The following is a 72,089-nucleotide window of genomic DNA, read 5'->3' on the forward strand; positions in this document are numbered from 1 at the left end:
GAAGTGGGACTAAGGTGGATTTTGCCACGTATTTGAGATCGGGAAAAATGGCGATTAATTACTTGTTGCTTGACAAATTAGCAATATTGCATAATGTGGCATGAGCCCTGTGCCAGCATTTGTATTCTATTATCTGTACTGCATGTGAGCGATGCCCGGTGCACAGAGGAGCTGCTGCGCATGCAAATGGATACAGATGAAACGATGCGTTTATTTTCTCAAGGCATACAAGGGAGGCTTTCAAATACCAGACGGCCAGGTAAAAGCTGCTGAGGGTGGAACTGAAAGACACCAGATGTTGTTCTCGGCCTCCTCTCTGCCACCCTATTCTCTCTGAAGCCTCTCTCAGTTGTTGCACTTACCCGAGGCACTACAGAGAGATGAAAAAAAAGTACTGGTTTGAAGGTCAGTTTAAATAAAAATACTTCAGCAAGTATGACAGGCAGGTTGTGCTCTGGATAAATGTGGTGCTCCAATGCCAGCACGCTGCAACTGATTGATTGACTTGCAAGATGTCATGGACAGGGGGGGGATGTACGGAGGGTGAGAAAGACAAAGCAATGGTGGCGACTGTAGGATGGCGAAGACAACGCACACACACACACACACGTCCTGAATGTGTGTTTATTGTTGCAGAGATGATAAGCACACACTCTCATGCTCTCATGCATGCACACATACAGTATAATGCTGGTCAGCTCTGGCCTGGTTCTGGTCAGTAGCCTGTGGCCACGGCGGGCGCCGGAGTCCAGCCGTCAGCCCGTGATGGATTGATACAGACACCCCACGCCTCCATCCCGACACGTTCATACCCACCCTCCCTCCACCCCCCGCTCCAGCAGCTGGCCCATGCCTGGTGGGCATGTTTGAGAGGAGACGTATTAAGGAGGGCTGGGAATGGGGAGCTGTCCTCCATCTTGACTGTGGCCTGTATTAGAGCATGCCCTCCTGTCACCCTCACTCAGCCACTGTGTTGGCTTCATATGAGTTAGCCGTGTTTGCGATACAAGACCACGAATGCTCTAGCTCTTCATCTGGCCTGCTGCCAGCAGTCAGCTGGAGGTCTGTCTGTACCGGCTGTCTGGTTCATTCTTTGTTAGAGATGTAAAGGCATCCTGTATCATGTGTGGCAGAAATCTCACCCCCTGATCAAATCTACTCTTCTCTCCAAATAGCTTAATACAATAAAAACAACAACCAAAAAAAACAAAGACCCAGTTTGCAAAATTTTCAAAGATTACCTTTGTTCAGTCTTGGCAAGTACCTTTTTTCCGGGCCTCATAAACATCACCGGTTTCATGCAGCACACATTGCAGGTGTCATTTTGTTTCGCTCTAAATTAGCGCTAAATATATGGCCAGAAAGAGTTATTTATTTATTGTTACTTTTTTTTTTTTTTACACCAATAACGTATTGCATATTCATAGTTATGTTTCCTTCCTTGTTATGTATCTGTTGATAATTATTGAGTGGAATAATTAACATGAGCATTGCCTTCACATTGATGAATTTAATTAATCATTAATAATGATCAAATTAAAAGTCATTTGAGCACCTTTTTTATTTCTGAAATGCGTATCTAACTGGTAGCTATGGCTGGGTGACATGGCAAAAAAAGAACACATTTATTGATTATTATCACAATATTTTTGTATTGCTTTCAAACAGTGTCAGTGTCAAAACATCAGTGCTGATAACTGAGCACTTCAGTGTATTATAACCAATAAAATCGTGTAGATAAAAAAGATGTGAGAATTAAAAGAAAAAAAAAAATTTACAAAACAAAATGTACAGTACAATTTAGATTTGACAGACTAATAGGAACATGCTTTATTTTGTGTTTACATCAATGTGACCTCTGTGCCGCTGTGTTCCTGTCAGTCTCCTCCCGCATTTCCACCTCCTCTGTCTCTCTCCTTTTTCCGTGGCCTGCGTGAAGTGTAATTGAAGGAGCAGTCTTCACATGGCCCACAAGCATGGAGGGGACATTGTGTGCGCTGTGGCGGCAAATTGCTCTCCTTGCCTCTGCGAGCCTTCACTTTTTTTTCTCTCCTCCTCTTGTCATACTGTTGCCTATATTCGCCACTTTATTAGTCACTTCTCTTTATCCCCCCCCCCCCCCCCCAATTCCTTCCCACCACATTGCAGCCTTCTGCTCTGCTCAGGGATCAAAATATTTGTATTTATTCTACTGAGCAGTTTTGCTAATCATGGACTTCATTTGAGGATCACATTTCAAAATTTTGATAGGCATTTTTTTTTTTGGAGGAGAGGGTTGTAATAAACAGTGAAAATCTGGCAATATAATGAATGTTGACATTGGTTCCTTTTTTTTAACATAATCAACTGTTTTTATTGTTTGAATTTACATTGTGCATCTTAAAATGCAAACCTTCCCTCGCAAACTGGGAAATCTCTTAATTCAAGCCTTAATTGATATTTTATTAAAAATAATACAGGGGGAAAAAAACATCGAGATTGAGAATTGGCTGCATTAAAACAAAGTAATTCTCAACTGAGCTCCCTTTTCCTGACTGTAATCAATGTTCATTACTTTAAGCCTTCTTCTAATTTCAGTGAACCATGAGTGGTACCACATATTCTATCACTTTTTTCCAGTTAATTTCGGAATATATCCCATCACACAACATCCACACCAGCAGAAATGCTTGTTGTTTCTGTAAAACTTCTGCAGCCAAAAAGTCACTGGCGGCACATTAAAGTAAAAACAAGGGATTTGTGGGTGGACAGAAAACACTCCCACTTGGATAATGCAAGTGACAGAAGATCTTTGATAGGGGATGCGAAAAGTCTCCAATAGCGAGTGCGATTTGAGCAGCCTGTCTGGAGAGAAGCAAATAAGAGGAAAAGGGCCACTGAGAATGAACGAGATGGATTGAGGAAGAAAAAACCCAGAGTGAGGGAAAATAGGGAATGGCAAGAGCGGTATACGGGCCGAGACGAAGAAGTGCATGCTTCATTAAATGAGGAAGTAATCCTGGCTAATTAAGGCTCTCCATGACAGCACTGTCAAGGATGACTGATCCTTCAAATGGCATCTCGCTCTACTGACTGACAGCCAGTCTACTCTCACCGTTTTCTAGGTGTGAACTTTTGTACTTATTCCCACAGCATTTTCCCCTCATCACCAAATCAAATTGGTGTCCTTTGTTTCTGGATCTTAATCCCTCCCAAAATGGAAAGGGGGTAAAACAGCGTATATCTGTGCGTCTGCTTACTCGGTTGTGTACGTAATTGCTACAGTACCTGGGCAAAATACTAATAAAGCAAATCAGTACATGGAAAGCACAGCTCATTGATCGCTTGACTAATTAATCAGCTGCATTGGCTTCATGTGGATCCAGCCTTATTGAGTGGAGGCCTGGCTCAGGGCCCTTTATGAGTCCATAATGATTCTTCAACCCACAGGGTGAGGGGCTCATCTAGTTCTTATCATAGCGCTGGAAAAACGAAACAATGCGGGTTAGAAACTCAATCAGTTGGTAAAAGTACAGTCAATGACGTCAACGCTACTTCCCACGCGTTGTAAATCAGGATGCAATATTTGTTTAAGATAATAATTATTTTTTTTAACCTGTCAATGCATGCAGCTCCATTCATGAGTCCCAACTACTCACAAAACGTACAATAAAAGTACGTACACGTGTGCGCTGACCTATACTATTCACAGAGCAGCCTTGTTGTTGTCAGTGTCTTCCTGCAGTAGAACCACAGTGAGCAGAGGCCATGCTTGGTGACCCAGACGCCCAGACTTTGTTGCCGCGTCCTTCCTGACAATCAATCCTTGCCTGCTCCCACCCGGCCAGCGTGACACTGGCTCACTGTTGGCAGTCCATCCCAAAATGAGGGACAGCATCGATGTTAAGCAAACATGACTATAAAAGTCCCGTTTGTATTTCAGTTGGGTTGTTGCTCTGTCTCCACTCCCAAGAGCTCACGTGAGCAAGCATCCAGACATTGCAGACTATCTTGGGTCAATGGCAGAATGCCACAGCAGGTCTTATAGTGTGTACCCGTTATTTTTCATTCAATATGAAGTACAATGGCTGCCCTAATATTTTTTCAAAACATATTTTTTTGTTTACCTTGAGATACGGTAAAACCTAACATGCATGTAGTTTGCCTTTACTAATAAAAGAATGTAGCTGCGATTAAAATGTATATAATAATAGTTCAAATATAAGTGTATTCAATATATTTTGAGTTATTCTGCATTGCCCTGCTTAGAAACAACATAAGAGTTGCCTTTTTTTAATTGTACACAAGTCTGTGCATTAGCATTGCCTTGGCTGCGCCAATGTTGGCAAAACAAAGGCAATATACACGAATCAAACGTAGCTTAGGATATCGACAGAATATCATTGATTAAGGGAGGTTGCCAGGTTTCTGATCTTAATGGCTACATAGCAATTTCACAACGGTCGTGTTGCTCCTGCTGTTTCTGCTGCTGCTATTGCTGAGATGGGCAACAGCGACTCTCCTGCATTCAATCCCATAAGCTCTCCCTGTAAGCTCCCTGGGTCCCTCGGGTGGCTGGACTGGAGTTTGAACACTAAGACCCAGGCAATAAAAGTTTACAGTCTCGTAAAAAATACTCACGCAGACCAACTCTCTAAAGATAACGCTAAATACACAGTGATTACAGTGTACGGTCAGTAGGTTGGAATTTGGATCAGCACAGAGATGATTTGCTGGAGTTTGTCCTTAAGTGTACTACATAATGAGCATGATTTCTTTTTAGGACTGCAATAGTGTGTTTGTGCACTGGCACGTGTGGGTGTACGCACACGTATCTTATGCATTGCTGGGTTAACCACACTTTTCCAATGCGGACATGCTTGTACAAACGTGTCTTACCTCCAACTTTATTCAAAATGACTACTTTGCTCATTGCCCATAGTGTATATTGGAATGTTTCTAATGGTGCACAATTGCTAAATAAGTTTACCTTTGAGAATGTGCGGTTTATCCTGAGGTTACAGATCCTTTGATTTACAGTTTACAACTTCCCGGTGTTGCCTTGTGTGTGTTGTGTGTGTGCGCGCACATGTGTCGGAGGGTGATTGTGTTTTAGAGGCATGAGCACATCAGGCCATTTTTAACCGCAGTCACAAGACGCCAGTATAAGGTTAGAAAAGAGATGAGCCTCTGCTCTCAGAATAGTCCCTAGGAGGCCATGAGGCCCCCACCACTGACCCTGACTTGCATTCCAGTTGGCAGACACACAGTTGTTGGGTCAGACATGGATTCTGTATGGTGAGGGACAAGACGATATGCGGGATGGGTGAGTGAGGGCATTTATTGGGTGGGGTGTGGGGGGGTGGGGGATCACTGCATTTTACCACAGACAACTGCACTCCATTTGGCACAGCCCTATATGGAGATGGAAAATGGTACTGTAATATTAGATTTTATTTATTTATTTTCAAAAGCAATACATCCACAATCCCTTCATGTAATACTATTTGGGCTCCCAAGCAGTACCGTTCACTTAAGTTTGCCACAGTAGCGTTTAGACCTTACCCAAATCTGGTTTTCATAGAGGAGTCTTGGCAGGCCAATGGTTGTTGCATCGCTTGGGAGCTCATTCGCACTCACATTCACACCTATGGCCAATTTAGAGTATTCAATAAACACGTGCTTTTGGACTACCGGACTTGCTGTGCAAATCCACTGACCCCACTGTTCGTTCTGCCCGACAGTAATACCCACCAGTAAATTCAAGCGACATGAGACACATGAAGATGACCCAGAAAAGGTCCTTGTCACACCAAAGTTTTTGATCACTGTAATAGGGAGCTTTAACATTTGTTTGAAACAGCAGCATTATGCCTTATACTTGGATGGGGATGAACCATTACCTCTGTGCTCTATGAGCCATTGAGGGTGAAATTCAGAGCCTTGTTGATTACCGTAGTACCAGCGACTGCTTCTTTCTCCACCCACTACTCTGGCAATTCTACCCATCGACACCCCACTCACAAGCCAGCTCCTCTGACCTCTGGGCCACTGCCACCAACCCTGACTACAAGTGTTACAGCCACTCAGTTCAGAGACTAGCTGTGTATATGGAGATTGAGCACTGATCTGTTTTTCCCCAGTGGGAATGGGTATATGGAGTGGTATGGAAGTGTTGTATGGACTCTGTCTTTTATTTTCAACACCCTACTCCCAGGTGGTGACAGCCCAGTGCTAAGTGTGGTAATAGCCAATTGATTTTGGTCTCTTTTTTTTGTTGGTGGCTGGACATAAATCAAAGTGTCTGTCAAGACTTCAATTTAGTTGGGGGGGGGGGGGTGCGTTTGTGTTTGTGTGTGCGTGTGTGTGTTGTGGATGTTGGTGAGGGTTCTGTTTGGACTGCAAGAGTGTCAACAATTAATCCAGCCTCTGATCTGTAACCCACCACTCTCTGACCCTCGTAATCCAAATGAGACAATGGCACCACCGATAAGATCAAATCAACAAAGATAAAGGTAAATAGGCTAAATATAAAACTAATTTTTATACTATAAGTATGTGAGCTTGTTTATTTCCATCAATTTGCAACTCAGTACTCTCATTAAGTCAGAATTTTTTTCATTTCTCATTTCTGTTCTCATTTCTGACGCAGAAAAATGAGATGAATCATGGAGAAAGCATATGCAAGAAACATCAGAACCATGCTAATCCTTTTAATTCAATTATGCTAAATAAGGACAACACTTCCATCTAAACAAAACACAGAATGTAGGAGTTCAGCAGGTAGTGATGGGGGGGTGGTGCTCTGATGCAAGTAGGCCTCCCAGTAGGAGTCCTGGTGGTCTCCTGGGATACCTTCCAGTTCCCGAGCCCCCTATTGGGCTGCTTCCCCCCAAAACTCTCCCAAACACAGCACTAGCCAGATAGCTGGACAATATGGCTGGAACAATGGGCTTTGCACCGCACAGTATGTGACCAGCTGCGGCCATTCCAATGCGGACCTCATGGGAATGTAACAGGAGGAAAAGGTTGGATGGTGTGTTTTGTGTCACGTCTCTGAGTCTTGAACAGGCATCTGCCAGATTACTTTGGGGCCTGACCTGCTCATTATTCCTGAAATGGTTCTGTGTGGCACTAACCTGTTAACCCAGGACCTGGCTGACACCAGTACCTCCTCCGCTATGAAAGAGATGATCTGTTCCCCGCAATGAACCCAGGACTGAGATGGGGAGAGGTGGGGGCTAAGAAGGGGAGTATGTTTTTGAAACAGTTACAATCTGTTTGGATTAGGCCTATTGCCGAAGACACATGGAAATGATGGGCGGCCGGGACGAAGGGAGGACAGGACTTGGTTGGGGGAGAAGTAGAATAGAAGAAGGGAGACAGATGGGGAAGAAAGGTGGCGGCGGAGGGTTTGAGTAGAGGCGTTGGGGGAGGTGAGGAGAGTAGAGAGGTCGGAGACTGGAATCTCAGGATCTAAGGCTCTTTTGGCTTGATAGTTCCCAGATGTTGCCGACCCTCCTCACCCCTCCTTCCCCCTCGGTGTTCCTCCGCCGTGATGAATACACAGGAGCCCAGTTAGCCATGTGGGACAGATGGGTCAGTGCTTGTGTGGAGATGGGCCTCCTGCGGACAAGGGAAATGGGAGGTGAGAGACATTCTCTCAGGCCAGAGAGGGCAGGCCTGCCTGCGTTTTGTCATCCTCTCCCCATCCTTTGCAATCTCACTGGGTGACAGTTGCACATTGAAGTATGCAACAATAACTTGAACATGCATGCAATGACTTCAAACTTCTGGTTCACTTTCCCATGGACCAAATATATGTTTGGTTTGCGTGTCACATAAGAGTCATGCAAAATTATTTTCCATAAACACCTCGTTTCTAAGATTGGAGGGGTTAGTGTAGTCTCTGCTCTACACTCTGCAACTTTGCTTTGGAAATAAATATATAAATATATAAAGTCGTATTGAAAAACACTTGGAACAACAGCGAGTTGCAAATTCACTCCCTACCTTCATTTGTTCATTTTAGCCAACATTATTTGACATAAAACCAGTGCTATATTTTTCTTGTCAGTTTCAGTGAGGTAATTTTTCATCCAAAGAGTCTTCAAAATAGCAAAAATAAATTCCTGTTTTACATGAAGATCCTTTGAAGGGGAATAAACTTGCTGGTTCAGTAAAGACAGAGATGAGTTTTGTGGGCATCGGTTGAGTTGCACTGCATGGTGAGCTGGATACTTCCCAGGGTTCTTATCCCAAATTGGTGTGTCAAAGCTGTGTGGCTTAAAATACTTGCTGGAGCTGTTTATTGCCGTTGAGCCCTTAATTGTGACTTGATGTTAAAGTGTTCACTCACATGCTGGTGCTTTGTTGGGTGAGGAGTTAAATTGGGGAGATTTCACAGAGGCCTTCACTTAATTTGCGGTCATGCTTGTTGGGGATATTCTATCTTTCAGGGGGGGGGGGGGAGCTGCATATCCTCCTGTGGATGACATCCAGGAGAGTGTTGGGATGACCATTACAGGAGACCCGATGATGGGAATATGGTCTGCCTATGTGATGTTAAATTGAGGTGGAGGAGTCTTTATGATCAGGATTCCACAGCTGCTTCATGTCACTCCTTGACCCTCTGCCCCACCACCCTCCCACCTCTCCAAATAAAAAGTCTAGACTGAACTCTGTGTCCCTCCACCTCACGGAGACAGACAAAACAGCACATGAGATAGATGAAGCTGAACTTTCCCTTCCCCGAAAGGATTCCCTTCAAGGGAGCCTCCAAGGAGAATTTTTTTTTTTTTTTTTTTTTTTTTTTTTTTAAGACTTTGCTCTTCCTGCCGAGACACTGTGCCTATTACGGCCATTAATAAATAAAGCATGGCAATAGCGAAACCAAAGAAATAGATATCACACTATTACTTATTTAACCATGCTGATTAATTATTTATTGTTTATTCCAAATTAACTTTTTTTTTTTATGCGTGTACATTTTCAGTTAGCTATCCCTTGTGAATAAAAGCAGTAGCGTATGATTTTCAATAGCCGACAGATGATTTCATGAGAGGGAATGTTTGGCTGCAATAGTGCAAAATGTACTGTAGGGGGTTGGGGGAAAATGCTTGATGATCGTGTAACTGACATCAAAGAATACGTACACCAAAGTCAGCAGCCAAACAGTATTAAACATCAACTTAAAGACAGACTCTTCCTCTCTTGAACGCTACCTTGCTCACTCTTTGCTAAGAAACACACCAGGTCCAGGGAGAGAGATAAATTATAGGCCTTGCAGCTTTTTGAAGTCATCTCGCATCAACACCAATAAATGGTCTCCCTCCCTGCTCCTAAATTAAGTAATTATTACCCCTGGTCTGACTTGGTCATGTGCACTGTGGCAACGCTGCGCCTGGACAGGGCTGCAAACCTGAGGTCAACAATGAGCGCAGCCAATGGGAACAAGTAGAGCATATGTCCTCTAATAAAGTCAAGACCTTGAGTGTGTCTAAGCTGAATGATTTACACTGATGCTGAGTGACCTCAGAGGATTCATGGGTCAACACTTGTGGATCCATTCATCCATCCATTCATCCATTTTCTATTTTGCTTATCCGCACTTGGGTCACGAGCGAGCTGAGCCTCACCGTGGATATTTGGCACACTCTATCCAAACAAAATTCATGCTTTTTAGATCCGTTTGACAACAACACAGTCTTTTTAGCAGTTTGTTTATACGACAAGTGTTTTGGGGGAGGAAAATATTTTTCATCTATTGAGTTCCTGTTCTCTTTTAAAACCTGAAATTGTCTGTGGAAACAGACGGCACACCCTTGAAATTCAAAGACTAATAGAGGAAGACTGTCAGCGTCATAATCGGATAATTCCGTCAGATCGGAATGGAAGTTTTCTTTTTATTAAAACTTTGCTTTATTTTCATTTCCCTTTTCAATTTGCAGTACAATGGATTTTTTTTTTGCTAGCTGTGCAGGTTTACATTTGAATCAATATGCAAAGTATAGTATGCTTCAAGTGGAAACGGAAACACTAGCTGAAACTACAAGGTCTCCCATCTTTGCTAAAAAGAATTATTTTAATGTTACAGGTAGATTAGCTTCTGAATTGTAAGCCTGAGGAAGTGAATGTTTAATGTTTCTCTGACTTTTTTTGTATATGTTTCTCCAAACGACTAAATTGTTTAAGGTCTCCTCTTCTTCTGTTTCCTGACACATGCCTGTCTGGCTGCTGCAGTCGGAAGATTGTATAACCTGAGTGTGTAAAACAGTCTTTTACAACATAGTAAAGATTTACTATTGGAGTAAATAACGGTGAGAGAACAGGGCTTTTAAATGGAACCCAATCAATATGTCAGGAGGAGACTGCAGTAGAGGACAAGGCTGTGTGTGACGCCTCACATGAGCAGATCAGTGAGAGGCTCACTGGCATATACAAGAAGGAACTCGCGTATCCTCAGTAAAAACACTGTAGTCAAAATACCACACCAACCAAACACAGTGTTTTCAGTTTGGGGGGATTTTGATGGATGCAATAACGGGAAGCGGAGATTAAAAAAGAAGCTTGTTTTCCTTCTGACACCCTGTAGGGGATGACTCTGGTGGATGCTCAAAGACGGCATTGAAATAAAACAATTACATTTGCTCCTTTCCTCAGTGGGCATTTTCACATTTTTGTTTCTATTCGTCTTTCCTATCAAAGCTCCTTTAATGCAGGAAATATGACCTTGGAAAAGACATTTTGTCATAGTATAGGCATCTAAGGGCTTAAGAGATCCTGTTAGTCAGAAAGGAAAAACCCTATTGGCCATATTAAAGCAGCATAGGTCTCTGAGTAATTTTGCCATTTGTAAGTTTTGATTCCATTTGAGAACCAGATTGACAACAAAGAAGAAAATAATAGAGGGCAATACAATTTTCTCAATGACCACACAATGCTCCCTAGTTTTTAACCCACAGAAAAAAAAATGCAAATGAAAATGCAAATCATACAGTCACCATCCAAATAGTTTTATATGCGTAGATACTATATCAGTACACATGCAGACACAAGTAAATTAAATACATTGTTCTCTCACATGGATTTGCACATGCACACGTGTATAGTAAATGCAGGTGTGTAATACGTATATTTCCATCCAAGTGAAAGCAGCACTACACACCCGCACACGCACACCTTCGCTGCACAAGCAATAAATCGCACAGCCCATCTAACAAGTTCATTTCCGGAGGCCAGAGAGGATGGGCCTGCTGACTTGAAAGTCAGCAGCCTTGTGAGGATCAATGGCAAGAGACGGGGAGTGAGGGCTAAGGAATTGAACTGAGATACAAAATCAATCAGCAATTTAATCGCTTCTGGAGAGGGTGACATAAAAAACAGAGGCCAGGGGAGAATTCTGCAGCTTTCTTTACTTAAAAAAAATCAACCCTTTGATTTAGCAATTTGACATATAGGAACTATTTCTCGATTTTATTGAAGTGTTTCTTTATGACGGCAAATGCTCCCATGGGAGCAGATCTATTTTCAGTCGCAAGATCATACAATTCCTGTTTCTTTAACACACTCTTCGGCTCTATATACACTGCAGACCTAGGTACCTAATTTTGAATGAGTCCTGATATATATTTTTTATGGTCTTTTTACGTGTACATTTGAAGTGACCTACGTACGACTCATAACACAGTGTTTGCATTTACTGAACACGTAAAACGACATGTCGAGGCACAAAGCAAAATACATGTACAGCAGCATCAAACAACAATCAATTATTTGTTGCTCTCTCTATGCATTTGAAATGTAGCATATTCAGACCATATTAAAAAGTCTTTGTTTTTCCCGTGGTTTTGATTTGCGACATTTTTCAAATAATTTGTACTTTTGTTGAGTCGACAAACAGTATGTATTCATTACAGTTAGTAGTGATGATTGCAAATGAATCTGAACCGCAACACAACACAAAAGATGTATTTAAAAATACAAAAGTCTTTATAACCTGAGCTGTTTTGAGTAATTGTAGCACACATTACTGTTAGTTGTAAATTTGCTCAACTGCAGTAACATTTATGTGCCTGGAAAACAGTGTGGGGCTACGTGTTGAAGAGGAACCACTTTAGGTCAATTGTCCGAGTCTTTGAATTTACACTATTGAACTAGCAAGGCTTGTATGACTAAAATGAATGACAACCTCTGGGCGCAGAATCAAATAGATGGATTATCCAAAGAGAAAAAGGCCAGCGAGAGAAAGCAAACACATAAAACCACTCCTCAAAGCAGTTTGACCAAAGGAGTAGACTCAATAAAAAAGGGAGTACGTTAAGTTTTGTTGCTGTATCTTAGTGAATTCCAGATTTTTTTATGGAGCATAATTCACAATTATGTATCGCTCTACGTACATATTTGTACATTCAAGGCTAGAATGAATTGCTTGTCACCATTTTCCACAATGGCTGTCTGTCTTTGACACTATTTGTATACAGTATGGAGTGTACTTCCATCTACGTACATTTGCGTCAGTGCCAGACTGGTGGGTTGTAACTGGCAGATTCCGCCAGAACTCAGGCATTGCCGAAGCTTAGCAACAGGAGCCAGGGGCCCCCTTCCCTAGAGAGCTTGGCTGCCAAGACACATTCATTACCAGCCCAGAATCTTGGGCTGGATTAAAAATTCATGCTGTTTACAACAACAACGCCCCCCTCTATTAAAGAATACGAGCCCTTCTAAATAATGGCTCCACCAAACCGTGAGCAGATCGCTGACATCTCCAATGAGACTTGTGTATGAATGTGTGTCTGCAATCTGTGTGTGGAATATGGCCGGTTGTTGTGTATTCTCTGTGTACCCTCACACCCTCATAGGCAATGGTGATATAAATAATGATACTGTTTACTGCAGCGGGGAGTGAAAACAGCCTGAGGGCACTTGCATAAGGACACGGTTCCCTCAAAGTCTTGTGCTTTGTCATGCTGTTTACACCCATAATAAAGGAGCAGGTATTGTCAATGTGCTGCGCATGTGTCTGTCCTTGGAATAAACTGAATTTTTGAGGAGTTTGTGACCCTGCCTGTGTGTGGCTCACTGGCACCTGCCTGCGTGCTCTTCTGTTGGCTGATTTGTCGGTGAAGGGGCCGCGCTTATAAGCTCTATTCAGTGCTAATTAGCATACTCTGCAGTGATCATTATATCAAGTTCCTGTGGTTACGTCTGATTGCATTGTCCCTGTTGGGGAGGGGGAGATTTACCAATAGGGGAGCGCCACACACATACAGTACAGACCACACTCACAAACACTTCTTTGACAGGCCCACACACTCAAGCACATAAGTAGACACTGATGTCTTACACATGCATATAAAAACATACACACCACATGGGTGCACTTACGGTATAATTACCATGTCAATAGGCAGCGGTGTGATAAACATGATAATGAAAGAGTGAGAATCATAAGTGTGCACAGCAAAGTACTAACATGCACAAGTCCACCATGCCCACCGCCCGCTCCCCATCTCTAGAATGCCCCGGCAAACAGGTGCAAGGTCAAACCACGATGCCAATTATAGAGTCTCCTCATCATTCTCAGAAATAGTTCTCACAGAGTCACTAAATGTTTCAGCAAGCTTGTGTGCTGTTTGTGTTAGTGTGACGCGGATGAGGTGAGAGGCCATGTGTGCGCAGGTCAGACAGACTCCTGTGTGTGCCCAGCCAATGACCTTTGACCTGTCTTCTCCATCAGAGCCCTGAAAACAGCAGAGGGATTTTAAAGCACATTGTTGTACTATTTTGACCCGTGATTTATTTATGCTAATACACAGGGGCATACAGCGGTGCTTACTATTAGCACATCTAGTGCAAAGATTTGAATCAGTATGCAGGTTCAAATCACTGTCGTGAGCCTTTTGTGTGGCAGGTTTTTACCTTTTTTCTATTTTTGTGTGTGCACTCAATTTTTGGGCAACGGACCAAAAATACACGTATTGTAATTTATGTCCCTCTGTACACTTTATTGTGATTCCTAAGCAGTCATGGGCTCAGGAGCAGACGGTAGTTGCCTAATGTTGAAGATTTTCCAGCCCCTCAAACATCCCCAACACTATATTCACTGGCACCTGTTGCTCTGTACGCGGCCCTGTGGTGGGCCTGGTTCGGATTTCAGTATGTCGTTTCTAAAGTTCACCAACTGTCATCTCAGAGCTGTGGCATCCCATGGCATGTTACATTGAATGACTGACAAGATGCTGCGTTCCACCGTCATGTAAATTTTCAATTGGACTGGACAGGTGTACCTAAAAGCATCGTGATTTGTGTTTTTACATTTTTCAGACATTAGTTTTGCATGCTCCTTAAGAACTTCACAAATCCAATTTTCACGATGGTTATTATAATGTGGTTTGTCTCGTGGCGTATTGATGTGACATGAACAAAACCTTGAAAGGCAAAGAAGAGCACGTGTGAATCGCTTACAAGGAATGAGTCTGTGTTTGACACGGGCCTCTGGCAAAAGCAAAAAGACTCCTTGAAATCCACAACATAAACAAGGACATAATTGAAGCCCTGGGTTGGTGTTACAGTCCGTGAGAGAAAACACTGTTGTGCGGTACTAATTTATTTTCCAAAGCAGTGCTCATGTTAATCCAATTTATGGTTGAAGAATGGCCTGCAGAAAGTATTTAGTTAAGCATGTCCATCTGTAGTCACTCTGACACTCGAGCTCGCATTGTGGGTTAGGCCTTCTTTTAAATGTTGATATGGTCGTCCTCTCACCACAAACAAAACTAAGGCACTGAAATGTCAACTGTCTTTTTATTCTCCTACTTCTTGCTTACAGCTCTTTCTGATCATTACCTAAATGGAAGCGATGAAAAGAGACTATCGTATCCTGGCTTATAGACAAAAAGGAAGGCGGCATTGAGTGGGGTCATGGCTGCATTCACACTGATGCACCTCTCAATAAATCAGCCATGCTATTGAAGCTTTCCTGCGATAGATCACTTGTCACCTATATGGCGACACCAAACACTATTCAACCGAGTTTTGCTCACCTCGCTGTACAATACAACTAGATGTGATGTGTATTTCCACCACAGGCTGTGTAGGCAGGATGGTATTAGCCAAATTTATTAGTTTTTATGCAACTCGTGAAGAATGTTTTTAAGGTTCATCTGGTTTAAGGAATTTTACCGAACCAGATTGAACTGCTTGGGGATAAGTCAGTATTGAGTTTGAATATGCTCTAAAATTAAAGTCATCGGTATTGGTTAATATAGTTTATATTAAAGAATAATAGTGTCAGTGCTCAGGCATTAAAAGCAAATTTTCAGACTGGTTGCATTTTCAAGATTTGGATGTATCATAGTGTCAGAAAGTCTTGTTATGAGATTAAATATTAGGAAATCTAATCAGGTTTCCTCAAAGTGTTATATTCATGTTAAGGGCATAGCACATAAATTGTTTGGAGCAGTCTTAGCTTCATCACCAATCGCAACACCTTCTTCAAATCCAAAAACACATCTTTAGTGTCGATGTGTGGGAGTGGCAACCAGCCTGATTCACTCATAGCCAGCAACCACAGATTGGCTGACACCTTGGAAGGAGTGATGGCTGAATCATAACGTGACTTTCTGCGTTGAAGCAGCGCCAGAAGCATTCTTCACTGCCCACCTGCCCGAAGGTGGAGCCGGTTGATTTGACAAATGTCACGCAGGCGCACAAACACACGTGCAGACACACGGAACATCTCATTCTCAAATGCTAAGCGTGCATGTTAAAGAGTGAAGACAAAACATGTGCGTGAAATGTGCAGTACACTATTTGACCTTCTAAAGATTACATTTGCCATTTCATCAGTAGCATGCCCATAGCCATGCCGTGAGGCCCCTGAGGTCTGAACCTCTGGAATTATTTCCCAATGTCAGTCAGATGTTTACATTATGTACGTACAGTATGTGAAGGGGCAGACAGAAAGAAGTATGATGTGACTATAGCATGTGATGCTCGTGGTAGCCAACCACTATTCACAGGGTAGTTCAATCTGCGTCCGCAAATCTGTGTGAACTGTATTCTGCTCAGGTACATTCCCAATCCGACTTGTGTATGAATGCGACAGTACCTTAATGGATTAATTGAACTGGTGACTCGCACACACCAACAGAGGGCTGACAGCGATTGCTGCAACCGTAGGAACATGGAACTTTTTTTTTAATCATTCATTTTCCTGTAAAGATCTTTTTAATACAATTTCAGCTGTAAAATATAGAACTAACAATGTTGTTCCAATGCACATATTAATTATTATTTTGATTATATCAAACCGGTAATCCCTAATTACCATCACCAATAAAATATAGTTAATAATAGCCCCATTACAGCATTGATATACTTTGCATCATAAGGTTGTTTTGAACACTTCTCGACAACTTTCTGTCATTTGTTCTGTAATTACTGACCTCTTTGGTCGTCTTATAAATAACTCAGTTTTCAGGGGGATGATTGATCTTATTACAATAAAATGTACTGCGAAATTGATATCTGTTTAACAGTGACAATGAAAATGGAGTGGTATTATTGTTGAGACAAAGTTGCCGTCGAGTTATTGGAGCTCATTCTTTATTGGCTGGTGTCAGTTGATGGAATAGTTGCTTGGTGACTGCATTGTGGCCACAGTATGTTAAAGCCAACAAAAATATAATCTTCAATGATACCACATTTTGAACACACATTTTCTGCTTGAAATGGTATTCCCCTTCTCACTTCAACCCAACAGAATTTGTGATAACCTGCAGCGCTGGGCAGCTTTCAGTGCCCTGGTAGTTGAGTGAATTAAGTGCCTCACTCAAGGGCACCTGAGATGGGATCCTTCACTCATTCATTCCGAGCCTATTTTCTTTTATGACTGCTCGGGGAACCTAACCTCATACACAGTTTGCATTCTGGAATGCTCATCCAAAGCAGCCAATAAAAGCGTGAAACATACTAATTTAATGTGACTGCGCTGGCTACCTCCAGAATGTAAGAGTAAACACAATTACTATGCATCATTAGTATCCAAAATCGCTTGGAGTGTTTAAGCCAACAATACAACAGAAGTTCTACTCTCACAGGATTTCCACTCGGGTTACAGGAGGAAGTGACTCTAATGACTAATTCTGAAGTCATGCTAGAAAAAAAAAAATCACATTAGCCATCACTTAGGTTTCTCGTTGTCTGAATGAATAATGTATGTAGCATAAAAAAGATCCAAATAAGATGACCATAAAACAAACTGGATGTTATTTTGCATTACATGGAAGAGCAAATACTACATGAAACCATCAGTGTCAGCAATTGTAAAGAGCATGAATAGACTTAATAAATTATTTTATATACTGATGAAAGTGAACCACTTTTCCTCCTAATATTTAAAAACTATTACATTTAGTAAACATTAGCCTGGAATACAAACATGATTTTACCGTGTGACGTGCACTCTAACAATAAGATATTTGCAGAAAATATCACCATTGTTGCTTTTGTGTTTGTCTGGTCAGGCCCCACAGGGATGGAGGCCACCTCACTATGGAAGAGCTCTGTATGTGTCTGCTCATGTACGACATGCCCTCGTACATGCACGCACAGCCAGCAGCCACTGTCTCATGCCTGACTGAGTCTGTTGCTGGGCCTTGCATTGGGAAGGTTACTGGCTGCTGCCTTTAAATCAGGCAGGAAATGGTTTTAAAGTCACCCACTTGGCGGTAAGAGGGTTCAACAGGTATTTGACTTTATAAGTGAAAGAGTCAACCTGCTCTCTAAACACACTGGCCAAGTGAGCTTCTTCAAAATTCCAATGTGGTGTTGTGCGCTGGTGGGTGGGTGATTGCTGTAAAAGTACACAAATCCCACATGAAACATGTGTACACTTTATTAAAACATATTTGATAAGCATGAGTGTTTTAACAGGTCAAGTCATTTTATGTACCGTACTTTCCGCACTATAAGGCGCACCGGATTATAAGGCGCACCTTCAATGAATTGCCCATTTTAAAACTTTGTCCATATATAAGGCACACCGGATTATAAGGTGCACCTTCATTGAACGGCCCATTTTAAAACTTTGCCCATATATAAGATGTATACATTTGGCCCGCAGGCCGGACTTTGGACACGCCTGCTGTAGTGGCTAAATATTGGTTCATATATAAGGCGCACCTGATTATAAGGCGCACTGTCGGCTTTTGAGAAAATTGGAGGTTTTTAGGTGCGCCTTATAGTGCGGAAAATACGATATAAATAAATACCAAAAGATGATTTCCTTGCAACCAGTGTAGTGTACCCCACCTCCCTAAACGAGTGTACCCCACCTCCCTGAACGTCTTGAACTAGGATTGGCTTTATTACACCTTTGAGCCCAAAGAGTTGGAATGCTACAGAAAATGTATGGATGGATGAAAATGAAATATGGCATCAAGTCAGTTATATTTGGACAGCACATTTTACTTTAGACCTCGACACCCAAGCACACTTAATAGCCATTTAGTTGTAATGATGTCATGCTGTTGAACATATTTTTCCAGGAGACGTGGAAGCTTCTCCTTAAATACCCCACTCTCGCTTGTGGTGTATGACATTGCCTTTTTCCTAGCTCTCAACATATTCTTGGTGTAGTGTCAGATGGGAAGAGTTAACAAGTGCATGGCAATAGGCCAGAGTCACATAGCCTGTCACTCACAAAAAAAAAAAAGACGATGGATTGTTTTGTGGCTCACTGAAGTGTCGGGACAATGTGGAATTTGACTTTGGGGTTTAAAGAGCAGTGAAGGGCACAGGTTTAGAATTGCTTCTTTCTTACTACGTCTGGTACATTTCTGCGGATCGTGGCAGAGGTAGTCAGCGGAACAAACATACCCTGGGTTGTATCTGGATTTCATCACCAGTGAACAATTCTGCTTCCAATTAACTCGTTGAGAGAGAGCTAAGTGAAGCAAGAGCTCTTTAAAGTGAAAGCTGTCGCAATCACTGTTTAAATGCAGATTTTTAAAGGGAATGGCAAAGGGTCATGCTACATCAAAACCACCAGGACATGTATATAATGAGAGCTGAAGTCGCTGGTTTATCTCTCAGCCGTAGTCATGGTGTAGAGGCTGTGCATTTAGCTAGTATTTAATTAGACGCCGTTTGGCAACTGATTGTGAGGCTAGTTGGATCATTCAGCATCCAGCAGTCTTGATGATACTGACTCTAATTCTGTACCATGCCAAGATCTCTCGAAACCAAAGCAAGCTGTCCAACCTGCTAACATTAGGTAATTAAATAGAGTCACTAATTGGAAGGGGCACACACTGTCAAAAGCTGATGCTGCTGCTTTCTAACAGGACTGGAGTGACAGGAACCTATCAAACAGGTTTCCATTCCTTTACTTGTGGTGGCTATACTTCGTCAATGGAATACTTACTCTAGGTCGTCATTCATTAGAAGCCAAAAATGCTGGCAAATAGCCCCGTGCGATGTATGATAGTAGCGCTCCATTTATTTGTTACCTTAGTCCCCCCCCCCCCCACACACACACACAACCCCTTTCAATCTCTACCATTACAGCCATTTACCTAATTGGATAAAACGACTCCTGGATTGAAGCCAAAGGGTTTTTATAGTCAGTGTTTGCGATTCGGATGTTTGATTATAAGCTCTCTTTGATAATTACTCCCAGTTTGCTAGCCAACAGACGGGCCAGTTCTCTCTATCGCCTCCTTGCCGTGCTGTGTGCTGCGGTTGCGTGAGCCCAAAATCAACCACCGGGCTGTAAAAGGTACCGCAGCATGCCTTCTGGGCTCAACATCATAGGCGTGTCTCGAGCCCAGTTTACCAAGGCTAATTAACCCTAATTCGAGGTAATGGCATGATCAAGTGTGTGCTATTATCACAAATCCCCACTCACCCTCCTCTTTGGAACTGCGAGTTCCTCAAAGGTTAGAATTGCCCAGCTTGGCTGTACTTCTGCTGATTGGTCTCTACTTGTTTCCACTTCCTACGCATTCCTTTCCTTATTCCCATCTGTTCATTTAAGTGCGGACCGGTCTACACTTGTGCATCCGAGGCACATTTAATGCATCAAGGATTCATGACTATAAGTGAGAGAGATAGCTAGCCTCACCTGTAATGGCCCTGAGGGGGTCCTTGAAGCTGATGTGGTTATCAGTGCGCTGAGTGCGGAGGAGACATAATCCATTCCGTGGCCCATGGGGGTCTTTCATCGACCTTCCCTGTTTGGAAAGAGTCTCTCCTATGGTCTGTCCCGGTCCTGTGATATGGTCCGTCCTCAGCATCCCTCTAGCCTCCTGATACGGTTGAGCTCCATTAGGTCCTGTCTGGTTATGGTTATGGACATGAGACCAGAGGGCATTGGCTGTCATTGCTGGAAGACAGAAATTCCAAGGTCAAAGTTACTTCTCTTGAAAGTGCACACGCACTATCTTCTCAATGTTTCATCTCAGTTCGTTCTCAACTTTTGAATGGATCGCTGAATCAAATGTTACTATTTCATGTTTTTATAAATATGTTGCAATGCTGCGCTAATTTAATGGAGTATTTTTTAGCAATATCTTTAGCAATATTCATTGAGAATGAAATGCATATATCTGTGTAGTTAGTCAAGGTTTATTATTACAAAGCTTTTACCTTGATATTTATTTTTAATTTTTATTTTACTATTAATCTGTAGGAGATTAATGCGTGTACTTCATTTTCTGTCGCTATAGTACTTGTAAGCACATCTGTGCATATGCACACACACAGACACACTGATTGACGCACACGCGCATGCACGCACCCCCCCCCCCCCATACCCACACGATATTACCATTGTTCTAACCCTTTTATTTCATTTCCTTCCCCATCTTGCCTGCTCTTTGGCAGCCTGCATGCAAATGTGGTGGTTAATGAGCAGAAAAAGGCATTGAGGAAGTGGGGGGGAGAGGGAGAGAGACGATTTCTACGCCTCTGAACATTCAAAAGAGCAACACTCCCTCATTCTTTGTACTTTTCTTTGGTTTGTTTGTATGTGTGTGTGTGAGCACGCGTGTGTACGTGTGGTGTATTGGTGGGTGGGGAAGGAGCAGGGGTGGGGGGTGTTGCTGTCATGTGTCTGACAGATATTGAAGATAATTGTCCGCTTTCTTCGCCTTGCCTGTGTAATTCCATCGCTGCTGCAGCGCCGTCAACACTCACCTGGGCACAGGAGGAGGGAGAAGCAGAGGGGGGTGGGCGTGTGGAGCATGGGGGATGTTGGGAGTATTTTCGACTTACCGCTGTTAATGAAATCTATCAGGTTCATAAAGGTCTTGCCCTGGTAAAGATCTTTGTACAGAAACAGGTTGAGTTTGGAGGAGATAGTTATGACAAGACAAAAGTTTACCTGCAGTCTAAAATGTCCCTCAGAGAGTCAAACTGTCCGCAAGTTGATGCACCGAACGAATCTCAGAGAGCCAAGACAAGTGCCTCATTGGTTGGAATATATTTGAATGATAAAAGCCCACAAGAGGATTACTCTGGCATTTCCCAACCTGGAATGGAGGGCATCCACTATTAATGAGATGGAGAGGTTTGGATTGCTCTTGGCTACATATTGGAGTTATGCAATGTTAAAATGTTTACACAGGTTTCTAGTGGCTTGGTATCCTTAATTTGTGTTGCATTAACTATTCACATCGAACACTGTCCTGACTGTGGGACATTTCACCACTGTGTACATTGAAACATGAGAGAAGTGTTTCTTAAGTGGTTATTGGCTGGACCATGCATGTTTAATGGAACAAATAATATACTTTAGCCAGAGGATTTAACAGTCAGCAACTACCAAATTATTACTAACTTAACTACCAAAGTATTCGATCATCAGCGCTTATGTAGGGAGCAGTACAGTGAGTCATCTTACATTTGATAACCTAACGACATGCATGACAGGAGTTTTTAACCTGTTCTTGGTCGCTGAACTAAGTATGGTGGGATCCACTGAGGTATCAGAAAATATGCTGATGACTTTGAGGGGGATGTCGTGCCTGATGGATTTTTTGAGCAACTTTAAAGGGGTAAACAACAAATTCAGTATTGTCTGATATCAAGCAAATGTGTCTGTACCTTGTAATAAGAGAGAATCTCTCTCACAGTCTGCAGTCAATAAAAAAAAAAAAAATCTAGGAAAGATGGGCAGGAAGAAACAGGAAAAAGCCTCTTCTCTTTCCCTTCCAAAATAATTCACATCCCCCCACCTTTTCTAGGCAGAAATGAAAACACAGGGATGTGCAGCCAAATCAAACAATGGTAGGTCCCTCTGCTAAGGATAGTCTAGAAGGACTGGGCTGGCCTCCAGAACTGCGGTCACTGGAAACACTGGTGAATTCTGGGTGTACTACACAAGTAGCACATTTTCTCCCTCCTCCCACATGTGCACAGTGACACACTGCTCTCTCTCTCTCACACACGCACACACACGCACACGCACACACACACACACACACACGCACACAGTGGTTGTTGATCACATTCAGTAGATACATCACACCTGAGTCCACACGGAGGTCAGACTTTGACCATGATAGTGTATGAGAAGGCCCTCTGTCTGTTCAAGACTCCATTCAATCAATTGGCTACAAGTTCATCCTCTAATTAGTGCAGTGGGTGCCCCTTGCCTTCTCTCAGCAACTTATCAATAACACACTTCCACTTGTTCCCCGGGAGCCATAAATCTTTGGTGCTGAGCCTCCTTCAGTCTCCAAGTAAACGACCTAGAGGAAGCCTGGACACATGTGTTAACAATCGTTGACAGGTCTGCGCCCTCCCCTCTGAAGACCGTTGGATGAGAGAACGTGTTTACGTTTTCTTGTTACTGCACTGACTTAACAGCATTGCTTCCTCCCTGAGCTACTTCTTGCAGACTCTCTCGCTCTCTCTCTCTCCCTCTCTCTCTGTCTGTCTCTCCTTGACTGTCTGACTGTCCTGGTCCACCCTCTGTGGCTCTCTGTTTTTCCTCTTTCCACACTTTTTCTCTCTCTATCTCTGTTTATGTCAGATGTAGTCTGGGATTATGTTTAGTACAGAGAGATACCATGTAGGCAATGGTTGAAAGGACTGAGAGAATGATTTCCCCCTCCCTTTAAAATTAACATTGAGGATCTGCTCGAATGATCAGCCTTGAGAAAGTGTGATACCAGGGATAGTTTCAATAGCCCGTCATCATCATCATCATCAAAATACAAAACTGGTACTTCCACAATAAGTCTTTGACTGTATTCAACACAGCTCAACAAGTCTTGCCAAAATGACGTGCCTAGCCACAGCGCCTCATAAATACTTGTAGTGGGTGCGAGCGTGGAACTGAAGAAAAAAAAGAAAAGGGCCCTAAATTGTGCCACTACAGATGTTGCTTCAAGATGGCTTGTTATTACCGGTGAGAGGCAAATCCTAAAACAGGGGTGTCGTACTAATTCTTTGTCGCGGGCCAGATCCTAGTCATTGGCACAATAGGTCGATGAAAACCTATTTTTGAAATAAGAGGACAGTCATAACCTTTTATTCAGATATTATTGCATATATTTTTAAAGGGGTATTGGTAACACAACATGCTTGAAATAACTACTTTTTGGCAGTTTGCAGTTTTGGTATTTCAACAAGAAATATGTAGTCGATGCGCATACGTTCCCACTGCCTTTGAAGGACTTTTGCTCTTTCACGTTGGCTGCCATTCCATAAGTAATAGTTGCCTAGTCACAACTCTGAAGTGTGCAGTAATCCTTTGTCAAAAATGTCACCAGTATTATATCAAGACACCTGGGAACTAGTTTTGATTGTAGAAATTCCAAACACGACTCAGTTATATTTAAATGTGCCTGAAGAATTTAATTACTCTGTGATAATCTGTAAGTGCTCTAACAAGGAACCAAAGTAATACAGTCAAGAGGTGGCAGACTACGCAAGTTATACTGTAGAGTAGGGGCATTGAGTGCTGAGACACATCGTACATCAAAGTGAAACATTTTCTGGAATCTGCATCAGCATCAAACTGTTTGCTGGGCGTTTCAAAACACTCATAGCGTTGGCCAAGCCTATGCGATGCCAAGTACTGGATGAAATATTGTCCAGCCTACACACCATGAAACAACTTTGGGATGAATAGATTATTCAGCAAGGCGCCATACAACACCTGTGACCTCTGACTTTACACATCCCCATTGTTGTAAGCGGCAATCTGGACACCTTCATTGGTCCATAATAGTTTTTTAAAGAGTATACAGGATCAGATGCCTGTTGAGAACTGAAAAAGCAACACAACTTCCTCATGACTGTTTTATCTCCACTGTGCAGATTGATACAGTTAAAGGAGGCCCTACCGCGGGCATGTGTATGCGTAAGCATAGTCCTGCGAGGCCCTTTTCCATTGCCCCTTTTTGTTCTCTTTGACATGGATTGGAACAGTGCAAAACAATGAGTTTTTGCAGGTTGAGCAGTTCCACAATCCAAGCGATGTTCTCCAGACACATCTCAATGTGCTGTCCCACAGCTGAGAGCTCTCATGGCTATAAAGGCAAACAGAGGGCGGCAATCCCATTACCTACTCGTCCTCTGCTGTCTCCTCACTGCTGCATTGTGAGAGAACACTGCTTTAACCGGACAGGTTGGGCAAGGTGACATGTACAACATACGGAATACTTCTGTAGCGCCATTTACCACTGAAATGACTACAGCATGGTTCAATTCATTTCATGTAGAGGTGCAGTGAATACAAAAATAGTGCAACAACAAAAAAACACACATCTTGTGTTTACATTCCGACATGTTTTATTCTATAAAGTCTCAAAGCCGTACTTCAAGACATTTGAACACAACGATTTTCACATGGCGCCTCATGTACCATCAATTATGAGTCATTCCAGAATTGGAGAACATCCATCTTTTTCATAGGTGACATTTGGTTGAATGGATGCTCATTACTGGTAGCAGCAAATAAAAACACTGGAGGAAAACCCAAGTTTCCTGGAACATAGCAAACTATTTGATCTTAATGACTGGTGCATACATATCCACCACAATCTCCAAGATCGCAAAGGTTTCCCAGTTTTTTACGGAAAGAAAAAGTGTTCCCTTTCCCCAGTGACCTCCCCATTGCCAACTCAGAGATCCAACTGATCTGATGTGAAGATATTTGCTGGATTCGACAATCCCTAACCCCACCTTGAAGTGTTCAATTTATTCTTTCAGGGGGGAAACTTGAGACTATCCTTTGAAAATTGGGATTCTCTGAAAGAAAAGAAATGGCTAATATTTTCCAGTTTCCTACGCCATAGAAACTTAAAGCTGTACTTTTGTAAAACGATACTCTTGGTTGTTTCGTAGTTGTGTCCTTCTGTTGTAGCAACACTGGCGTGTCTATTTCTGAGAAAATTGTGTGGAGCAGTTTGAATGTGTAGCGTGCTTCTCTGCGTGTGTGTGGGCAAGGATGCTGTACAAGAATGCATGCTCCAGCAATGTGCAACACATTAGGTCCTGGCAGTCCCTCCACATACATAAGTTTGATTCATATGTGCGTTAGCCTTCCAAAACTGGTTTTCACTTTATAGTTTGCCAAAGATGACTCAATTTAGCACTCGGGAGTCTCTGTGCAAGGACTCACTGAGGATAATCTTTTTAGATTGGGGCAATGTCCACAGTTATCCTCCCCACCCCCGCTTTTACGATAAATCAGATGTTGGTCCACACGTAACATTTACAAAAAATCTGTCCACAAGAATGATTTTTTTTTTTAGGCTTCAAGCCAATTTTTGAACCTGTTTATTTAATTTAGTTTCTATTTAATTGCAGTTCATAACATTGAAAATATTTTTTTTTTAAGACAATAAGATGTCCCTGACATTTTTTGCATCATTGACCTGTGACATATTTTTATGGACCGGCATAGAAACAAATCAAAACAAATGATTAAAAATACAATTCATAATTACACTGAATGCAGTTGTAATTAGAGAGAGCCCTGCAATAGTTTTGTGCTGCGTAGCATCGCGGGACATCATGACCAGACTAAAATTAATAAGCATTTCTCTATTTCACTGTTTCTGCAGTTACGTCAATGAATGTTTCTTTGGTTGTAATTAAAGACAGACTTGCATATTTTGCAAATGACTGCTAGGGGTTTAATTTTTGTTAAATGACCTCCACACACTTGCAGCATGCATCCACAGTATATACAATGAAGTCACTTTCAGTCAGTCACTTTACGCAGCTGCCCTCGGCCTCGCCGCCAGTCCCGTGTTCACGCTGGTATGAATCTTTTTATGCTGGTAGTAATCGGACATGCGAAGGCTTGCAATGTGTGGCTGACTGTTTTGCTCATCCACAGCCACCTTATTTTACTACTCAGGCTTATGACTACAATGTTACGCGTTTGGCCCGATATTTTGCTGCTCCATGACGCATTACAGTCTGATAGATGTTAGGTATATAATATAAATATGTATAATAAATATATATACTAAAATAAATATATAGTACAGTCACTCTTCTACAGTAGCTAGCTATTGAATTTCACAGCATCGCTATACTCTTCCAAATGAACATTGTTATATTTTCAGTGATTCACATTCTGTGCTGATTTTTTATTTTTTTTTAGCCTTCGTGTTTTGAAAGAAAATAGCACCTGCACTGCCCTCCCAGAGTGTGCTGTCCATCACAACATTGTTGTGCACTGCTGTTATTCAAGGGCACCATGGTAACTGTCATCTCTTTCTTGGGGGGCCAGAGGCATTTGGACTGCATATTTTACGTGTTGAATGTAACTCCCAGAAAACTAAGAGGTTCAGGGGTGTAAAAAGTTCAAGTGGAGCAGCAGATCTTAGAGTGCGCATGAGTGAATCCAAACTGTCATGTGCCTTCTTGAGTTTGGGATTATGATTATGGCTACGATATGCATGATAGACACATTTTATAAAACATACATTTATGGATTTGGAAACTTGAACTTCATGCATGGAACTATGGAAGTGCACCTCTCCGATATATTCATTTGTAACGTTTAGTTTGCGTATTTTACAAATCTATAGCAATTAACCCAGAATGTCATAATTATCTGTACTTCACATTTCTGGGCTAGTCAATATTTTTTCTGCAGAGTATGCGACTTAGACAAAGAACCGAAATATGGAACTTGACACCTGAAAAGCTAATAATAGAAATTGAACCCCTCCCTGTGGTCTCAAGCTTTGATGGGGGTACATGTTTAACACATTTCTCCAAAATTACAGTAGTGACATCTTAAAATAGATTATTTTCTAGCAAATAACATCAATCAAATGTCTGGGGTCCCGCAAGGCGAGAGGACACTACCACTATGAGAGAAAGCTCTTTTTATACAATCTTCATGAAAATGTAGTGATAGAACATCACACACGGCTTGCCAGGTCCAGAAAGGTGAATCTCACAGACAATAGCAGATGACCTGCTTGAATTATGCATTCATGGCAACCGGTGATTACCACGCACCAAGCCCAATGAGTCAATGACGCCTACAAAACTAATTGAGAGCGTCATACTTGGTGGCCCACCACGTTGCTATGGCTGAAAAAGCAATCGATATTGATGACAAAACAAACAAATAACTTAATTGTTGTAACATTCCACTAGTGCGGTAGTACTGTGCTGACCAATGACAGCTGTTCAAATGATGCAGAGTTGTTACAGTATAGTGGCCGCTATTGTTATAATTATGATATGGTTCGTCTTTCATAACATTGCTTCTTTGTCAGCTCATTGAGACTTTGTTTGCAAGTCATGTAACGTCCTGGCTCTCTTTGATTGTAAAATGGAGAAAACATTGCTAGTGGTTACATTGGATTGGTGGAAGAGAGTCACGTTCCAGCACCAGAACCACAAGTCCGTCTGATGAACCAAAACAAACACATTTTGTTAGTGATATATAGAAAGAAAGAGACCAGAATATAGCTCAACATGAGAGTAAAGCATTTATTCTTAACAAAAATGCAGTATGTTGCACTCTGACAAGAACAATTTGTCCAAAAAGTTACTTAAGTAATTGTAACCGATTACATGAAGCCTGTATCACCTCTCATGCCAACAATGTTAGCTCGCTCTGTTGCTGTGCCTTGGGCCTTGGCACCGATTGCTCTTGTATTCTACTCGACAGTTTCCACTTACCGCCCACAGTCTGCTCTCAATGAAATCTGCTTCTTATCACAGCTATCAGGCACAAGTCAAGTAAATACAAGAGACATCTCTTTCTTCTCCATTGTTGTTTCCTTCCATGCAAAATCTTGTTTTGTGCTAACTCGCAGTAATATTTGGAAGCGGGAAACTGACCACCCAAACAGGAAGAAAAGCAGAACTCAGACAAGTCGCACAATGAAATGGAAATGGGACATTAGCCTCACTTGCTGTTTTTTTCGTCACACCTCTTTGCTTTCTCTAATCTCAATCACTTTGTAAACAATGTCAGTTTGCCATGATGATATAAAAATTAGCCAGGTAGACAGGTCAACTCTGATAACATCCTTACTATCATCTTATCTAATTACATGGGTAGTATAATTTAAAACATATTTTATAAAAGCAATTTTTTGATTTTTGTAGTTATGTCTTAAGCGCCTTATAAGCACGCATGACACCCTGGTGTGTCTGAACGCCATCAAGGACCAGTGCAAGTTCTGCATCTACACACCAAATGGGAAATGATTTCCAGACTTTTCTTCTCCATCATCTCTGTTTAGCCTCAACCCACATTCTAACCTTTCTTCACATCTAAGTGAGGGCAAAAAAAGATAGCCATATAAGAGTTCCAGGGTTGTCAGGGTGGATGGTCGTCACTGGGGTGGGAGCTGTATTTGAAAGCAGGAGCAGGATGGTCATCACTGCAGATGAGTGGGACAAAGGACAATGGAGGTGAGCTATCCCTCAGGGGATATCATAGTGCTAAACTGGAGAGGGGGCTGCATTGCTTTGGCTGCGAGGTCATTGTTTAGCATGCAAGTGATCCCTTTGTGGAACACCCAACCATATCAAGGCAACTTGTAGGGAAGTATAAGAGTCAGCATTAGATGGGGCACCTTGTTTAGAGGTGCTGATATAGAATGATAACAGGTGCACACTTGTCCTGATTTTCACCAACAGTTCAAGGGCTGCTTGAAAAGCCTCTTCAGAAAGATGGTGTGTGTGTGTGTGTGCGTGTGTGCGTGTGTGTGTGTGTGTGCGTGCGCGCAAGCAAGGTGTGTCTTAATGAAATTCAGTATTGATTTGCGCAAAATAGACTTTATACATCATTCATGATCTCTATCAATCACACCTTGCAAAGTTTTCCAAAGCAGTTTGTTTTAGAGGAGCAGAAAAAGTCCAAGCAGAGCAATAATTACTTTGAAGAGATTGTTTTATCGTCTTTCCTTTAGCCTTTTCTCGGGGCTTATTTGTCAAAGACAATGTTCACTGAAAGAACCTCTTAATTTGAAATTGATTGAGACTCACCCCTTTGGTTAACGTGTGGGCAAAGTCTTTTCTGGGGAATTTAAGAGGCAGGTCACCCTTGATTTTGCGAGAAGAATTTTCCCGCCAAGAGATAAAGCAGCATTTGTCACTGTTAAACATTCATTCCAATGCTGGTGCCATCCTCCTCGTGTGGTTGGCTGAATGTGAGAAAAATGCTATAGGGTGGATACAGACAAAAAGCAAAGAAAATAAACACAGGACATGGTAGCCTGACACAGGAAACCCAGTGAATGCTGGGAGTGAGCGGTGAACTCTACTTCCTGTAAGACAGCACAATGGTAAGCGCTGGCCCCAGATTCCTAAAAGAGTCTGCAGTCGCCAGGGAAGGGCAGCCCGTGTCCTCCGGTCCAAGCCTGATAAGAGCAGAGATAGAAATGGCATTTTTGACTTTTGGGGAAAAAAACATCCTGATGTTGCCTTGGATACTGATTTCGTTACAGCATTATTTCCACTCTTAGGTCAGGTGGCCAAATGTCTCCAGGTTTGTCTTGTCGGTTTCTGGGACTTACAAGCCAACATTTGCAGTGGATCGGGAAATAAATTTCATTTCTCCATCCTGTCTCGCAGATACAAAATCCCAAAGAAATTTGCGCTTTCATTTTTTCCCTTTATGTTTTTCATGAAAAGTTCTTAAACCCTCACACTGCTATTCCTGATGACAGATGCCGAGTGAAAATGGACAAATGGAGGGGGAAAAAAAAACAGTTGGCTCTGAGATTTTGTGAAACACCACAGCTGACACTATATTCTTTAGTCTTGTACTGTCTATTACAGTAATTGATTGGCAACCAATCCAAAGTGTATGTCTTCTCTTGCCTCAAGTCAGCTAGGATTGGCTCCAGCTGAAGAGCAACCTAAGTGGATGGAATAGAGAAGGGAAGGATGGAATATTAAGACACCTTTTTTTTTTAAATAGCAATTTTTTAGGATTTTCACATGTATATCATTTAAAATTCTTTCCCTTTTTTCTTCTGGGTGGTTTGCATTGGCGTTAGTAATATATTTAATACTTCCCCGTTTCTACGCTTCTTTATTTTATCAGGAATATACGGGCCTGAGTTTGACCCCCTTTGTGACATTTAGTGATGCCGTTTTTTTTTTCAGTACTGTAGGCGATTGCAAGAAAAACAACTGTTGGAAAATAATACTTCAACCTAATCGCTAATTTTATGTAGTTTCATTCACTACAATTTAAAAGGTGCTTCAGCACATATTTGGTCTACACAACCGAAACATTTACAGCATCTGTGGGATGTGATGCAAGTGTGCCAAAACCTCTTCCGAGACACGGATTTCGATTTACAGGAATTACGAGTGTCCATCTCACAAATGAAAAAAATAACTTGGATATCAGTGCCTCTTATCTGGCTGTTTTGTTTTGTTGTTGACCTCATAGCATGTGTTTGTATTCGCGGCCAGTTCCTGCAGACCCTCCCGGTCCAACGCATGCATGCGAGCTCGCCCACACCTATCTGCTGCATTGTCCATTCAATGTGATTATCGCTGACCCACACCGCCTCCTGTCTCCGGGGCTCACATGAACCAGTACTTCCTTCAAGGAAGGAAACGTTCATTACCCACAGGCCTCTGTCACACGACAACCCTGGCGAGACCAAAAAGAGCAAGTTTGGGACTTTTACCCACTCGCCCTGGCTGCCATTGAACTCTTACCGAGGAATCCCAATGAATCGGCCTTACAGCGTCCCGCAAAAAGTAATCCACTTTGGCAGACGCCTCACCTCCCGATAGCTCCTCAATCCATCTCCCTGCACATTCTCTCGCTCTGTCATGCACGCCAACACATGCACAGCAGTTGAGTGGTGCTCCTACCAGGGAGATCATTTATCTCAATGTGCACTGATGATAGTTTATCAGAGGCTCCAGGGTCAAGTGAGGGAAGGTGCTGGAAGTGGATTTTGTAAAGAGACTCAATGAGGAGCTCGGTGAGTCCAGCATAGACTGAGGAATTTAACAACCAATTGCCCCAACTAGGGGAAGATATCTAATTGACACCTCAATTATAGTCAAAATTAAACAAAATTGCACTCTGCAAATGAAGCAGACTGCATCGTCTAAAAGAATGCTTTGGGATGTTCCTTTTAAGGCTGACTGATCAACATGCAGACATTTTCAAATTTAAAAACAGTGGACAGTGCTAAACAATAACATAAATGGCTCAACATTTTTCTAATGGCGTTGAATAAATAATCATTTTAACAGTGAAAGGAATGTCTTCGAGTAGGATTGCTTGGCCACTTTGACCTAACCACTTGTGTCAACAATAGATAGTTAAGTAGTGTATAGCGCTACCTCTGTGGTCGCTATAGCAACCTAGTCAGACAGTCTCATTACTGGCCCTTAGACATCTCTCTCTCTCTCTCTCTCTCTCTGTCTCTCTCTCTCTCTCTCTCTCGCTCTATCTCTCTCTCTCTCTCTCTCTCTCTCTCTGTCTCTCTCTGTCTCTCTCTCTCTCTCTCTCCTCTCTCTCTCTCTCTCTCTCTCCTCTCTCTCTCTCTCTCTGTCTCTCTCTCTCTCTCTCTCTCTTCTCTCTCTCTCTGTCTCTCTCTGTCTCTGTCTCTCTCTCTCTCTGTCTCTCTCTCTGTCTCTCTCTCTCTGTCTCTCTCTCTGTCTCTCTCTCTCTGTCTCTCTGTCTCTCTGTCTCTCTGTCTCTCTGTCTCTCTGTCTCTCTGTCTCTCTCTCTCTCTCTCTCTCTCTCTCTCTCTCTCTCTCTCTCTCTCTCTCTCTCTCTCTCTCTCTCTCTCTCTCTCTCTCTCTCTCTCTCTCTCTCTCTCTCTCTCTCTCTCTCTCTCTCTCTCTCTCTCCTCCTCTCTCTCTCTCTCTCTCTCTCTCTCTCTCTCTCTCTCTCTCTCTCTCTCTCTTTTAGGAATCAGGAATGATTTCCCTGCTCTCTTTCCAGCAACTCCTCCCTCTTTATCTCTTGCTCCTCTCTCGCTACTCCTCCCTCAAAGGTCAGATGTCCTCCATGGTGTGGAGAGGAAAGCTGTAAAAGCGTTGAGGTCTATTCAGTGTCCCCCCCCCCCCACACACACACACCGTCACAAACCCCCTCTCCTCAATATAAGCTGCAAAGAAAAATGCCAGAAAAGAGAAGAGGCAAGAAAGGAGTCTTGAGTCTTCTTTTCTTCACAGCACATTTTCAAATCTCTTTCTTTATTTTATGCCCCTTTCTGTGCTCAAAGCTTTCTTTTGTGTGAAAAATAGTTCATTGAAATAATGGCTCACAAGGTCTGGGGTGATTTTTTTTTCTTCAAGCAGAAAGGTTCCAGTTCCCCATCATTGCCCACTTATGCAAACCCATTTGCAAACGCATTTGTATAATAATATTTACACAGGAATATTTGTTCATAGAAAGACGGCCCAAATGAAGTTCCTCTTATTGCTCTTGTAAGTTGCTCTTATGTTTCATAAACTTTGTCGTATACACTTGCTGTATGAGCATGTATTAATTTAAGGTGGATCTGCAGATAATAATTCTGATGAAGGTTTCCATATCACTAGGTCATAATTAAAGGAGCAGTGTCGGCAAGTTCTTCATTGTAAAACAACAAATTCAATAACTATTTAACAGATTCCTACGTTCAAGGGTTACAATAATTTTTCTCGCACCCTATTTCACTCACCTGTTCCCATGGGCCAATGACTCAAGATTCAAGATTCAAGAGTTTTTTATTCGCCATGTTTGAGCGTGCCAAACAAGGAATTTGACTTCGGTAGAAACACACCCTCTGTTCAACATTTAGGTGACTAACAACATTCAGGACATGTGAATAATGCAAAAACAGTGTAGACAAATTCAAGAAGGTGTGAGGAGCAGGATGTTATTGCACAGTAATGTCTCTGAGACTCTATGAGTGGTGTGAGTTCATCAGAGCAACAGCCTGGGGGAAGAAGCTGTCTCTGTGTCTGCTGGTTTTGGCGTACCGAGCTCTATAACGCCGTCCGGAGGGGAGTAGTTCAAACAGACTGCAACCCAGGTGAGAAGGGTCTGTAGAGATGTTCCTTGCCCGATTCCTGGTCCTGGACAGGTACAAGTCTTGGATAGATGGGAGGTTGATTCCAATGATCTTTTCTGCAGTTCTGATTGTCCGTTGTAGTCTGTGCTTGTGTTGTTTGGAGGCCGATCCAAACCAGACAGTGATGGAGGTGCAGAGGACAGACTGGATGATGGCGGTGTAGAAGGTCTTCAGAAGCTCTCGCGGCAGGTTGAACTTCTTGAGCTGTCTCAGGAAGTACAGCCTCTGCTGGGCCTTCTTCCGAACAGAGTCTATGTGGCCGGTCCATTTCAGGTCCCGAGAGATTGTGGTTCCCAGGAACTTGAAGGTGTCTGTGGAAAGAATAGTATTACTGCGGATAGTGAGGGGTAAAAGTGGTGAAGGGTCTCGCCTGAAATCCACTGTCATCTCCATGGTCTTGAGCGGGTTCAGCTCCAGATGGTTTTGACTGCACCAGTGGACGAGCCGCTCCACCTCGACGTATGTGAAATTCATTTACATGCTGGATAGGGGTGGGGCTTGGATGCCTGCATGTTGTGCTCTGAGTCTAAACCCCCACAATAACAGCATTCATTATTTTTCGACCATAATTAAAATAAAAAACATCCACAAAAGGTTACAGCAAAACATACTGGGAACACCTTTCGCTTCACATTTTCAACATGGTGCTAATACTTCAAGAATGCCTTTTTTAAATTCCAGCTTGAATGGGCAGCTGTGCACAAAGTAAGGTCCATAAATGTAAGGTTGGATGAATTGAATGTGAAAAACCTCGAGTGCTCAGACCTCAACCCCATCAAACACATTTGGCATGAACAGAGATTGAGTCTAACAGCGACCTCTAACCCTTCAATTGTTCTGTCTTCTGTTCTCAAAAACCCATTGAAAGTCTTCCCAAAAGTGTGTGGAAGCTGCAAATGGATGATATTTTCACATCCTATATATGTAATCTAGGCCAGGTATCTAAATACTAATGCCACAGTAAAAATCAAAGGAATCCTGACAAAAATGGAAGAGTACATAAGGTGCTTACCATACTCCCTCTACTGTTCTGTACAGTCTTTCATTCTCTGTATGTTACAAAAGGACAGTGGGTAGGAGACAGATCTATAAGCCCTGTTGCTCCATCACACATTGATCCACGTGGGGCTCTATTCAACTGCATTGACCGCACAATTGATCTCTGCCTCTCTGCTGCGGTAAACATTTTACTCGGCTTGCCTCCATCCTGATCAATACCCTTCTTTTAATAATGTATCGCATCGATCAATTTGGCCCCAGAGTAAATTGATCAATTATTTAAATCTACTTGGTGTGTGTCCATTTATAGGTGTGTGTGTGTGTATGTTTATATATATATATATATATATATATATATATATATATATATATATATATATATATATATATATATATATATATATATATATATATATATATATATATATATATATATATATATATATAAAATATATATATAAAAATATATATAAAAAATCATTTAAAGGGATTTGGTAAGAATATTGAAACTATGTCTACAATGGAAGCAAGAAAGACCAAGATCACATATATGAAACCCCTCCTCCATATGCTAATAATTACAGGTAAACATATTAATTCCCGGCAGCAGCCCTTTGATTGTCTCCTGTTTCCGTGACAATTTTGTGTTGCTGCCTCCACTCATGTCCATATGGGAATGGATGCAATCAATAGATGATCCGGTGTCGAGTTGAACGTTAACTGATTAGTGTCATCTTCAAACCCCAAGTCTTACTTGCAGTATACGAGATGCGCGATGACACAACACAACCATCGAGCACCTCCCCCGCACGGCAGTGTTTCGAGCCAACGTTCTAAACATCAGCTCAACATTGTTTGGTTCAGTCTTTTTGTTCTTGCTGTTGTCACTTTGCATCATCCCAAATAACATATTTCCTATTGCAAGTAAAGCTTGCCACACTACATAAACAGTACATCTCAAAGTACATAGCTATTTCAAGTGTGACCATACAGTATTGCTCAGTTTTTATTGACTTTGTAGAGGTGTAGAAATGCAATGCATATTACTGCACTGTGTCATGTCACTAAAAAGGTAGATAAAACACACCTCTCAAAACAACCTAAAACAATATTTCATGTAATGTTGGACTGAAGCGGTGCATAAAACTGAGCACATCCTCATTGGCTGTTTGGTTCAGTACTGAACAAAAATAAGTAGAATCCTTTCTTTTGAGCATTTTCTTTGTGAGTACAAGATTTTGGTTAAGTTGACGTTTAGACTCACTTGTGATTGAATTCTCATGAAATAGAGATTTTGAATAAAAAATGTTTCTGCAGTCCCTTTCATTGATGTCTAGTATTTTGGACATGACATGCATTTGTTGAAAACATTTGTGCACATATTTAAAACCCACTTTTTGAAATAAATACCATAAACATGTTGAAAGAAAATTCAAGGTTTTCCGCCAGTTCTGTTAGGCTCCACTAATTTACAGAGTGTTGAGGACTTTACGTATTTGTTGATTGATGTACAGTATGCTTATTAAACTGACTAAATTTTACATTGATTGAGTATTACATTACAGCAAATGAAAGCCTGAAAACTGAAAGCGATTTGAAAGTCACGAGTTTCTCAAGGACTTTTTAATTAATGTTCCAGGAAAATATGCAGGGATTTCACCAAACAATCATAAAAAGTTTTCTTTTAAGAAAAGGCCCAACATTCGTTATTAGAAAACCCATAATTCATTTTCCGGTCAAACACTCCGATACATGTGGCAGCAACCTGTTCTCAGCTACTCAGTAGAATTGTGTATTTGTTTGCAAATTTAAAAGTCTGCATCATTTGCACACACTGCTGCGTCCTATTGTGTGTCTCTAAAGTGGCGGCTAATTGTAAAGGATGTGGCAGGTTAAGATAAGGTTATCTGGATGGAGCGAAACGTCTGAGAGAGAGAAGGCAAGAGCTCGCAGACGGAATTAGATGGCTTAGAAGAGCCATATTTGGGCCACGGTGCTATTTCCAGATAGCCCTTGGTGAGCCTCATCCCCTTCCCCTGGCATAGCTCCCCTTTCATGGTCACCCTCACCCCCAGCTGACACTCCTGCTGTGCAGCAGGGCAGCTGATAGTGCCACAGGCTGTCACTCACATGCTAACCGACTGGCCACTGCAGGCCTGAGATAGTCCCAAAGAGTCTGTGCCTGTCATCCGCACTGAGGGGGGAAAAAAAAAGCATGATAAAATGCAACAACGCATGCACTGTTATTTGGGAGTGTCCTCCGATTGGACTGTTATGGCTTTAACACTCAATTGAACTTTTCATATTTAAGTGCCTGTGACTTAGCCTCAAGTTTTTCCATTTTGCCGTCTTTCTTATTCTGACGTGTAGGTAAAGTGATTCCCACCGTGACATTACGGAAGAAAAAAAAAATCTTCCATTGTACGTATATAATATTTCCGAAGAGCATTTGGTGAGAAAGCCAATCCCCCAAAATCCGGCACTCGATTCCCGCCATCAAAATCCTCCATTAGCCAAGCATTAGAAACAAATTAACTCTTCTCAGTTGAATGGCTTGTCAGGGAAGTGTGGGAAAATCCTCTATTAGGCAGGAGTTAGGTGCCTATTGGAAAGCCGGGGATGGAATTTTGCCTAATAAAGGAATAGTCAACCACTGGAACACCAATTGAATGGAGGAGAAGTGCTAATTAAGAGAATAAAGTGTCAATTTGCAGACGAGTCAGTTAACGCGAGTTTGAAGTTTCATCAAGCTGGCATTTTCAGATTTTCTAAAGATGACATGGTTGCATGTGATTTCTTGTGCGCATGAAAGAGATTTGTGTATTTTGCATAGCGGTGACAGCATATGCGCACACACACATAAATAACGAATCTTTACTGCGCCACAATGGTTTAGGCAGGGCTCATCTCTGAAAATGACATGCCATAAGCCGTCCAATGAAACACGCACCAACTTGAACCGATCGCCTCTACTTTGCAAGTACTGAGCATTTTCCAATTTCCAAGTTGCAAAAAGTGAGCGGGACGGCGAAACAGCGTCATGGACCGAACCGGGCGGTGACTCAAAATAAACTTGCGCAGGCTTGGCTGAGCATGGGTTCCGTCTCTGTTTATCTTAGTGCGAGTGAGCATGGGAGCCCTATGATGAAATATAAAAAGGGAGGAAAAAATTACACAGAGTTGAACAGTCCAGTGTATTTGGTTAGCGTTGCCGTGGTTACAGAGTGCATGGATGCAGATAAACAGCACGTTGAGTACTCGGAGAGGAATGCGGCCCTTCTCCCTGCGGTTTGGAGAGGAGGTTAACACTTCTCTCTCTAAACAGCCTCACCACTCGACCACATGTGGGATTGAGAGGGGATCAGGGGAGGAGATTGCTCTTTAATTACACACTAAAAGGATAAAAACCTCTGGGTAGGCATGGTTGGCTGAGAAAACAAAGTGCGTGTAACAATCACTGAAAATGAATGCACAAATAGTGCAAAACAGAGTTTAGATTTTCTCTATTTATATTACAAGTCAGAATAATAACTTTGAGTTGGAAAAAGCGCAGGTTGGAACACTGGCAAGGTGAAAGTAGGTGAGGAGAAAAGGAGAAGATGCTATTAGAACAGTTTGGGGAGCAATGGGAGCTGTTGTTTGCCGATAAGAAGCTGTGTGCTTTGCCCCATTAGCAGCCATACCTACAAGTACATGAACAGCCTTCGATAGGGTCAGAAGTGGACGCTGGCTACTTAGGCAATGATTACCAATTGAAACGTAGCTGTCATTGAAGGGACGGGCCCTGAAGACAGAAAAAGACGTGACTGATTGTCTCCTTGTCTTTAGAGCGAGACAAACATGTTGGTGCAAGATCAAACTTGGACTGCGTGCTTATTAAATGCATGCGGGGGTGGGAAATGTGTCAATATGTATTGGCATTACAGCTGTGCGGGGGATTTAGGATAGAGAAGCTAAAAGTGTTGGCATTAGTCTGGGTTGTGTGTCTTTATACTGTATGTGGCAAATGTTTGTGTTTTCGTTTGTTGAATTTTCTTTTAAATTGCCTTTTGACTTAAACAATATGAATGAATTTAAAAAAGCACATCAAACAATGGGGTAGAGTTTATTTTTACAATCTGGCTACTATATACAAAAACAGATTAACAAACTGCATTTCACATTTGGTAAGTGTGCAAGTTCAGGTGTATTTTTAACCCTGCTTCACATGTAAAATGCCTTGGGACAACTTCTGCGGTGCCATACAAATAAAATCTGGACGCCCCTGTAAAGAGTAAAAGCCCAATAAAATGATTGCATAAAAATCTGCGACGCAACGGGGACGAAAGATGAACTGCAATATATCGGTGGGCTCACTGCAGGCCTACTGTATGCAAGCTTTCACAGGAATAGTTAAATGTCAACATGCCAGGCAAAACTCTTGTGTTCTTTTCAGAAAAACAATTCGCCGGGAATTCTGATTATCAGTGTAGTGCTCCATGTCAGAACATTCAATTCTCTTCTCTAGTATAATGGCTGTTTTTACCCTGTCCTCTAATTGCTTGCTGTGTTGTCCTCACGATTCTTATCACCACACCGTGCTTCCTCCAGTGTCACGCAAACGGCATTTCTCCCCAGATGCCGCAAAGGGTGCCCTAAGCGGCAACATTTTTAATGGTCCCCATGGGCCTGGCCCACAGTGCCACATGAGTGGCTTTATGGAACTTATTATAGTGTTTACCCACTGGCACTTAGTCTGCCCACATGTGTCCGTGTGCAGTGAGGCTCTGCAACCCTGACTTCTGATTTTAATGTTACGGTTAACGTTATAGCTCTGTCTCCTTGCAGAATCGTTAAGTCTGTGACCATTTTACGGGGTATTAATTGAGTTGTAATTTTGACTCAATGAAACCATGTAACAGTTTAATGCCATTTTAACTCAGGATCTAATTGAAAACAGGCACTTAGCTTTGCAAGCTTGACACGGGTGTAGTGTGACGTATATTTCTTTTCACGGTGCTGTTTTTTTTTTTTTAGAATGAGTTTAAAGACTTATGAAATAGTTAAAGAAGAGAAGCACACGTATACATGTGTTGAAAGAGGTGTTCAAAAACAACTTTGGATGGTACTGCAGACTGATCACATTACCTCATCTCACATACATTCGAGAGGCCTGAAACCTGATATGCATGCAATTGTTATTTTAAATCACCACCCGAGAAAACTGGACTCAAGGTTTACAAGACACATACTCATGAGGGAACGGGGGTTTCAGACCGGACAGGTGGTGTATGAATGAGAGGAAAAAAACAAACACACGCTATGTTGTTTCGTTCAAATTTCTATTGGATGTTAATTTTCCAGTCAGTATGTAATGTTTAGCCTCAGACTTAAATGAATAAATAAATAATTAAATTGACTAATTTTATTATCATATAGTCACTACAAATCAACCCAGCATGTATTTAAAGATGAGTAATTTTAACAGCAAGTACTGTTCATTTCAGTGTACAGAGGAAACTTTATGTCATAAACTGGGATATATGTTTATTAACACAAAAATGAAAGTTAAATATCTGTTCAGTTGAGCCTTGAGGTATGACTTTAATAGCTTGTGACTATGCTTGTAACTCAAAACACTTTTCGGATCGTCTTTCCCTGCTGAAGTCAATAGAAATGCCATTATTCCATTCCAAACCCAACAACATTTGTTTTTAATGAGATAAAATGGACTCTAAAATATTGTACTTTCGAAACAGAGGTGCACACAAGTGATGCACCAATACCAACTTTTACCATTTTTTTTATTTTCTTAATTCTGCGCTGACCTTCGTAGAAAAAGTGGGTAAAAATATCGTGATTAATCAGTACAGGGACAATCAGCATTTTACTTCACAAAAGTGGTATATGTGCGAAAAATAAACTTTTACCACACTTACTGAACAAGCTGTATTGGAAGTTGTAAAGTTATCCCTTTAAAACATTGGTAACAGATTTCAACTAGCACAAAGCAAACCACGTTTTCCTTGTTAAATCCCCACAACTAAACAAGCTGACAGGAGCATCATCGCCTCCTAGCGTTACAGAGACAGATGTGGATTGGCTAAAAAGACGAGTTGTACTCTCAGTAAAATAGGACTTCACAGAGTAGAGTAACAGTAAAGAGAAGACACTATGCCCATAACCAAATTTTTGTGTACAGCTAATCATGACTGTCACAGGAAATGTCAACGCTAGTAAAAAAAAAAGAGACTTCCTTTCTGTCTTCTCGCACCTTTTTATCGTCTTCTCCAATCTTTGTCCATGTTATCACCTGCAATGGTAACGGATATTTAAAGGGAAGGGACTCATGCAGCACTGACTTGAATTCCAAATAATATATTGCACTTTTCGATGGTGGACAGGCACTATGCCAGAGGGCACGGAAAACTACCCCTTCCCTCCTATTTGCAACCCTGGAAAATTGAAGTTTGCCAGGAGGGTATTTTATGTGATAAGTAGGTGCTCATACGTCTGGTTATGTCTGTATTTTGAATTTTTAAAAATAATTAGATTGTGAATAGGAAAATATAAGTTTATCAAATACGTGTGAGACCTTAATATCTATATTTTTGGGGGATGATTCAAACCTTAATAATGTGTATGTGTTTGTTTGTGTGTGTGTGCGTGTGTAAATGTGGAGGAGGGGGGGGGGACTTTCATTCAAGGCCATTGGCATTCAATCACCTGCATGATAAATTCGCCATGATCTGCTAAATGAAAAAATATCGTGGTAAACATGGATGCTTAAATGAGTCCTTACGTTCCACTCACATAATGGGTCATTCAAAAGGTCGAGTGTGAATGTTTTGAGCCGCTTGTTAAGGAACAAACCACCTTTCCCATGAGCCACAATTGCAATGCTGATGTTGCGCCTCGTTGATCTGTTAAATGGCACAGAGACAGAAAGGTGTAAAAAGAATTTTACGCCATTTAGCCTGTCACAGAGGCAGCGACAGTGTTGTATTACTGCTAATGGAACAGCCTGATCCGTACAGCAGCTAATTCAAAATGTTATTACTGACACATTTTTGTATGATGACTGAATTCACAAAGGCTGGCGCTTATGAGCACAATTGATATTTGTGTAAAAGAGGCTTTACATTGTTCAAACTGCAACAAGGGATGAACAATAACTCATGGGAGTCAGTGTGACACATTCACACATAAAAACTGATTAAAATGTGTAATGTGTGTGTGAACAGACACAGATGTGTGCGGAAATAGAATATATGGACAAACCATATTAGAATTGTCTCACAAACACACAAAGCTTCATGCTGCATATTGTTTATGATATTGTGCTTACAATTTGACACCTTTAAGTGTGAACCCAATGCCACCTGAGATTTCTTCAAGTATTACCGCAAGACGAACTCACACTAACCTTCGTTTCTAGAATGACTTTAATTTCGCCTCTTCCATTCCATTGACTCTTTTCAGATCAATGAGCCATGACAGCTCTAGTAATGTACTTACTGTGCAATTCATATAATCCATAAGCACTAAACTTTATTTCATTATCTACTTTATTGAGCCAGACTCATTAGCCTGACGTAGTCTCGCTGATATTTCTCAGGTTTCTTCCCCACTGCCTTATCTTTTAAAATACCTCTACTCCTTGCTATTGTTGCTATTATTTATCTAAATGTCATTAGTAATTTATTATATGCTGTTTGCCTGACTTATAAGAAATGTGTAACCTACTTTAGTGACAAAACTAATACTACCACTGAGATATACATCATATCCCAAAAAATGTTGGTCGTTCTCATAACTCATCCTTACGCTGTTCTTCCACACCAAACTCATTCAACCTTTATGGATTAGTCTTTAGAAGCTCCAAACTATCCTCACAAACTTGTCCAATATTTATTGTCTATCTGGAGAACTGAGATCAACACTTGATCTGATTAAAAGGTGCATGTCGGTGCTCTTTTCCAATAGTGTCGTTAAAACGATAAATCCCATGTTAGCCGAGTAAGCAAGACAACACACTGATATGGAGAAGCAGTGTTCATGTTGCACATGAAAGAAAATATGCGTGGAAGATAATGGATTGCAAATATTACCGTATTTTGCGCCCTATTGGGCGCACCGGGGTATAAGGCGCACCTTCAATGAACGGCCCATTTTAAAACTTTGTCCATATATAAGGCGCACCGGACTATAAGGCGCATAAAATAGAAGCTTTACTGCAACAAACTGAGGTTGACTAGGGTTGCGGTATGCACCCACTAGCCAATAACCAACGAGCCCTCTGTAAACAATCGCGTTTCTCAAACGATCTCCTATAAAATGATCAGAACTGACTAAAGTTTGATCTAACGCATTGGTACTACTTACCTATGTTTCCCTTCCATATCGATCCGTAAATTTACTCGAAACATTAACGGAGCAGCCTATTTTGAAATGAAATAGCCTCGCGGGTACAACAGATATTCGGTGACGCCCCCTGACTACAGTTACCGTAATGTTGGGAAGCGATGCGACCTTGTAATTTACTAGTCGTACTAAAACGTACTAAAACCTTTTGGCAGAGCACTGTGTACAACCAGTATGGATCAACAAATTCATCACGTGATCCATATATAAGGCGCACCGGACTATAAGGCGCACTGTCGACTTTTGATAAAAATTTAGGTTTTTAGGTGCGCCTTATAGGGCGGAAAATACGGTAGTTGTTTCTTTAACTGCTGTTTTCTGTTAGACCCTTTTCTGAACGCCGGTTTCCTTAAATGCTCCAAGAAATACATTACAACTGGTGCCGAGCCAAAATAAGTTATTTCTGGCTGGATAAGCACGAGGGGGATGTATCAGAGGCAGCCAAAAGAATCTACATTAAGCAGAGATATCTGTTAATTAAATCTGTCCCTTCCTGATCCCTATCTGTAACACGTAACCTATACCGCCGCTGCTTCTGTTGCTGCCGAATGCGCACGCACACACAACACACACACAGGCACGCACACATAAATCTTCATACCCTGCTTTTCTTTTTCTATCATCCCATCAGCTATTGCAGACAGGAAAGGAAACATTTCCTTGTGTGCAGGCAACACAGGTAGGTAGAATACTTTTCCACATGGGTGACACCGACAGCTGTAATCTTAACATTTTACACTATATATCATCTAATACTTTCACTTTCCATCCATTGTCAGTGGACAAAGGCTAATGATCAGAGTGCACACAGCTTTCGCTTCCTACACTTGATAAGCGAGCATATCTTTAAAACTGAACATTAATGTGCAGATGGTTAAGTACAAAATTATTCATGCCCAAGCAAATTTTGCATTAAATAGAATTTTACTGGTTGGATTCTTCATCTTCTTCATCCTCTCGCTGAAAATGAGAGAGAAGGTGGCAAAGGATTCAAAAGGGAAGTCAATATTTCTTTACATTAATACCCTTAGCTTGCAAACACCTCATTGCCAAACCTCGAAAACAGGTGATGTTTGGTTGTTACCTGAGACCTTGGTGCCCTATGATGTTATTTTCAGTTGACAGCAGTGGTCAAATGGTCACTTCGTGAGATGGATAAAAAAAAAACGGGTGCATTTCACAGCCTATTCCACAAATGCATTACTAATCAGAATGCCTTGTTTAGACATATGAGGGTGAATACAATACATTATTGAAATTAATTTTGTTCGACTGCACCTCCTCTTTAGAGATGATAACTGGAGAAAGCTATTTAAAAATCACCAAATAAAAATAATAGTTTTGCTAACAATTTACATCTAATTACAAAGACCAGCGGTCCTCAACCTTTTTTGTGCCATGGACCGGTTTCACCTAAAGACCGGGTGCTTGGTCGCCATGTGGCGAAGTAGTTTTGATGGCTTCATTACCTCATTTGCGAGCCTGTCGCAACATATTACGCACAGTGGATTTGGTGCATGTGAGTCAACTTGCAATAACCCTTAGGTAGGATTGCAGATTCTTTTTTCCTCAATTGTTTCTTATTGTTTCTTAAATACAACTTAAATACAACTTTTGCCAATTGTTCTTCCATTTAATGGCAAATGGAGCAATCAACCTGGATATTTAAATGTATGTATTCATCCAAGAGTCATGATGCACCGCAAACGTTTCAGTCCATTTATAACTAAATTCAGATCTTTATTCTGCGATCCAACGCTTTTCAGTTAAAGCTCAAGATATTAAATAGGCGTTATATGATGCACAAACTGATGCATTTGATTTCAAGCAAGCTGCAATATCTCCATCGCAAGATCTCTTTTTACCTTAGATCTTGCATTGAAGAGATAGACTCAGTACACTAGTCTTGCTGTTATCTGGTAAAACTGTTATCTGGTGGTGATCACCTTTTTTTCTTTTTTTTTTTAACTGTAGTTCCTGGCAAGTGCAACGAATGTTTGCCGAACTGATAGTAGTTAAACAAGCAATGAAAAAGTAAAAAGAAAAAAAAAAGAGTACTAAAAAGATCATTGTTCGTCAACGCACATGGTTGTGCTAGAGAAGATTCGTAATCGGCTACTATACAGAGCTGTGCCTTTAATAAATGAGAAAAAGAGTTGCACGTGCTTATGAAATGATGGAACACGTGAATCAATTTGTGCTAACGGTTTTCCAAAGACGTTCCACCTCTAGTGTGTATGTGTGTGTGTGTGTGTGTGTGTGTATGTGTGAGCCAAAATGGCGAGCAGGGCGACTGACAGGTGAAGCAATGTAGCAGTGGGACTAAAAGTTAATAACGTATTTAAACAAACATGTAAATGAGCATTTATTGAATCTGGGAACATAACTATTGTGTCTATTTTATTTATCATTGTAGTTGTCATTGTCATTTGATGTTATATGTGAAGCACTTTGTTACAGCTACAGCTGTTGTGAAATGCAGTACATAAATAGTTGTATTTTATTGTATCGAGCAAGAAGTTGCTCTAGTAATTCTTGTGAAAGACCAAATCAGAAAGGACCAAGATGAACCTTTTGAGTGAATCAAAGTCAATGCCTGATTAAAAAATAAACTATTTAGATTCTTATGATAAATAAAATATATTTTCTTCAGTCCCTCTGTGCAATGGTCCATGGCCCGGTGGCCTGGAACCCCTGACATAAATAATAGAACATGTTCTCATAAAGCATTTACACAGCATCATTTTGACTACTTTCTTAATGTCTTCTTCACCTTTCTATTTTTCTTCCTCTCCATCTTTGTGTTGTTCAGCCTCCCAAATATCTAGGGAATCCGTCTGGAAAGACAGGGGCTTGGAGGTGACTGGGGGATGAAGACATGGGGTGTATGTGGACCAGATGTCTGGGCTTTCAAGAGACTGGGAGGGGCGGCGTGAGAGCACGGCAGAGAAGCGGGGGGACGTGGCTGTTCTCAATTACCCTGATCAATTGAAAGGAGGGGGTTAGGGGTGCGGGGCGAGGCGAGGCGAGGCGAGGCTAAAGTAAGCAGGGTATTTGGATAGAGCGTTGGACGAGAGCGGACTTATTCAGCTCATAATTTCAGCTTTTTGGCACACACACACACACACACCAGTTACTGCGATGAGCATGCAGTAGGCCTTCGACATGTAATTATTAAACGCTGCACATTATAGAAGTAACGAATAACGATGAAATATGGTAATACGACAGTATCATCCCCGGCTGTGCTTCCTTCAACTCGAAATGTTATTTAATTGTGTGGCTTGAACAATACTAAGAAACGCTGAACTGGATGATGGTTGCGCTTAAGATGGGGCCCCCTCAGATCAAGTGGTAGCTCTGTTCTGTGTTTTAATTAGGATTATATGTCCTCTTTAAAGGATTCCTTCTCTGAAGTCCCTCCAATTTAGAGCCCTATAGGGTTACACAAGATTAAAAGCACTTTTCCATCTTTACCCTCTGATACATCTTTGAAATTGTGCTTAGTTCTCTATCCCTGGAACGCTTTATCTCCCCCTACGATGGACTGAGGGCTGAAAGGAGGGGTAAGATGAAGGTTGGTGTTTTGCCAGACTTTTCCGTTTGCCTCATTTGCTTTGTACTTGGTTCACTAGACTCTGAGGTATATGGTCGGCTGTGGTGTTTTCATTTATTTTATCGTTCTGATCAGATTTAAGGGAGTGTCACATTACAGACTGCAGGTTTAATGCATCCTCCCCTTTTGGTACCCAATCAAAAGGCTCTTCCCCCATGACCTCTGACCTTTAACTCTGTGAGTAGAAAAAGAGAAAGGCATTGGTTTCAGCAGAGGGAGGGGCTCTGGCGGGCTGTCTTCAACTCGAGACTGCTTTGGCCCCCGACTCCGCCATTACACCCCCCTTTTCCCCCTTTAATATTTTTTTTTACTCTTCTGGAAACTAACTTTATTCTAAACACTTGAAAATTCTCCACATGTGCAAGCCATTAAGTTTCTCAACTTTAGATGAGAAAGACCCAGAGTCATGTCCACGAACACACACCAACACGCTTAACACATGGAAACAAAAGAACACACCAAAAGATAAATACACAATACGATGTGAATGCACATACAACCGGTGTTGGTGATAACGCGTGTTGGAGAACTCTCTTAACCGATTAAAAATCAAAATAGTAGTTGAAACTCCGTTATTGTATGTTAAATGCAATTGCATTGCAATAACTTATTAGTTTACGACTCTTAGTTAATCCTAATGCCCTCTGACTTCACAAAAAGGGCTCATCTCATGTCTTTTAATCGCAACGTTTTTAGTGTGGGTCCAGTTGAGTTCAGTCTGCCGTCAGAACGATTGAGGGTCAACTTCAAAATAAAAGCATAACAAAAGTGTACATGGGTCTCAGAAGCATTCATCGTGGGGAGTGAGTTGACTTTAAATCGAGGCTGAATAACTAAGCCAAATTATTCTTGTGCAAAAAAGCGGGCTGTGGCTTAAAAATATTAAACATATAACCTGATGGTAAATTGATTCTGCTTTTGCTTTCTTTTCTCATCATTACATCAAAATGTCAAGGGCATTCCTCTCGACACTGAAACAGCCGCACGTTGCAAATTATGATGAATTATTAAGAAGCGAGAGAACATTCTAATGTGCTCTTTCGGACTAAAAAAAACACAACCATGCGTTTCAAATTCAGTTCTGTTGCCCGGTCCTCATCAGAATCTTGTGGACTCCAGTTAAGTTTTGCAGACAATCCAAACCACTAACACAGCAACATGATCTCACCAGTCTGTAGTGAGAAATGGTAGAAAACGTTAAGCGCTATATTAAGTTTGAACTAAACTATTTTCCAGTGACATGGCTGTCTGCACCCATTCCATATACAGACTCAAAGCTTCATACTAAATAAGCATAGTGACCCTACTGTGGTGCAATGCCGCAAATCTTTATTTTTTTGGACACATTTGCAAAATCAAACAAGCTTCGAGCTTTCTCAATATAAATCTCCATATGCTGTGTGTAGTTTGCCAAAAACAGGCTGAACAATGCTATTTACAAACAATAAATACATACAAACTATTACGGGCACAATTACTTGTGAAATCATCCATATGCTTATTTTATGGTAACGATTTACCACGAGGATATCCTCCAAAGCCGCAAAGCATTCAAGAAATGATACAAAGATTTGTAATAAACACTCAATCGCTCTTAGATATACATTTTTATGAACCCATTCCTTTCATAACCACACATTTACTTGACAGGCTTTTAACATTTCCTGCCAACGGACTCTGATTGCCCATTAAATAGCAGTAACCTTTGTGCAGCGCGCATTTACACACAATTTGGTTAATTAGCCAACAGTGATTTGTTAACCAAGAATGAATCCCTTAAGTGGTTGTCAACTGGACTTATGGTGGGTTTGATCTCATTTATTATTTCTAAATTACCAAGGCTGTCTCTGCTAGAAAAATATCAGCAGGTGGGCGAAATGACATTGATCAGACAAGCGGCAGCGGCCTCTTTGTTGCTTCGTGATGCACGAGTTGTTGTTTCTCAAACAAGCTTCTTTTTTTTTCTGACCAGCTAATGCCCATCAGTGCGACACATTTCACCATATCCAGACTAAATAGCCAAAGATCCACAGAAGTAACAGTGATGGCGTGATGTGGATCATCATTCCTTTAATGGCACGATCACACAGAGTGTAATTTAAAAGCAATTATAGCATTGGTAACCTTTGAAATCCAATCATCACCCAGTGTAGGCAATGTGTGTCGTGCTGTTTCACCTGGACCGGTGGCAAAAGGAAACATTAATAAAATGTTAATCAATCACACAAGAGACGACTGAGTTGGCAGGTAGGTCACAAGGGAGTCCTTTTGGCCCCGAGCTGCAGGTAACTTGGTGATTGTGCGGTAATATTACATTTCTTTTTGTCAGCCTGGAATTTGTGCGGACAGACTTTCCTACAAGTTATATGCGGTATAGCCAACATGTCATTTTCCCAAAAATGCCACACAACATATATGGCATACACAGCATCATAGATTTACGCGCGGATTCAAGCCTTTCAGTTTTGCCACAGAATATATATATATATATATATATATATATATATATATATATATATATATATATATATATATATATATATATATATATATATATATATATATATATATATATATATATATATATATATATATATATATATATTTTTTTTTTTTTTTCTTTACATACATGGTACAAATTAGGCGCTCAGTTCTTTAGAAGACAATGGCGGGTTGGATACCAGTAATTACATCTGATTAGTAGATTGGCAACATTTGAAATATTTTATTTACATACAGCCTTCCTTTGGCTCAGTAAAGGTTTATTGTGGTTGAACCGAAAACTAGATACGGAAAAACAGCAATTTATCTAATATAAAAGTCAGCATCATTGCAAAAGCCAGTGTGATATAGCCACAGTGATACTATGATCGAAGCATAATCTAAAGACAATAGCAGATTAAAACAGCAGATTACAAAAGACAACCGTAATCAAATGTTTTCAAGTGATCCTTTTTCACAAAATCAAATCATAGTGAATAATAAGGAATAATAAATATGCTAAAAAGTATTCACTTTCATTGCAAAAGGCAAGAAGTTGCATTTCGGGCAAATAATTTCCCACACTATTCTCGGTGACAGGTTTACATCTCCTGGAATCTCGAATGGAGCTCTTCAACCCTTTACAGCATTCTGTGTGACCGCACCCAGTTCATGAATCTCGAATCTTTCAATTCCCATAGTTTTGTGTTGTGGTCCTTTTTTCTCATCTACCTACGTCTAAAAATGAATCAATGTTCACTTTCAGGTGGGTGACGCTCACCCATCTTTACTTTGATATTAAACCCAATTTCACCTTTTGCCCACCACACTCTATGAAGGGATTGAAATTTATTTTTCTGTCACTTGCAAACAGACACATCAAAACTATTACCTAATCCACTTTTTCCAAATGTGTCATTTTTTTAACTCACAAATGAACACACCTCTTTCCTCCTCCCCTAAAGATCCAAGTAAATCAAATCGGATCAAAATACATTGATCATGATATTGACAACATTTGAAAACCCGAGAATCGGATTTGGTGATCCCTGCTCTACAATATTCACCTCACTGTACCCTGTGTCAGTTTGTCCTACTTTGGATCCAAAGTCTCTAGTTAAGCTTTCCCCTGAGTTGAATTTGGGATATTATGAGGCTTGCTGAATGGAACCAGAAAGCAGACTGGCCACTGACCAGAGAGCTAAAAAAGGTACTAACTGCTTTATTTAATTTTATCCCGATAGGGTTCATTAACGTAGATTGCGGTAACATGAGGCAAGGAATAACAGACCGGCTGCATCTCTTTCTGATGGTGTCCATGTGACATCACAGTCCGATCTGTTAACATGAAATCCTTTTAAAAAGCACTGTGCTGGAATCTATTTGATCCATGTGCTGTATCTGTGCGTTTCCTCCCCAGCAGCACTGAGGAGAGTCTCAGCAGTGGTCCTTCCTTATCATAGCACATTTAACAGGGGGTTAATCCAATCTGGTGGGATAACAGGGTTGCTCTCTGTGAGTGGAGGAAGATCAGGCAAGTGCTCCTCTGCTTCCCATTAGTGTATGTCTTTCCAGCCGGGCCTACCCTAATCCCATTTCCCCATCTAAAGCCTTAACCCAAACAAGCAGACTGGACAATAATCTCTGGTCACACTCCTGCCGGCCGCCCAGGGCCTCCTGATGCTGCTAATGGAGGCCTGGTCAGAGAGGCTGTAAAGGGACTGTATCAAATCTGCTCAGGCATGAAACCACAGATTTTTGTTACTGTCAACAGTTTTGTCCCATTAAACATGCTTGTAATTTGATTTTAATCACCATGATCATAGCCCGTAGCATTACGAGGGAAGATTGCAGATGGATGAGAAAGAAAGTCAAAAAAGCAAACAAAAAGAGAAAAGACTTCAAATCTTTCTCTGTCTGTTCCTTTTTTTCTGACTGCACATGTGGCCCAGATGCGGGGCTTCTGATCCAAAGTCAGGCTCATCAAGACACCACTCCAAATGTTTCAGATCACTGACACACTCACCAAGGACCATGGAAAAAGTAGCCTCATCCACATTTCTAATTTCTGGTGGATTCCATAAGGAGAAAATGTTGCCCAAATATCTTAATGAATTCCAACTGAACAATGGCTGGTGCAAAAGCATGTTCGGCAAACAAAACTTTTCAGCTCAGCGATTTCATATTCCATATGGTGGATGTTAATGTGATTGCATTTCATTTTCAAGTTAAAAGACAACGTGGGCCTAATTGCTTTTGATTTTTAGCTTTCACGCATAAATCCTTAAGTAGGCACTGATGCCGTCATCGTTTTCAGTTTTTTTTTCTCATTACAGTTTTAAAACTCCATCCTCTTGAACATTTTAAAGCAGTAGATAAACAGTGAAGGTGCACTCTTTATAGTTGTGCACACAATGGTAACATAGCTAAATCACACCTATTTCACGAAATACATGATCAGTTGGTGCACTCATAAAGAATATCTAAAATGATTGTATAATATATTATAATACATTATCCACTTATTTCTTCTATGAGTTTCTGTAGCTATGAAATTATACACACAATGCAAATGCATTTTTTCCATTTTTTTTTCTTCCCATTCTGTGTTTCTGTTTTATTGACATTAGAAGACGTAACTGTATGCACAATGCAACAGTGTAGTGATGGAACTACAAAGTAATACATTCAGCGCAATATCTCTCTAGGCGGCATGGTGGTGCAGTGGTTAGCACGTTCGCCTCACAATACTGAGGTGCAGGGTTTGATCTCAGCTCTGGCCTTCTTGTGTGAAGTTTGCATGTTATCCCCGTGTTTGCGTGAGTTGACCACTCCAAATTGTTCATGGGTGTGAATATGTATAAGAATGGTTGTTTGTATGCGTGCCCTGCGATTGTTTGGCGACCAGATCAGGGTGGACCCCGCCGACTGTGACACTTGTGAGGATAAGTGGTTTGGAAAAATTGAAGGATGGATGGATCTCGACACAATCTCACCTTTAAGGGTTGCCCAATTTATTCTGATGCTAAGACAATGAAAAACTACTGATTGTGAAATTTGTCGGAAAAATTGACCATTCTATTGCTTCGGAAAGTGGTGCCTTTTATCCAAATGTCTTTGTTTGTTTATTGCATTGTCAGTGTAAATTATTCACTTATTTATGAGTTTAAATTAATAAGATAGAGTCCTGTACAGTGCATCAACTAGCAAGTAATAATATCTGTACCATTTCATCAAGGAGAAGCAAAGATTTATGAAAGTGAAAATGACCTGCTAGCAAGACTGGAGCGCATGTTATTAAACTACATGCTCAGGAATATTTGCTGGAATGTCATAAAAACTCATTTGTAAGAATTGACAAAGTCGTGCCATAGTAAGTGGGATTTAGTGAGTGTATTACAGACAATAATGCAAAATTGACCTGTTTTAGTTGTGTATTAAGATGAATTTGTACCTTTAAGAATAATTCAGTGGACTCGAATGAAAACAGAGCATGACATGTAGAAGCGGCTCATTTCCAAAACACAAATAAATAGTGGGCTGTGAGCGAAGGGAACTAATTTTTGTGTTTAAATGAAAATTAATTGTGATAATTATACTGTTACTTTTGTTACAAAATATAAAGTTAGTCCCATGTAACTCATTCATTGGTTTTTAGAAAGACATATTAATCAAATTATGTAAAAAACAAAACAAATCTAATATAGTGGACAATCTTTTAGTGCTTATCTTTGATATGCGCTCTTGAGTGTTTTACAGTGTCAGGGATAAGCATGGGGGTGCTATTGTGAGAACTGCTGGTCTCCCTATCGCAAATTGTTCTGACCCACAGAACTGTGTGGGGTCTACATGCTGAGTGAAAGACCTCAGCCCAGTCTGAATGGGGTCAGTTGGAGAAAGTGATGGACAGTGGGGCCAGATGGCAGAGGAGTCTGGCCCTGCAATTCTCCACCAGGTGGGCTGATAGAGGGCCAGTAAGGAGCCCCGTACTGCACAAAGCTCGCCTTGTCTGAGATAAGCGACAGGCACCAGGTGGGCCTTGCGGCACTATTTTCTCAATCAGAACCAGTTTGTTTTTTTAAGGCCTCAGAGTCGAGCTGGCCAGGGGAGCAGCCCGCTGGCAGTGCTGGAGGTTGTGCTGGAGAGCACTGTTAGTTAGAGGGAGAATGGGGGTCTCGGACAGGGTGGGCTGAAGCGAGCTTGCAAACATTTGCCTCTTCTTTTATGATATTTATGTACTTAACAGATCCCTTACAAGACACATTTGCAAGTGCTGTGCATATTTATTGCACTTTAAGGTGTGTTATTGTACAACTGTGCTCAGTCATGGTAGTGGAAATTCTGTCATTTTACTTGTAGACACAAGCACAAAAATGACACTCAAAAAGATTTTGCTTTTGTAGGAACAATTGGCTTATTTCTTTCCAGGCAAATGAACTGAAAACATTGAATATTTAATATAGTTTTTGTAAACTACGTTTGGATCCATTAGCTAAAAAAAAATGTTTTATTGTGTACGCCATGTCTTAAGTCTCAAGGCTAATTTCTGCAAATGAAATAGCAATAGTATTGTACTACTTTTCCTCCCCTTCATCTTTTGCTCTCTATATTACTTAAAAAGTGAAAGAAAAGAGACTAGATTTTATAGAAAAACGCAGCCCTTATTTTCTACATAAACAATGTTTTGGTTGAAATCAAACTTTTATATAGTGTGAGAATCCATAATTTTCCCCAAAAATGTTTTGTAAATCTGATTTTTGTTCTATTCTCAAAAAAACATTGACCACTATGCCTTCCAAAAAATAGCTCTCAGAATAAATGGCTTCAACAGAGGAAAATAGATGCCTTTGGAGTGGCGTAGTCAAATTCCAAATTAAAACAATTTCATAAAGAGAAAGGTTCCAAAATTCACCCTGACTATTGTGCAGGTCTGATCTGCAACTATAGCAAATGTTTGATCGAGGTTATTACTGCCAAATGAGGCTCAATCAGCTATTAAATCATTATGGTTCACATGTTTTTTCCACTCTACACTGTGACGGTTACATTTTGGGCAGGAAACGAACTAAAACATATAATTGTTTGGGCAGTATTCATTTCGAAAGACAACTTTACTGTATGCATACTGAAATGTGAGATTAAGCCAAAAATGAACTTCTTCCACTTTCTGGAGTACTAAACCCCCCAACCAGTTCAGGCAAGGCAGGTAATGTAGATTAATTGGAATTTTAGTGTTTTATTCATTCTACTGGGCACCTGCGTACATCATTTCCTCTTATGTTAAAATTTAATGGCTGTGAATCGATAAGAAATAGAACCCTGGGACCGATAACACATCTTCAGCAGAGGACGTGTGAATGGAACATTTTGTCCTTATGTAATAATATGCTAATTGTCTTGGTTCACTGAGGATGGCACAGTGAGGCCTACATTGAGTCACACATTCCACCTTCTCAGCACACACATACGCACAGTACGTCACTTTACTCATGTAATGTGACCTGGAGGGACGCCAATGAGCCCATGGAAGGTCTGCAGCTCGAGGCCTGCTGACACCTCTCCCCAGCCCTGTTGAAATGTTTATTTATAACTCTCCTGCAGCTCCTCCTCCCCCTGCCGTCTGCCAACCGCCATGCCAATCCAAACACACTAGGACTCTCCAAACTTATCCAGAGGATGATTTCAGAGCGAAGAGATCCCTTTCCCCTCTTTTCCACTTTCTCATGCCCAGATTCCCTCCCACTGGTTCAACCGTGTCTTCCAAAGAATAATGCTTAGAGAGAGGAAAAGCTAGCTGAGGCAGGAGGGGAAGTAATGGAATGAAGGGGGGGATAGAAGAAAACAGAGGGAGTAGAGGTTTACTCTTCCCAGCCTGGGTTGCTAAATTGGTTTCAGAGCAGCAGTTGGACTCCGGGGATGCACGGCATACACTGTCGACTAGCTTTGTTTGCTTTTGGGGGGCGCACGAAATCTGATCTCCATCCGTGTAGCCAGCCCACATCCCATCAGTCATAACCACCTAGAATGAAAAGGGTAAAAAAAAAAAAAAACTGCGGTCCTAAAGAGCGATAACTGCTACCGTAACAATAAGAATACCATGCATGAAATATGTTTCTTTGACCGAATTGTTAGGTTACGTCAGCATATGATATGGGTGTTCCCCCTTTTGTTTTTTTGTTTTTTTTACCAGCAGAAAGGCACCACGGCCGAGTACGCAGAGATGACGAGCCGGGTCCCTAGTGAGGCAAAGGTTGAAGTCTCTCTAAATAGGTTTAATTGGGCCAGGCCCGACAACACCATAGCAGCCTTTGCCAAGACAGACAGGGGGCTGCAGGGAAAAACTGAGCACCCCAGAGACCTGAACCGCACACTCTTCCTACATCTCGGTGCTGCTGCGCTGCTCATTTGGTACTGCTTACACATGGCTTTGTCCATGGGAGTGCTGCCAAATTACCGAAGCCAGTTGTTTATCTAAAACATGCCCATACAGCACAGCTATGATTAGTTTGTTGCCTAAGGCATAACTCACCCTCTCAAAGTGGGACTTGTTTACCTCCATGCGCCTGTGCGGGTTTTGTTTATGTCTCTTTTTTTATTCATTAGCATGCACACGTCTGCATGCCTCAGTATAGGTATCTTCGGAGCAGCCCCTTCCGACTCTGCCGCAGAGGTCTGTGCTGCTTCTTGCAGCTTAATGTAAAATGTGGTTAACCTATATTAACATCCATCAATCTTTTTTCGGTACCGCATATCAGTGATGCCAGTGACACATTACTTTGTGTTATTCTATAATGGCAGCTGTTTTGAGTAACTAGTGATCTAATTAGAATCCGTACCACGTTATTTGACATCTTTTAGAAGCTATTCCCTTTTGCTTCCCGAATTTGATTTATTAGAGTATTTATTTGCAATATTTTATTTTTCAATAAATTCCTAAACACACTTCCAGTAAAATATTGGCTAAAACAATTTCAAGTTAAGCATTGTCGGCATTTGCTGAAAGCAAGTGATTAACTAGTAATCTAATTGACTCACTTTTAAAAACAAGTAATCAATAAAGTAGCCAAGTTTCTTTTTCAAGGTAAATGTGGACTGAGGTCCTGGGTGAGTTTTGGCAGAAGTCGGGTTTCACTCTGGACTGGTTGCTAGCAAATTGCAGAAATAGAGTGTAGAAACAATTGAAATGCAAACTGTATTACCCCTACTTGTTATGTGGAATATATTTCTTATAAATAATCTATGAGACATCAAATATTTATTCAAAAGGTAACGTAAAAGAGACAATATAGCCACGTGTGAATACAGAAACAGAACACACAGAGTAAGGTAATAGACAGTAATCCAGTAAAGCTCTCTTTTACATACTGTACATAAAATACTTTGTATTAAGGCCTCTGTACTTTTGTTTGCTGACCTTTCACTTCTAATGTAGTCCGTGTATTTTTCACATATCACTGATCTTCTTTGTACCAACACACACATGCACACACACTAATCTTGAAATGGACTCACCATGTTAAAGACATTATGTGAAATGTATGGAATTTGTATTCATTGCTTGTTTTAACAAATTGAATACAATTGAGTGTTTCACTGCATACATCCTAAGTTTGTGCAAAGTGTGCAAGTCTACATTTACTACATTGTGTGTACCTTCTTCTGAGTTTCTTCACTGTGTTTGTGTGATGATGCACTTGTTTGTGCGTTTGTCGTAAGTAGGTCCTATGGGAATGCGGTCTCCACAGTAACCGTCTCTTTAGGTGGTCCTTCATGAATAGTCTGTCTGGTCCTGGTGATTTAAACTCTTTGGGAAAAGAAAGCAGTCAGCTAAATCATGTGAAAGCCTATCAAATCATTTAGCAAGTCATAATACACGCTTCGAGGACGAAATAAAAAATAAAATTGTGTGTGTGTGCGCGTGTGTGTAGGTGTCCACCACGTGTGTATTCGCTCAGCATTTGGTGTTTGTTTTTCCTCTTTGTCTCGTCTCCCCCAGCTTCTCTGGAGTGAAGAGAAATTGAGAAACCAATCTAAAATCCATCAGGACTTCCCTACCCACAAGCCGCTCTCCCCCAACGCTCCTCACAACACACGCCCGCCCCCCACTTCTGTTTTTTGTGTTGCAAGCGCCTGGAAATTGGATGAGATGTTCGTTTAGCGGGCAGCTGGTCTGGAGCCGATATGAATTGCGTTTCCCTACGCCAGGAAAGGTCAAGCCCCCTCGCCTTGACGGAGTGCACCGGCCTATTGAGTGGCGCTTTAGTCCATTTACTGGCAGCCAATGGCAGGGCTGCTGAGAAAAGAGAGGAAGGCACGCGAGTCTGTGTAGTAGGGGCAAAAAGAATGGCAGCACGTTGAATATAAATTCATTGTTTCTCATTACCCGGCTGGGGCAGGACTGGGGTGATCGCTTAGATTGGGGAAGTGGGCTAGAAATATCATTGGCTGAGCCATGATGAGTGCCACTCTTACCACCTTTGTCCCTGGTGTTTGAAGACATCATGCAAACTGCATTGTGACGGTCTCCTCACTGCTTTGCTTCGTGGTGATAAAAATTAAGGAAAGTTGTTTTCATCTCATAACAAACTTTAAAGGGTGCAAATGTGACACATTTGTTTCAAGAAAGACCATTCAGCAAAGCTGAAAGAACAATTAATGGGTCAGTTACTTGCTGAATGCGGACGTTTTAACAGTGCACACATACAAGGACGCCTGGGGGCGGCTAACGTTCTCTCTCTGACTCATACAAAAAAAAAAAGGTTGCTGTCTCTTTAATTTTCATCCTTGCATATCTGGAGGAGCAAAGCAAAGCAATTAAAACAAAGGCATATTTAACATGGGGTTAATGATTGGCTGACCCTGCAGTCAGCACAGTGACAATATCTTAATTATTGAGAGACCTAAAGTCATTACGCCTACGAATGGCCCGAGGAGCGTCTCTATTGATTGGGATCCAGTCCCATTATAGGCCTTGCCGCTTCTCGCTCGCTCTCTCTCTCTCTCTCGCTCTCTCTCTCGCTCTCTCTTTCTCTCTTTCCCTTTCTCTCTTTCTCTTTCTCTCTCTCTCTCTTTCTCCTGGTCTCAGTTTTTGTTGTTTTTTTGTTTTTTTACTGACTGTGTTTCTGAATGAAGCCCCTGGATGTGTGAACAGTCTGATTGAGCTATTGGGCTTTATTGCCAACACAAAAAAAAGTCATAACCAAGCCTGACATTTTGCTGAAGAAGGATTATTTCCCCCATTCCTTGTCCTTACCCTCCTCTCATTTTCCCTAGAAGCAGATTTAAAACTCTAGCTTGGATTTTATTGATTACTTTGCACATTCTATATGAGATTACAAACTTTTATCCTGTCTGAGAAATAGCAGTGGCCTGCAGCTTCTTAGCAGAGTGCAAAACACACTTTTGGCACATGAGTTTAAAGAATTGTTCTTTGGAGACATCATCTTGTGATGAGAAAAAAGCTAACTCGCTATGTAATGGAAGGTCAGTGAGAAGGACTCTGCGTCATGTTATGTGTATTTGCTGATAAAAATACTCTGGAAAGAATTTACTGCCACATTGCTTCCGCCTCTTGTGATTCCAGAGTGAGGCAGCGTGGGGAGAGCTAAGATGTAATTACCCAATCAGTGTGTGCCATCCTTATTAAAACACTACTAACAGTGTGCCATTATTGAAATACCCCCCACCGGACTATTCTTAATTCATTAAATAAATTAGCCCGTGCATCTTTAATAATTCATAGAATGATGTCTATTTTTTTCCTCCCCTGCTGAGGCGAACTATGACAAAAGGATGAGTTTAATAGCAAGATTAAACTGGGCAGAATGGTTTGTGTGTGTGTGTGTGGGGGGGGCGGGGGGGGTAGAATGGCTATCAGCACTAACGAGTAAATAGATACATTTTTCGTTTTTAGATTTTTAATCTAAATGCTATTATTCTATCTCGCCCTGATATTAAGAAACTAATCAATTTAAGTCAGATCTACTCACTTACATGTAATGGTGCAATTCGGTCAAAAGCACATCTTAGATCCCCCACCTATACCCCCCCCCCCCCCCCCCCCCCCCCCATGTGGCTTCTAGTCTGGTGTCCTGTGTCTCTCACAATTGTGTTGCATTAATGTGCTAATAAGAATATCCTCGAGCTAGGGAGGAGAAAATAAGTGTCAAATAAAGGAGGAACCCCAGATGAGGGACCCATCTTTGTCTCTACGTAGCTTTAATTGACACATTTGCATCCCTAATGAAATATTTACCGCCACTGATGATGGTGTAGTGATGCGTGGCAATCACCGCTGTGTTGCCGATGGTTATGTTGGCATGTGATTGTCTTCCTGATGCGCTTGACGTGGACTCTATGCCGGATACTATTAATACCAAGTCAGGTTCTCATGTGAATTGTGGATAGTGAAATCATTTTTGTGTGTCAACAACTATAGGGAGTAAAACAGAGGTGGTCATTTGCTGGCAGCAGTGAATGAGGCACATTATGATAACATGGTCATTCTATTTAAGGTAATTTGCATTTAGCTTGGGATTGTTTTAGTGTCATTAGTGTATCATTCACAGTTTGCAGTATTTGGGAAATATAACATAAGTGTGCTACCATCATGCATGGAAATGTTGAGCATTGTTTGGCCACAAAGTTAGAATAGATGCAAAGAATTTATTCTATTCTATTTAATATTTGTTCATCACCTGTGGATCACAAATAACACAAAACAGCTGTCACATGATGTGAGCAATTTACAGTCCATCTGGAAAATATTCAGAGCTTCATTTTTCCACATTTTATGTTATAACCTCATCCCAAAGTGGATTTTTTTTTTATCTGAATCAGTCACACAAAACAATATAGTGATAATGTTTTAGTGATAAAAAGGTTTTTTTTTTTTCATTTTTTGCAAATGCATCACGACAACTGTTTTAAGCTGTAACATAAAATGTGGAAAAAGTGAAGCACTGTTAATACTTGGTGGATACTGTGCATTTGGGGTAAATTGTAATTAATCATTAAAATAATCAGGTATGACAGATTTCTGAATCTGTCACCCAATTAAAACTTGTCATCACATAAACTATAGTAAAACAGTAATGGTACTATATATTATGAAGGCACCTTTTTTAACGATGACTGCGCTCAATTCATAATTTATTCACTGATTGTGGCTGTGTTTCGAAATGTTCCATTACAGCCTACTAAAAGAGGTTTTTTTTTTACTATTTCTGATACTCTCATTGAGCTAACTCTGCTAAACAAAATCTCAGGCAATCGGATCCACTGTCATCTTACGCTGCTGCAAGCACAGTCAATCCAAACAGCGTTTAGTTTTTAAAGCCATTTTTTTGACAATGCTCCGTATTGGATCTCATAAAATTGCCCATGTGTACCTAGTAAAGTGAGTTTATAACTCAAATAACCATAATTGACTTAAGTTTATTCTCACTGGCTGCACGCTATTTGGAGGCCTCTGCGCATTGAAGCGTTCATTTGTGTGTGCGTGCGCGTGTATGTGTGCCACGCTTGTCGGGATGAGGCGAACCTCTCAGCCATGTCAGGGACAGCTTCGTGGAGGGTGGCAGCCGGCTAAAATGATGATGATGAAATTAAAATTCTGCGCCCGGCAGAAGGGGCTGCCGAGATTTCACTGGCGGCTGTGCGCATCGATCTGTTCCAGCATTTGACTTTCAACCATGACAAAACTGTGGGCAAATTAATTGTTCTCCAGGATATTAGGCATCAGAGTCCATTAATCCTCTCTGGAGCACCACACCACATGAATACTAATCGTCTTTCCAGGCAGCCGCCTCGTTCCTTGCTGCTCTCGCGTTCTTCTCTTTTACTTGCCAGCCCCACTCCTCTTTTGGAGCGTTGTTTCATTAGTTACTTTTAGCCTTTGATTTGTTTATTTCCATACACATTCCATCTATTTCGAATAGTGCCGTTAAAGTCTTTGCATCGAAACAAAAATGATGGCATCATAGACAGTTTGTTGACATGGAATAATGTAGCAAATGCACAACAATGCTTTTCAGTATTTCTAAATACCTATCTTTCCTTAGAGATAGCACTTTTATTTTTTCAGTGCCATTTTAAAATGGTCACTTCCTGGTTTTCACCAGTGTTTGATTATCAACACAATGGCAGTGTGTTGGTATGTATTGGGTGAAACTATGCCGCAAAAACTAATGAATGATTTCATGTTTGACTTGCCATTAGGCTAATATTAAAAGTTACAAAGAAATGAAAAATACACTTCTGAGCCACCTGGACGGAATTCTGTATTATACAATCTCAAAACAGCCCATCTGTATTAGTTGCCTGCCTAGATAAGATTGTGCTAATGGTGCAGTCTGCCTGACATTTGAGAGAGGGAAAAATAGCCCCCAACTCCAATTATGTAAGATATTAACACATTAGCCGGTGCGAGATCTAATTGGATAGAAGCCCTGCACACCATGACAACAATCACCTAGACCCTGTTTATCTCATAATTGATAGTCTGGAGCTAAAGCAGCACAGGCATCAAAAATTCATACAGCCCAGTGAGAGATGGCCCTCCCCTCTATTGATTGCTTTTTGGTTTCCTCCCTCCAACCAAAGTAATTTGATGAGCTTTGGCTTGAGCCTGTAATACTGAAGTTTTGCTTTGTTTTTATAGATGGCTTGCGCGATGCAGCAGTAATGTTGCTGTATCACATTAAAGCCGACAGGGTCAGGGACTCGGCCGCTATATATTCACACCCCTATCTTATTTACAAACCACTGGAGATATACCTCATTTGAGGCAGCAAATACAAATTGGCTTCCATCATACTGATGAGCTACTATCCTAATGCCTTCCAGGGGAGGCTCTAACACAGTCACAACTTTTTAATGCCACATTACCGTGTTACACAATTTAATTGGTGTCAGTACCATATACATGATTATTTGTTGTATGAAATACTGACCTTTTCTATATCCTCGTTAATACATCTTTCTGTGACATCCAGGGAATGGATGCTGCAATGTTCCTGAGTTGCCTTTTGTTCACTCCAATGTTTCTCAGGTTAAGACAAGTTGGAAAATGCTCATTTGAATTGATTCCGTCATTTTCAGCGCATTTTCACTTACAATTTTACTAGTGCGAAGTAAGTTCTGTTTGAAATATCTGGTGCTGACAGCGACCGTAAGCCTTTTTGAACTATTAACCGCATTGTCCAAGTGTATTAGTTCGATACAGGCTTCAAAGGCTCACAATTATAATAAGGTCTGAGGTGTTTATTTTAAACAAAGCACCTGTAACATTTGCAATAACCCCACACATTTTTAAATAATATTTCAAACATTTCAATTGCTGGTATACATTTCAGCCTGTGATTTGGGTCGCTGTAGCCACTTTATTGCGTGTATAGTCGATATTTTGATTTATGATGAATTTCAGAACTACTTTATTTTTCATGTACGACTAACACGTCTAAAAACATATTTATAACTACTTTATTTTCCATGTACGATTAACACATCTAAAAACATTTTTTGCCACTTGTTGACTGAAAATGACATCATGTGCTCAAGGCTCAGGTAGTAACCCATCAGGACTCATGTGACGTTGGTAAGCTGAGCCGTGATTGGTTGTTACCTAGGCCTGTATGCACAGATGGTTGTTTCAAAACGCTCCATAAATACAGTTGAACTGAGTTTATTCAGAATCAGGACAACGCTTGAAACTGTAGTTTTGCTTTACTTACCTTCAGGACAGCAATTACAATTCACCGATGTTAGCCCTACCACACATTAAACAGTTGGGTTAGGAAAAGCACTTTATACTACTTGCACATCAAAATACTTGGGATGGAGGGATGAGTATCAGGTGAACAGGGAGCCGATTGAGCCTAATCTGAGAGAAAAAGAACTAGGCAAGTAGAGCATAGTACAGAGAGGGGGCGAGAAAGCACGAGTAGGAGATTGAGTCCCTGATGGGCTCTTTCTAGCCAAATCTCTCTTTTGCTCTCCGGCTGCCTCGCCTCTCTTCCAGTGCTAATTAATTGGGCTGGGGAATCAACACTCTCATCTTAAATCTGTTCCTAATTGAGCAGTCCTTTCTGCCAGTGTTAGACAGCTCAGCATGACTCTTCTGCGTGATTTGGAGCTCAATGCACTGTCGCTCTATTAGCCGCCACATAACTTGTAAAGCACTTTTGTATCAATCACGTACTTAGCACGATTACAAAGTTGGCCTTTTCAAGTAGCTTCATTATAGTCCTGCACCATCTCGAGCAAAGGTGAAGCTGGAGGAAATGCGGGGCTTGTTTTAAAATTAGGGCATAGAAACAAATACAAACAATTCATTATACAATCCTCGATACAGTCTAAGCTGCTGTACATGCAATGGAACCTCTGAGGTTGAACACAATTGGAAGAACTGGTCGACCCCTGTTTGTTTTAGTGTGCAAAAAACGTTATTTTATCTGAGGGAATAATGTAAATAGAATAAGAGAAATCTCTTCTGGAATCAAAATGTCGCTGTAATAAAATTTTTATTAACTGTACAAGAAAATGTTTTAAATAACATTATTACATTCTTAACTGTCATACCAAAGAAAGTTAACCCTCGGTAATATCAACATGCAGAGCAATGAAAAGATCAGAGCTTAGGCATAACGCAAAGTTGATTTGTGTCCCAGTTTTGGCTATAACTTTCAAGAAACTCCTCGTGTACCGTCTATTCTTTTCTCATGTTCTTATGGCCCTAATATCTCAAGCAATATTGCCATGTCTGAAGGTTTGTTTTCAACTTCAGAGAGACATTTCCTTAACATGTTGGACTCATTCCGAAAGCATTAGCTTCTGATTATTATATAATAGATGAAAAATATTCTCAACTCTCTTCTCAACTGGTCTTGTTGATATAAAAGATCAGGAATATCAGTAACAGTTACTGCTACTTTACATCCGCAAATGTCGTCTCGCTTAAAGATCTGTCCCTTCCTCTTGCTCTCTGCTTGTCTATGGTGTGGCGATATCGTTAGTGTCTTACTTTCTCCAATTATAAATCACAGAGTTAACATGCTCTTGATTTAATAAGATCAATTGTGGCAACAAAGATTTGGGGAAAAACAATATGAAGTGTTTGAAGCAATAGGTCACCGTGGTGTCAGTTCATATATCTACCTTTCACTGAGGAATGGTTTTTACAGGAGCAGCTTTCAGGAGGAACATTGGGCATAAATGAAAGGGTGTGCTGAAAATCAAATCTGGTTCTACTTAGAAGAAGGTCCTACCCACTTCTCTTGTTTCCATGGCTGTAAATGGTCATGCACACATGCACACTTTGGAAATGAAGTTTAATAGTTTTGTGAGTGTGTGTGTGTGTTTTTGTGGAGGGATGTTCCAACACTGCATTTCTTTGATTCCCTCTCTTGGACTGAGAGAGTGATCAATGTTCCTCTGCACTCTTAAAGTTACCGGGAAAAGGAGTACAAGAGCAACTCAAGCTTGCTTTGACTACTTCCCACTGCTGGACCAACCTCAGTTAAAACACTGAAATCCTTCACCATTGGTTTCCCACACAGATGTCCACCCTCACCCTCTTGTCCCATACACCTGGAATAGATTCAGAACTTGCAACTAAGACTTTTACTTCAACACAGCACATCTTGTTAGGTCCTGTAGGTAAAAGCAAGAGTGCTTCAAGGCACCATCCAAATCCACTTATAGAAGCTGATATCCCCTTGCTTGACCTTAGAGAATTCGGCCATATGCTAAAGCAATCAAACAACGACAATATCCTTAAACCAAGCTAGCATATTTTTGCTTTGCTCGGATTTTCTGTCTGAAGCTCCATGAAATTGAGTGCTGATGTTAACAGGTGTATGCGCATTCACGGCCGTGTTGTTGAACTGTTGACCAGGAAAGAAAGCCAGAGTCGAAGAATAGTATATTTCGTTCTGATGGTTTCCAAATATGTAGAATAAAATAAAAAAAAACATGAAGTGAGGGAGTTGAACCGCTCCATAAATGGAATTAATGCAAACACCTGGCATGTTTATGAACATAGTAGAGGAACTCATCTGTTATCTGCATTTACGGTAGCTTACAGATATGCCTTGCGCAGTTCATTTGAAGCTTTATGCTATGTGCCTGCACCCTAAAATCCAGTTGGATCATATGTTACGGTCTCATTGTGAACACAAAATACACACGACTATACCATAGCAATATTATCAAACTGTAAAGACATTAAGTATTGTCCATCCTGAATTAAATGATAAAATACATCGACAAATGTGAGTGCCCAACGATGGAGTGTCCTCCATCAACATATAAGTGACAGTTGCGTCATCAGGCCCCCGCAACTACTAAATAGGTGGTTTAATTAATGGATGGCATAAATCATCTCTGACTGTAGGTCTTTAAGACCACAGGAAAAAAGTCGTTAAGATCCCGATTGCAAATACCATCATAAAGGAGGTTTATGAGTCATGGCCGGAATGAAACACTGCTGCTGTTTATGTTGTGAAAATGTGCTCTACCGCACACAATTTGTTTTGTGATATCATTTTTGACATGACTGAGACCGTGTTGAGTCACATGTTGTTTGTTTTTAGGTCCTGTTATTAATGTAACCATGACAACTTAGAGATGATTTTTTTCCATAAACATTGTTTCTTTTTACTTGCACTCAAGGAGTTGCTCAAATTGTGGTTTCAAGTAAGCTCATATACTCTATGGTGTTTTGGGGATATTTGATTGCTGGGTAAATTTGACTCCGCTCGTATAAAACATTTGACACAGCGGATACAAAGTTACGCAATGTTGTTGCTCTCTCTCCTCATTTTAGGATTCGGCAGTGGCGCCTTTACACAGAGGAAAAATCCTTTGGATTTACTGCAATTAATTTGAACATAAATTATTTTTTAGGAAAAAAAAAAAGAAAATGTCTCGCCAGTTTCCCATACGTTCAATCATCCGCATCTGAAAATTAATTATTATTTTTAGTGCCCTTGACTTTGGATTTGATGGTTGACGATTAGCTGTTGGAGGAATGCAATGAGTTCTGCTTTTTGTGTACTTTTGTAAACAGTCTTAATTTCTGGAGTTTATTTAATCAAAAATGCGAGCCAAAACACAAGTGTTTATATTTTTCTTCAATGCACATAAATTAAACAGAACACTGGAAAGAACAAAGCCTAATGCATTAGTGATGGGTAACAAACAACAGTCAAAATAGTGGCTTGACGAGTGGGCAATAGTCAAGCGTTCTTTGTTTAGCTACTTCTATGCTTAAGAACACAATTTCATTCTGAACCTTTGCTTGGTGAAAGTCTACAAAAGTCTGAAAAGTGTATTTATGACCAAGCTTGTGTGGCTTTGTCTTTCAATCAAACTCAATGTAATCATTGGGTTTTGGACAAGGGGGTCGGCAGGTTATTACGCTGTGCTCCATCATTAACCTCCCGCACCACCTGTAGCCCTAACTCCCCCCCCGTGTCTCGCTCAGTCTCAGAGTTGCTCCTTGCAGCAGGCTAGGGCAGCCTCATGGTTGGAGGGTCCCAGCTGTGTAAATGTTTTCAGTTGCTGTGTGACTGCAGCGAGGTCCTTCTTTTTGATCCTGCGCCAAGACAAGCCTGGCCTTGGTTGTTTTTGGCAGCTGCTGGGGACGAAAGAATGTCAGCGTGACTTTAAAAATATGACGGTTTATAATTTGGACCACAAAGTGAAAACTGAGCTGCGGGTACAGGTTGTGATCATCTAATTATGTTGCCCCCTCCTCTTCCATGATTTCCCCCCACAAAGCTAACCCCTTCTTTCATTCTTATCCAGGAATGAAGCTGTAAAGCTGCTTTGTCCCGTGTGAATTATTTTCAGGGTAGACATAATGGCTTTGTGCCCTGCTGCATTACTTCTCATGTGTTTGCTCACGTCTCTTTGGAATCGGTTCCAGTTTGTCAAATACATGGCAGTGGTTTGTCTCAGCATTTTCTAATATCTATTGTACATACAAGGCAGGTTCTCTCGTGTGTATTCAACTTCAGTGATCATTTTTTTTGCACTATTTTGTTTAATCTCACCAAGCCCTCCTCCGAGTCCCAGATCTGTCATAAGCCATTTGGACTAAGGTGTTTAACACACACCTCAAAGTATTTATTAATCAACTGTAAGTCTAACACTTTAGCTGAATAAATGTAACGTGGAACAATCAGAGAGCACCATTCTCAACCCCATCAGAAATCTTTAGGATGAACCAGACCAGAGATAGTCAGGCCTTAGAATTGGATGGCAGTGAACTCTGACCTCACTCATTCTCAATAATGGCCCAACATTCTCACAAGCACAATTTGAGGGTTGGGATGTGTCATATTTTTCTTCCCGGTTTATTATTTTGTGGCCTGGTGTCTTTGAAATCTCAACTAGAGATAAGTGAACCCACCACTCAAGTTTAAAGTGACATTGTTATTTATAAAGAGTAGCCTAAACATGACCACCGCTATGTTTTATTTGATTTTTATTCTATGCTGGCGTCGATGAACACACTTTATTCTGGATGGTATAACAAAGCTACTATAACATTGTATAACCCTAACCCTAACCTCGCGGACGCATTGCACGTGCCACACAAGAGGTTATTTATTTTGCACGTTCAGCAACTTGACACTGATACATGAATTGGATTTGTTTAAATAATGAGATTAAACCCTTGATCGTGCCTACTCCTAAAATCCAACCCTTCATTCAGACAGTGCAAAGTACTATTGTAAAATCTGTCTTTTCACGCACAGACATGAATTCCTCTGGCCTTGAGTAAATGTGCCAGGTTGACTGTGCCAGCATCAGTAGGGGGCATTTCTCCCACACAAGTTGCCCCGAAATCCTAAAGCGTAAATCTAAAGCATAGATGTGTCAAATATTTAACAAATGAATGAGTTTTTAATCTGGGGCTCAGGGGAATGGAGCGTTAAGATAAGGCTCGTTTTTTTTTGTTTTCCCTTGATTTGCATAATTTCTCTGGAGTACATGTGCAGATTTAGTCGGCTTTATTCGGGCTCCCCACTGAGATCTGAAACGGAGGCGCGGAATTATAGGAAAAACCTCAGAGGTGTCACAGTAGCCCAAGTGAACCAGTCAAAACGAATGTTGCCAACGACACAGCTTGTATTGTTCATTTGTTTGTCCTTAATGGTGTTAATTAAAATTTTAAATGCATGTTCTCTCCCACCCTAATTGACCTGTTCTTTGCGATTTGATCCAATAGAGACTGTAGACATAGCAACCATGATCTTGAAACTGCCATTGAAGCCATTAAGTGCAGTACAGTATACACAAGACGACAAATGTCGACTCTAATCAGTGGTCCACCTATGAGAATCCAACCGTGTGAAGGAAATGTTTCATTAAAAGTACACACGAGTGTATAATTTTGCAGGAAAAGGTTCTAAATGAGCAAATTAGTTAGTCTAATCACTGATGATGTTAATAATAGTGAACATATTGCCTAGTGCAGTAATGCATGATTAAATGTTACCTGCCAGCCTGAAGATGAACGATGGCGTCGGCGTTGTAAAAAGCAATAAGTGTAAATACTTTTGGCAGCAAATAAAGTGCTTCAAGATCAACAACTCTGTCGGACTTGCAGGGCCAATATGACTTACAGTATGAAGTATTATGCTTTTCCCTTTATTACTGCCTGCACACGCCCCAGCGCATGAAACTGACTTAATGCTCACAACAATCCTATTTAAAACTCACACGTCAAATGCTTTTAATGGCTTGGAGGTTAAAAGAAGGAGAGTGAGGGATGGGAGGGGATACGGGTGGGAGCCAGAGTGAGTGTCCACGCTATAGTAAACAAATTAAGTCAGACTTTATTTTGAGGGGTCAGCTGAACAGAGCATGAGCTGGTGTCTGGGCCCGACCTCAGTTGGAGGACCTTTCTGCGACAACGCAGCTCATCTCACAAATTGATGAGGCAATGGAAGGCAAGAGAAAACACCGTCAAGAAAAAGAAAAAAAATGGAATCATATTTTGAATGCGTTAACCCTTAAAAGCATAATATGGATGGACAGGGTGAGAATCTATATGCGTTCGTTCGTGTGCGTGTGTGTGTGTGTGTGTGTGCGTGTGTATGTGCGTGTATGTGTGTATGTGTGTGTGCGTGCGTGAATGCGAGTTGTTCTGTAAACCTGGCAGAGCGGAGGCTGCCACAGACATCATCTCTGCATTTGCATATTCATGGCTCAATTTGCACTTGGCTATGCAAATGTATGCAAACATCGTTTCAGAACATTTCAAAAATAGAAACCAGCATTCCAAACGACGTCTTGCCTTTTAATATGCAGCTGCACAAGAAAAATGAAAAAAAAAAAAGTGGGGAAAATTGAACAGGCCAAGTAACGGCTGAATATTTGATTCAATACTGAGGGCTGTGGTCCAATCTTCTGCAAGCAGGTTAAAGACAGATAAGACTTATGTTAATTTTAATGTAAATATGCGATGATTAAATGTCACTGTACTTATTTATCATTTTTAATTCCCTTCCTGTGATGCCCATGTGTACTGCGACATAAAGACAAAAACATTTTTTTAATTTTTTTGTCAAATCCTCAGGCCTATTTAGCGTGGTAATTACATGTGGATGAATTTTGATTCCACTACAGTGACGTTAGAAAAAGAAAACATAATTATATTCTCACCGCTTGCATTAGAACTATATTTTCTATTTAATGTCTTTTCAAATATGCTAGATGAGCTTTTTTTTCTCTCTCAAGCCCATCTGACAGTGTTGGTTGACTATGAAATGGTTATTTGATAGAATAGAGAACGAATGGAAGGAAACGAGAGCAGCAAAATCTTCTACTTAGCTTAAATCCTATTCATCTGGTGGGCACAAGGCAGGGAATTGCAGTTCCCTTGGCACAGGGTCTGTCTGAGGGGCCGCGCGGGGCCCTTCAGAGCTTTATCTCCGCTCCCTGTGCTCCTTAGGATAAACAGCTCCACGTGGAACACTAATCTTTCCTTTCCTTTGCCACACTTTTTGTCTTCCCTCATAACCAAGCATATCCTCTCCCCCCCCCCCCAACCCCCCGTCCTGCAAACGGCAATCAGCAGCCTGTTGAGACGACGCATGCTTTCCTCCACGTGAAACAAACGGTTCTCCCAGGAGGAGCTTGTTAAACTCTCACCACGTTTTGAGCTTGGTTCTGCTGTTTTGCAAAATGTGTTAATTTTATGACTTTCAAGTCAGCCGTTAAAGCAAAAGCCTTGCTAATTAGCCGGTAGTGGGAGGTGAGTGGCAAAAAAGTAGGCATGCCACCGCTTGAGGTGCCTTCATCATTTTTTATGAGTGAGCTCAGTGGGGCGTCTTTTTTACCTTTTGCTCTCCACTTCACACCATCTTCGGTAGCCTGGATTCAGATGCTTTAACCCCGCCCCTTTTCTTTAATCTTTGGTCACTCGGCCGTGTTAGTTTAACTAGCTACAGGAGTTCCACATGTCACGCACGCACTAGTAGAAACAAGCCGTAGAATACATAACTGTTTCTACCAACCAATAAATTGCCTGGCCACATTCTCAATCAAGCATGTCATATTTTCTTTCACTGTGGGATTTATTTCAAGAATGCTTATTAAGAGTGCTGCCATTTACTTTTGTTTTCCCAGCACAATGAAGCAGTGCAGGTGTGGAAGAAGAAGTTGATTCCGATTCTCAACAAGCGAGACAAAGTTCTTGAGTAGAAAAGTGGAGGCTGCCTCTTTAAGATAGTTTTAAGTGATCAAAATTTCATGCAAGGCTGCAATTGGTGGTATAATGTTGCTCTGTATGAGCGTTCCTTAATGACTGCCATGTGTGGACAGTGGGTTTTGGAAGGGGATTTTGTGGAGGCAAGGGCTGGGGGCCTGAGACTAGGCCAGACTTGAGTAGACTGGTGAGGTCTGGGGAGATTGGAAAGCTGAGTGGAGAGAAGTCTCGCAGAGGGGCTCCAAAAAGGCCAGCCATATGAGATTACAACATACCTAAGAAATGTGCTCGTCGGGAAAGTTTGTGTATTTTGGGAAGTGCTCCAAATTTTCCACAGACAGCTTTTTATTTTTTGGGTTATCTCACTCTCCCCCGTCCCCCCCACCCCCACCCCACCTCTCCCTCTCCTCGTAGTCGGGACTAATTGCGTGGCGCAGCGCCCGCTGAGTCAATAAGAGACAGTCTGCGCCCTTTCTTTTTTTTCCCCTCCTTTGCTCACCTCTCTTTCCAAACATTCGTTGATAGGGTGTGTATTTTTCAATGTAAAGGATAACATGTCTGTATATTTTTCAAGCGCAAGGGTTCAGGGTTGTTTTGTAGGTTTGATTTAAAAAGGATGACATTTTGAAGCAGGAGGGAGCCAACGTTTCCACTTTGTGGTTGGCAAAATAAAAAACAAAAAAAACATGCGCAGTAGCAACACGGGCTCTTGGAGGGAGGGTTAAACTTATGTCACCAAAAACTAAACAGGAGACATTAAGATGTTTGATTTAATATGAGGTAAGATGATTCCCTAAGTAATTGCAGTGTTTGTTTATTTAACTTTCAGTAGCACACGTACAAACTTCAGCGTAAATATCCAGAGTTATCGCTCATTCATTAATGCTGCACATTCTGTTTTTGGCCAAGGTATCACTCCCATTAATGTCACGTTGATTTCAAATGCTTTAGCAGTAGCAGCACTACGAAGAGGGGAAACAGGCCATACCTCCACCTGCTGTTCAGCTGCAGTTCTTCACACATGAACAGACACTGCCTTTGCAGGGTTGAACTGCAACGGTCTCAACACATGAACAACTTTCACCAGATAGCTGCAGGGCACGATGCACAGTTCTGTCAGTGGCATAAAATGCCGGCCGAGACTGCAACCTTTGCGCTCTTTTGTCTGTTCACTTCACTCAGGCCACAAGAGTGGAACAACTGCCTGGCTGATTTCAGTGTCATCGTCAAGCTGTTACATTGTTTGAATAAACATATGGAATACACGCATGAGTATTCTTGAAAGAAGACATCTATTTTCAGGGAGTCATTCATTAGTACAAACATGGTATGCTGGAGACTAATG

At 41.1% G+C, this 72,089-nt stretch overlaps 1 long non-coding RNA gene across 1 annotated transcript; it reads right to left on the bottom strand.

The window, feature by feature from the left end:
- Positions 1 to 5,383: 5,383 nt before the first annotated feature.
- Positions 5,384 to 29,689, bottom strand: LOC133154350 (uncharacterized). The gene is made up of 3 exons (XR_009714460.1): positions 29,470 to 29,689; positions 20,108 to 20,368; positions 5,384 to 7,605 (listed from the first exon to the last, which is right to left on the bottom strand). It is a non-coding gene; the product is annotated as an uncharacterized LOC133154350 (long non-coding RNA).
- Positions 29,690 to 72,089: the final 42,400 nt, after the last annotated feature.

Source organism: Syngnathus typhle, linkage group LG5, assembly GCF_033458585.1.
Source record: "Syngnathus typhle isolate RoL2023-S1 ecotype Sweden linkage group LG5, RoL_Styp_1.0, whole genome shotgun sequence".
Lineage (NCBI taxonomy): Eukaryota > Metazoa > Chordata > Actinopteri > Syngnathiformes > Syngnathidae > Syngnathus > Syngnathus typhle.